The sequence below is a fragment of the Balaenoptera ricei genome, chromosome 8 (assembly GCF_028023285.1).
Source record: "Balaenoptera ricei isolate mBalRic1 chromosome 8, mBalRic1.hap2, whole genome shotgun sequence".
Taxonomy (NCBI): domain Eukaryota; kingdom Metazoa; phylum Chordata; class Mammalia; order Artiodactyla; family Balaenopteridae; genus Balaenoptera; species Balaenoptera ricei.
This window is the reverse complement of record NC_082646.1, coordinates 97,706,791-97,777,381: the sequence shown is the minus strand read 5'-3', so window position 1 is coordinate 97,777,381 and position 70,591 is coordinate 97,706,791. Positions and strand designations below refer to the sequence as shown.

The window sequence follows — 70,591 nt, the reverse complement described above, 5'->3', positions numbered from 1 at the left end:
GAAGTGGTCCAGACCTTCCAGACGGGAGCAGAGGCTTCGAGGGAGGAGAGTTCCCAAAGCATATGCCCAGGAGGACTCATGAGAGACCCCAGCCCCCCACCACCGGGCCCCCCCCTGAGATGCTGGCTGCCCTCTGCTTCTCCTGGAGCCTTCCCAACCACAGGCTAAGGCGGACCCTGGGCAGCATACTCTGAGAAGCTATTTATTTTTAACAGGCTTTACTAATATCATGAGCCTGAGTAGCCTAGGACAACCTCACAGTAGAGACCTCTTCATGGGGGCAAGAGTGCCCCCGCTTCCCTGGGAGGGGCCGCCAAGCCAGAATCCAGGCCCAACTGTCTGCTTAGAGGGGAAAAAAAAAAAAAAAACTGCACCACAAAATAAGCCAGCACCTCAGCCCTCACGCCCCACGTCTTGTCACTGCTCAGGACCAACTTCTTTCCGTGTTCCTGATCTGTGCTAGGGACGCTGGCAACTAGGCATCAAAATGGGAGCTGACCCTGAGTTAGAACTGTCTCCGCATCCTAGCTGGGAGAGAGGGTCAGGCTGGGGCCCTCCAGTCTCAGGCACCAGGCCTCACCTCCCAGAACTATTGTGACAGCTCAGGAAAGTGACTGAAACACAGTTCCCGTCCTCAGGAAAGACTTTGATCACTGCAAACTCCCAATGAAAACCATCTTTATACTCCCAGGAGACACCAGGTTCCCCATCAACCGACAGGAGACAGGCCCTCCAAGGAAGGTTCTAGAATGCTCCCACAGAGCCCCAGCTGGCAAGTGAGCTCCGGAGAAGCAGAGTCCACAGTTCCCGAAGGCATCCAGTGGTAACACCATCCCAGGACCACCCCCCCCCCCAGCCACCCATCCGAGCTCGGCCTGCAAATACCTCACATTCTTCCAAATTAGAAGGGCCAGTCCCTATTTCGAGGAAAATGCAATTTAAGACTAAAATCCCCCCAGTCAAAAGGAGGCACTAGGCCCCTTGGGAGCCAAGACTGTGCCTTGTCTGTCTTCCCTCTCCCCAGCTTCAGTTTGCTGGCCGTGACTGTGGTTGCCCATAAGTAATAATAGTAATCACCCAGAAAAGCTAATGCTACCTGGACATAGCTTACCAACCTGTAATTTAGGGTTGTTGATTTCTGGGCTAAGCAAACACAAAGAATGTCGCTATGGCCTTGCCATTCATCTCCACAGCAGATGTGACTTTCGTTGCCGAACGTAAGTGAAAAAAAAAACAAAACACTTCCATATCAAGCCGGGGATTGGGTCTGCTCTAAAATGCATGCACAATTCATAATGATGCATTTGATTAATGGTAAATGAGCGTGGAATACTGATGGCCAACCCATGTGACGGCCACATTAGCACCAGATGAAACTGTCATGTGGGTGATGTGACAAAAAACCGAGAGCAAGGGACTGAGAACGGGGGACCAGGGCCGTGGGGCAGACGGAGGCCAAGTTTTCTGCAATTTCTTTTTTTTTTCTTTGTAAGGGGGGAAAGTCGAAGAATCCTCGCAAACGAACGTCAAGGAAAATGAATCCAATTTACATCCAGAAGTTGCCATTGCAAATGAAAATGTGAGTGAGATTCAAACGTAAAAGGGTGAATTTCTTTTTTCTCTCCTATCAACACAGGTGAGCTGATAAATCCCCAAAGAGATCAAAGTGGGAAAGCGGTCCCTTGTGATTCTCTGATAAGCTCAGGTATTCCTGGTGGTCAGGAAAGCCATTTAAAAAGGACAGAGCTCTTAAAACCAGTTGGGTGTTTAAAACTGTGCTGAAAAACAAGAGACACGGGGACCGCGGAGAGCCAGGCTGCCGGCTGGCCTATGGTCGGCAGGCCAGCCCGGCACCCGCGGCCAGTGGGTCGGCGTTTCAAATGCCTGTGCTTGGTTGGGTGTGGAATGTTTCAAACTTCAGCCCTGGCCAGTCTTATTGAAAACATTATCTTTTCCATCAATAATACCTCTAGGTTCTTTATTAGCAAACTCCCTGGCAAAAGCTGACATATTTACAGCACGCAGTAAACTTTACGTATCTGCAACAATATTAGAGGAGAGAGGGAGAGAGCCCCACTCAGTGACCACGACAAATCATTCCGTCTTCAAATGATCAAGTGAGAGGCTAATTGTCCCGAAGAGAAGGACTCCTACGACTCCCATCCCATCCAGCGGCCAGAAGGAGCGTTAACAAAGATGAAAAAAGTATGTTTGAGGATTGGAGACATAAGAATACATATTTTTAAAAAAAGAAAGAAAAAAAGGAAAGAAAAGAAAAGAAAACCCAACTGATACCACCGTCTAGGCTGAAGGAGAAACCCGATCTTGAGATGGAATGGTTAACATTTGGGGTTGTTTGGAGAGAATTGCTCCAAGCTGTTTTTGTTCAAAATGTATAGATTTAAGGTAAGAAGCTCTGTGTAGGTCATAACCACTCTGGAAACAAGTCCCTCATTACTTTGCATCTGACAAAGGTAGGGACGAATTTTGCTTTTGCCTTTCTTTAACCGGGTAGCTTGGTCGGTTTTAACTTGGAAATGTGCTAGGAAAATATTTACTAGTCTTGTTCTTTTTATCTGCCAGTGTTTTCTCCTTTGGGGTCGTGGCTTTCTCTCAGCTCTGTCACCCCTTCCCCTCTTGCATTCGGGCCAATGAAGTATCCACCCAGGGTCCTGACTCTACCCCAGCCCCCTAGAGAAAGAATGCCAACCTTACAGAAATTCATGGAAAGGAAAATTATATATGTATGTCTAGTCAAATCTCAAGGTTCCCAGTGAAGGGTACTGGAGAAGCAAGGGGCCCCAGTCTGCAGAGAAAATTATTTGTTTTGATGAAAATAGGAATAGATGCATATTTATTGGGGAGGAATCCCATCAGTGGTCTTACGGGAAGTATTTGATTTTGGAGTTGTTATTTGGCAAATCCAAAGAGGGAATTGGGTAGTCATTTGGGGCTTCTGCTCACCATACATTTTGTTAAATGAGTCTCTCTCCCCCCTTGAACTTTACATTAAACCGTTTTCCTCCAGGAAAAAAGAAAAAGAAAAAAGAAGAGAATATAATTCCGACTCTATAAAAAGCATAAGTACTTCTTTAGAAGAAAATATCAAAGGTGTCTTAGGAAGGAAATGAAAATAATTATGTTATAGAAGGACAATTTTTTAAAAGGTTTTTGGACTCTACATTTGAACAGAAAGATTTTGGAAACTTGCCTAAAGAACCGGCTTCCCCGGGGCTGTTCGTTTGTAAGAATCTGCTCCTACAGCCAGCATTTTTAAACCCTGCTTCGAAATATATGCATTCTTCCTTAACTTCACAAATGAACTGTCACACACCTTCACCATTCACAAAAAAAAAAAAAAAAAAAAAATAGGAGAGTGGGATAAATGTAAATCAGAAAATTTATCTCCAGGTGAAAACTTTTGATAAAGAAATCTATATTAAGAGTTCTGTTTTTAAAGGCAGTGGTTGGGGCAGATTAAAACTCAAGTTGGTGACAATAAAATGTCATCAGATTCTTATACTTTTGCTGTACAGAATATCATCAAAGTCGCCCCATATGTTAACATGGTTTTTATATATCTTTTGTATGCGGCATCAATTTAATTTTTATCAACAATGACAGTCCCAATCTCCAAATATTTGTGTCAGGGGCAGGAAAGGGATACACACCCAAAAATACCCTCAAAATTATATACTGATGTCAACATCACTCTTTAGAGCTGTTTTGCTTTTGTGGTTTTGCTTTTGTAAAAACATCTCTTCCACGGGCTTTTTGTCCATACCATATCTATATAAGATTTTTTTTTCTTGCAGTAATGGGGACCACAGCTTTTGGCAATATCTTTTAATTTGTTCTTTCAACCTCGGGGAAGCCATACTATTTCTTTCTTCGGTTGGTCTGGGCTGGAAATGAGTTCCACAATTTGCAGGGTCCCCGGCATCCCTTATCCCATAACAATACAAGATGTGGAAAATGTGCTTAAGATTGAAAATCGCATTTCGAAAATCCAACCGTTTCTCTTTCTAGACTTTTGCTAAGCAGCTTATTGTACAAATCCAGGTATTGCTTAAATATCTCTAGGGGTTAAAAAAAAAAGAGCATGATGTACTATTTATTATATTTCATTAGCTAAACCTCAAAAAAGTAAACATTTTCTCCCCTCGACTCACCCACTGCCTGTTTCAGATTTTAATGCAATGATATGTTTTTTCAGGATCTCGAATATTTATATTTCAGAACTTAAATATCTTTATTTAAACCATACAGTCTCAATCTCCCAAACCCCGGATTTTTAATATTTTGGCGACTGAAATCTGGCATGTTTGAAGGTTTGCTTCTCCGCAGAAGTCTCTTGTTATCCAAAGTAGAAAAACAAACGAGGGACAGATTCTAAACTGCCCAACGCTGGCTGCTAGCACAGCAAAAACACTTCAGCCGACCCCCTTCACGCTCTGCCCCAGGGACAACTACTTTCTTAATAATAAATAGGGAAAATGTAAAATGTTTTCTTTAAATTAAAAATCGAAACGAATTGTTTTAATGAATATCTCTGGTTATGAGGGTAAAGCATGCCTTCGTGTGTACACTTTCTGAAGAAAAATTTCCTGTGTGGTTTTCCCTGTGAGATCAAAAGGAACTAATTAACTTTTCTATAAGGTAAACAAAACTTTAACTTGAAATATCCCCATGAAGTATGTGGGAAGTGAGCTTTTGTGTGAGTGAAAGCATGAGGTGGGGGGGGAGGGCGGAGGCAGGAGGGAGTTGGATTTAATTTTATATTTGAAATCGTCTCATGCTCGGAAGGTATTGGAAACTCAGTGCTGTCCAAGAGTCAGCCTTCTTTTTTTTTCCCCATTACCAAAATGATATTTAAATCAAAGGCTGAAATGTTGCCAAGTTCAAATCCCTCGTAAGATTAATAGGGCATTGTTCTGTTCGTAGGAAATTCGTTCTTCTTAGAGCCCCTTTAAGAAGAACTGGGTGTGTGAAGGAGGCTGCAGGAAAGAGTGTGGGAAAGGGAGAAATCTGGAAAACCGGCCCGTGGCCTGAGTGGGAGGGTGGGACAGGGAGAGAATCTTCAAGAGGACAGACAACCTCTCACCCCACCCCCAACCAGCAGTAATTGGGGTCAAGGGGACTGGGCCCCCAGCTGGAGCCCCATTTCCCCAGGACTTGGCTCATTTTCTCAGGTTTCTGGGACAAACGAACAGGAGGAGGAATCAGCTCTGAGGGGACCGAGAGGGTCTTCGGGGTTGTGCCCCTTCTGGGGCGCTGACCCCTGGGCGGAGAGGGTTGTGCGGAGAGATGAGAGCCGTCCCCCCCCCCGCCCCTCCCAGGAGGAGCAGCTGCAGCCCAGGGACGGTCCCCTCCCAGGACAGAGAGTCCTTGGCCTGCTGCGGGCGAGCCGCCCGGGGCCAGGGCCCCCTGGCTGGGCCTCCTCTCTGCCCTTGCCAGGGAAGGGACAGGCGGCCAGCCCAGAGGACAGAGCTTGCAGGAGGCAGCCTGTGCGGGAGGAAAGGCTCCTCGCTGGAGGGCTCAGCAAGGCAGGAGACCGTGTCTGTACCTCCAGAGTCTGCCCCAGGGCCTCAGCGTCCCCAAAGCGGAGGCGTAGGTCACACACACCCTCCCACACTCGCACAGGGACACACACCCCTGCTCACCAGCACCTCCATCACCCTCTCCAGCTGCTCTGTGGATAGTCATAAGAGCTAACGTGTATTCAGAGCTTATCAGGCGCCTGGCTCTGCGCTAAATGCTTGATCTAAAACTTCACAGCAAGGCAGAGGCAGTAATATTATCCCCATTTAACAGGTGAGGAAACTGAGGAAGAGAGAGCTGGAGTAACTTGCTCAGGGGCACCAGCAACTTACACAGGGCATCACTAAGCTACAAAGTGTAGCGGGATTTAATGACAAAGGGCCCTGCTCCACCACAGTCCCAGTTTAGTAGCCAAGGATCTAGACAAACAGCCTGGTTTAGTTATTACAGGAAGTGTCTTTGACCAGGTTTGTCTGCCTAGACTCTCTGCCACTAAGCTGGGATTTGCTGGGGGGGTGGGGCGGGGGGGGGTGTCACACCAGTGTGACCTGCAGGGACCTTCTGCTGGGGACATTCACACCCCACCCCACTAGCACAGGCTCAGTCCACTTATGCAGGCCCGTCTGGATCAGTCCCCAGGTGTGTACTGATTATGTTGTTAGTGATGAGGGACCCACTTTAAGTTCTTTTATTCATTTATCCAGCACCTAAGTTTGCAAACGATTTGCTTCTGTGCCAGCTGATAGGGACTAGAGGCCACCTCTACAAAACATCCCTCTCACTTACAACAGCATCCAGGGAGCTGTCTTGAAGGACCAGGAAGGGTACGCTTACGGGGGAGGGGGAGCATTGCAGGAAGCCCATGTTGCCTTTTTCAATTTTTTTGGCTGCACTGGGTCTTCGTTGCTGCACGCAGCCTTTCTCTAGTTGTGGCGAGTGGGGACTACTCTTCGTTGCAGTGCACGGGCTTCTCATTGCAGTGGCTTCTCTTGTTGCAGAGCACAGGCTCCAGGCATGAGGGCTTCAGTAGTTGCGGCTCGCGGGCTCTAGAGCGTGGGCTCAGTAGTTGTGACGCGTGGGCTTAGTTGTCCTGTGGCAGGTGGGATCTTCACAGACCAGGGATTGAACCCGTGTCCCCTGCATTGGCAGGCGGATTCTTAACCACTGGACCACCAGGGAAGTCCTCATGTTGTCTTTGATGGAGCCCTTGGAAGAAGTCAGAACAAATATCCTTCTTAATGGTATACTAGAGGGCAAAAAAAAAAAAAAAAAAAAATCCCCAAAGTTTGAATGCCCCAAATGTATTCTTTTTGCTCTGGAGAATAACTAAATCCTCACAGAAAAAGACAAAAAGGCGAGGTCAAGCAGGCAATACGTAGCTATTACCTAGATTCAGTAGCAAGACCAGTATGGGAGTTGAGTCCAACCAATGTTGCCACATCCTGGCTGTGTGACCTTGAGCAAGTTTCTTTACCTCTCTGAACCTCAGTTTCCTCATCTGTTAAACAGAGATCATTCCAGCTACCAACTTATAAGGGAATAAGCTGTGTTCAGTCCCTAGCATGAATCTTCACAGGAGCTTAAAGAAAGATTGTTCCCTTCCCTCCCCTTCCCAGCCTCACCTGGAAATAATCTTCACCCCGAACTGCCCTCCTGTATCTAAAATCAGTTACTGTGGTTAAGCTCTAGTCCTTTCAGAAATGTTTAGTTATTATAGGATGTGTCCTTGACTGAAGCCCCTTTGTCACAGGCAAATCTGGCTCATTTTCAGTTAACCCGGCAGCTGATTTCTGCCCCTTGCTGATTGCCCACCCTCCCTCTCCCTCAAGACACTGCATTGGCTTTAAGGTCTTCGCAGGAGAATTCCCTGTCCAGGAGGACGAAACACTGTTCCTCTGCGCCCTCACAGTCCCTAAGCTCCAGGGCTCTGTACCCAGCCCCCTAAGTCATTCATTCTTTCACCAAACATCTGCGGAGTGCCTACTGTATGCGTTTGGTGTGCTGCTTGCTGGGAATTCAGGTGTGAACAAGCCAGGCAAGGGCCGCCCCCCTGGATCTCCCGTTCTGGTGGGTGGGGTCAGACAAGGCCTGTAGCACATGGGGTCCTGGTCCAAGGCCGGTGGCAGGCTGCAGCATTTCTAAAGCAGGGAGTCTGCTGAGCTGGGGGGGGTGTGCAAAAGCCCCACCCCGCTGCCTGGCTGCCTTGGACACACCCCTTCACCCGTCTAAACCCCTGAGTTCCCAGCATTTTCTTAAGGGCCTCCTAGGAGGCAGGCTCTGTGCTGGGCTCTGAAGGCAGAGCCGCCAAAACCCAACAGCACCTTTGGAGTCTAGTGAAGGCAGGGGATGAATGAACCACTTCGGTTATGAGCGGAAGGATGACAGCATAGGGGCCCCCACACCTAGCCTGGCCCCATCGTGGAGAGACGTGCCATCAAGGAGGAGGTGGGGCTGGTGGGGCGCACAGGAGGCCTCCAAAGTGGTGGCCGGTGCCAGGGAAGCATTCCATGCACCTGTATTCAGGAGGAGATGCTCAGAGTGGGAGGGGGCAGGAACAGGTGGCCGTGCACCCCAGATGCTACTCTTCTCAAAAGGTGCTTCATTCTCTGTCCCCACCAAGATGGACACAGTGACAACTTGGGGACACTGACCAGAGGGGCTGGCAGCCCCAAGCTTCACTCCACTTACGTTAAAGGGGACCCAAGGCCTTCCTCCTGCACCTGCTGTCTGCCCAGTGCTGCCTTCTCCCTCGTTTGGGTGCTGGTGTTTACCTCCAGACTTTGGTCTGTTCCCAGCCAGGGAATCTGGGGTACACTGTTTTCCAACAGCAATCCTCCCACACTGGCATCTAGATATTTGGTTGGCTTCTGGTATAATCAGCTACATGTATATATTATTTATGTACAAACACATATTCCTCTATATCTGCACACACACATACACACACACACCCCCTGCATAGGGTGAGCACTGAATAAATATTTGCTGCATGGAATTGTTGAGATATATATATGCATCTGTTATGAATATATAAGCATCCGATATGCATAAAGAGATAGACACATATGGTTTTGTATACAAGGTTAGAGATAAGTTTATAGGAGTGTGTATACAAACATAACTTTATTTCCAGTTGGCATCAGGCAGTCAGCTGGCATCTGGTATAAACTAACTGTTCATACAGTTCGTCCAAACATGTAATCTGTGTGTGCCGAGTGAAAAATATAGCTGTTTTTTTTTTTCCTTTTTCTTCAAAATGTTGAATACACAACTTGTGAGACTTCTGATAAAGATTACATAAATGTGATCAACTTTTAACCTAATTGTTAACTTGGAATTTCCAAAATTAACCATAAAGAATAACATGCGGCTGTCGGGCCTTCCAAAAGGAACTATGGAACCCAACTCTGCAGAATCGCTGTATTTAAACATACCAGAGTCAAATTCCACTGCCATTTACTGAACCGCTTCGGCCTCGTAGACATTTCATCTAATCCTCATGACACCCTCTGAACTGGGCATTATCACACTCGCTATAAGGATGCTCAGCAAGGCTTGGAGAGGCTAGTGACCGACACAAGTTAATCCAGCTCATAAGTGATGGAGCCGGTTTATTAGCTTCCTAGGGCTGCCATAACAAAGTACCACAAACTAGGTGGCTTGCAGCAATAGAAACTTATTCTCTTCCAGTTCTGGAGGCCCGGAGTCCAAACTCAAGGTGTCAGCAGGGCCATACTCTCGTCAAAGACTCTAAGGAAATGATCTTTTTTGGCCTCTTCTAGCTCCTGGTGTTCGCCAGCAGTCCCTGTGATTCTTTGGCTTATGGACCCATCACTTCCATCCTTGCCTCCATCTCCCAGGGCCTTCTCCCCTGTGTCTGTGTTCAGATTTCCCTCTTCTCATAAGGATGTCAGGCATGGAATTAGAGCCCACCCTAATCCAGGCTGACCTCATTTTAACTAATTACACCTGCAAAGTTACACCTCTGTCCGAATAAGGTCACATTCATGAGTTCCGGGTGGAGGTGAATTTGGAGGGGACACTATTCAACCCAGTTCAGCTGGGATTTGAACCAGGTCTGTATGACTCTGGCATTCCTGCCCTTCCCAGTATAACGGGGCCCAGGTCCTCCATTTGCTGCAGTGCCCTCTGGCTGACCCTTCCTTTTCCCTCTAAGTCAGGGTTACACACAACCAAGAGGAACACAAGCAGCTGTCTGCCCTTCCATGGAGTTGTGGCCGAATTGCACGGGAGGCATTTGCATGTGCCAAAGCTTGGGGGGTGAGGGGACAGGGAGGGAAGGACTCTTGGTGGCAGCTGGTCTGGAGGCATCCTCCCAGAATTCTCCCGTCATGTTCAGCCTCGGTCCGCTGTCCCTGCAGGTCCCACAAAAACAGCTTCCTCTCCGCACATCCTTCCTCATCCCCCTCCAGCTGCTCCCCTCTCCCCAGGACCACACTCAGGAAGCTGCGGTAGAGGCCCCACAGCTTCGGGAGTCAGGGGATCAGAGATGGAGCAACAGACAGGGACAGGCACCCCAAGTGGTCCTGGGTTCATCTGGGGCTCCAGCCCCTGCTGCCACCTATGTAAAGCAGAAGAATGAAACCCAGCAGGACTCATCCCCTGGGTAACACAGAGGACTATCCTGGAGCTCCTTGCAGCTGCCAGTAGACCTACAGCCATTGGTCACTGGGGGTGCCTATTCAACAGTCGCTCTAACTATTTGTGGCGTCATCACATTTGTCATTAGTATCACTATTAGCCATGAAGAGTTGGGTGTTCAGGAGGCTGACTGTTGGGGTCTGACAGCTGGCCCTGGCACTTACTAGCTGGGTGACTGTCAACAAGTTAGTGGACCTCTCTTTGCCTAACTCCTCCCCTATAAAATGGGCACAACAATGGTATCAACCTTATACAGTGATGAAAATTAAGCAAGTTTCTGCATGTAAAACACTTAGCATAATATCAGGTATTTGGTAACATCCGTTAGGTGTCAGCAATTCTCATCATCAGTGTCGTCGTTACTATCATATAACAGTCCTTGTTACTGTAAATGAATTGCAGCAGGTTGGGGGAATGAGGCAGAGAGATTCTGGGTCACGGGCGTATCATGGTTTCCATACATGGAATTGTTTTGCAGAATCAGATTTTTATAGAGTAGGAGACAATGTAATCCACTAACTCTCAACACCAGTGGTTCCAGGTCCTGCCCATGTCACATCTCTTGCCTGAGCCTCTGTTTCCTCATCTGCAAAATGGGATAACAATTCACACACACACACACACACACACACACACACACGGTTGTTAGAAGAGTTAAAAACAGTGAGCATGAGTGTCTGGCAAGTGGCAGAAACACAATGTGTGGTGGTGAATGTTATTATTCAGGGTCTGCTCACCTTCCAAGGTAAAGCTGTGGAAGCTCCAGGTGATGGCCTCTGGGGAGGGTGATTCTAAGTAGCAGAGTTAAGGGGTGACTGCCACACACATCCGCCCTCCCCTCCGCCCCTTCTGTCTTCTAGAGTGTGTGTAATGGGGGGATCAGGTGCAGAGCATCAAACTGGGAGTCACGGGCCAGGACCAGGCACTGACTGCAAGCCTGGGGCTTGATCTCTGGAAACCCTGAGGGCAAGTGCGGGGAGGATGAGGAAGCAGCCCTCTAAAGGGGGGAGCACTCATAAATCCACTGGCGAGTAATTTATGGCAGCCAAGTGTAACACCTAATGCCTGCCAGTGTGAGAGGTTAATGGGGAAGGTTAAGGGGCACAGGCCGGCTGATTTATGGGCCTGGCCAGTGGCTTTCATCCTTGCCAAGGCTCTGGCTCCAGAGACGGGGCTGGGGAAGAGGGAGGGGAAGGGGGCAGACCAGGTTGAAAGGGCGGTAGGGAGGGAATGAGGGGGAGAGGGAGGGTCTGAGGAGAAGTGTGATAGGAGAGGCGAGGGAACAACATAGAAAAAAGACAGAAAAGGATCAAGGCAAAAGGGGTACCGTTATACACACCCCTGCAAGGCAGTAGTCATGGAAACCACTTGCTCCAAGGCTTGTCTCGTGTGTAACCATCAAATGATGGGTTTCAGAACAGTGTGCATCCATCAGCAGGGCGAGAAAAACAGAGTTTAACAAAGATGTTCAGTGGGGTAAACTAGGGAATGATTTATGTTTGCAGAGTCAGGTAATTGACAAATAACTTCATCATCCACATAGTATTACAGTCTGTGGCCAAAACCAGACCAGGAGACAAAAGGCATTGAGTCCAGCCTGCAGGTTTCCCACTTGGAGAGGGTGAAATGCAAGAGCTGGGTCTGAAGGGACACCTAAGGCAGCCTTTTAAGTTAACACCAAAAAGAGCAGTGAGTAGCTGGCATAGGCATCAGTCATCCCTTGGCACTGAGATAGTGATCACAAGATAGCTGAACAGGCACCCGGACCGGCCTCCTAAAAGAGACTGATTTTGTCAAATCCAAGAAGATTAAATACAACGAATTTAAGGCTGAGAGGATTTTGGCGACAACCCTATAGGTGCCCTGCTTCCTGAACATCAGACCCAGAATTTCCAGAGAGCCCAGGGTAGGGTCAGAACAGGCGGCCACAGTAAGAAACCCAGACCCCAAACGCCAGCACCCCAGAGCTCACACAGCACCGTTCCACCCACCGGCCCATGCAGTCCTCCAGCCCCCAGGTGGCGCCACTGTGAGGCAGCTGGGATGAGCGAGGCCAGGTGATTTGCCCAAGGTTGCACAGCTTGTTGGTGTGAGCAGAGCTAGGATGGTAACCGGGTTTCTTGGCTCTAAGTACAAAAGCTACTCCTGTGCTCAGCTCCTTGGCTGTAGAGCCCCATGCACGTTGCCATCGTTTCCCAGAGGCCCCAGCATCATTTGCTCCTGGTTGGTGTGAGTGGGAGGACCGGGGAAAGGCAAGGATGAGGACGGCCTCGCTGGACACACCTCACCACCTCTAGAGCATCCCCACTCCCACCCAAGGACCACCACCCCCTTGCCTGGGTCCTTCCCTCTCTGCTCTCTGCCTCTCTCTCCGCTAAATCCTGCTGGAGGCCTTTTTGTGTTCTCTAGCCCTGTGAGCCCATCCCCACACATGCTGCTCTGTCCCCCACAGATGCCAATTCCCCCAAAATGGAGGTGGGGTACACCTCCTGATTGAGACCTTCCACCGCCACCTCCCCCGCCAGTCATCTGTCGCCACTCCTGGGTGGCAGCTGTGCCCACAATTCGGAACTGGGTAGTGGGGATGGACAGGCCGTTCGTACCCCCTGCCACACACATACACACATGCACACATGCCTTCAGTTAGAGCAAACTCCCACAGATGTGAACACACACATGTGCAGACATGTGTACACATGTGGAGAACCACACAGACACATGGACCCATGAAAAGTAGGCTAGCTTATAACCTCTCTAGACACAGAGCCCCAATCCAAGAAACATCAGCCAGCATCCAAAAGTAACTTGAAATTCTATTAAAATGTTGACTGCAGACCCACCAGAAATGGGGGATTATATTCCTAAAATATTACATGGAAAAACACCTTAAAGACTCTCACTCTCCCCTCTGCTCCCCCCCAGCTCCTAGACCTGGCAGCTTCCCTCCAAGTCTCCGTTCTCTGACTCCAAATCCCCAAAACCTCACTCTTTCAACCGCAGCCTGCACCTTCACCCTTTCTGTACATTTTCCTTCTTCCTATGTCTCTGCAGTCTTTCCCATATAAATCCGGCCAGGTTTTCCAGCTTCTCTGCCCCTTGTCTTCCCTCCACAAATACTCTGATCCACAGTGGGGTAGGGTGGGGTGAGGCCTTAGTATTTTACACACACACACACACACACACACACACACACGAACACACACACGCAAATGACCTTGTGAGTCTCCTTGATAGAGGCTCCATCACCTTTTGCCAATTCCCAACCCTCAAGGCAACCACACCATGTATTCAGTCAGGACCTTCATGCCTTCCTTCTGCCCACTGGCTTTCCAGGCTGTAATACTGAGTTGGGGGAAGGAGAACTGGGCATGGCAACCGAAGACCTGACCGTGTATCTGCTTTGTCACTTCCTGACTGTGTGAGTCCAGAGGGGTCACTCAGATTCCCCGGGAGGCCATGTGTCTGAGAGGTGAGATGAGCATGACCTTTCCAGCCAGATCCGACTCGAATGCCAGCTCTGTCACTTCCTCGCTGTGTGTCTTTAGGCAAGCACACAACCTCTCTGAGCTTTGATATCTTCATTATAAAATGGTATAGAAGGACAGCAACCTGACTGATTTCTGTGAAAACTACAGAAAATGAGATATTGTAGGATCGCGAATACAAATATTTGGGAAATGTTTCTTCAGACACAAGGGCCACAAGTTTCCATTTCTGACAAGGCCTTCTGTTCCCAACAGAGTACTCACCTTATGGGAAGCCAGGTGGGCGGGGTGAGGTGGTGTGGGGTAGAACAACACAGATTTCAGTCAAACATCCCAGGGTTGGAATCCCGGCTCTGCCCTTCTTGACTATGTGTGTCTTTTGTCAAAGCTCCTGGCCTCTTCTCTGCCTCAGTTTTCTTATCTGTAAAATGCGGATAATCCCCTCCCATAAGATTGCTCTGAAGATTATCCATTCATTCAGACAAAAAACAAAATATTTTCTGAACACCTGTACTGTGCCAAGAGCTTCTCCAGGCCCTGGTGTAGGAACAAACAGACAAGGTTCCTGACATTATAATAGGGGAGACAGTAGACAAAGGAAACAAATAAATGAACCAGATCATTACAGCTAGTGATAAGTGTTCTGAAGAATTAAAGCAGGTAAGGGACAGTGAGTCCCTGGGGAGGGAGCTAACTTTGATTGGTGGCCCGGGAGAGGGAATCAATGGAACAAGCTGAGAATTGGGTCTGACTCATAATAGGTGCTCAATAAATGGTACTAACTGTCGATTACTACTACTGTAGGTCAGATACACAGCTTGATCAGGATGGGCCTCTGGGAGTTGACAGGAGTCCCCAGATGCAGCAGGTCTCACTGCCCTATTTGGGAAAGAAGAGATATTTGCGGGATGGGCCAGCTAGGGGAAAGCTTACTCCAGCTGCCATGATGTTTCTGGAAGCTCCTTCACCACCTCCCCCTCCAGCCCCATCAGGCTTTCATTTCCTCGGGCAGAGGCTGAGTGCCAGCGCCCTGCTGCCAGCCTGGATGGCACATCAGAGACCAGGACCATTTGCCGAGGGTTTCAGGGGTGTAAAGTGATCAGTACCCATTAAAGCTAGAGGGGTTGCGGGGTCAGGGCTGGGATCCTGCTGAAAAACTCAGAAATACTTTGGAAAGAGCCAAGATCAGCCCTGATGCCTGGCTTTGCCCTGGAACTGTTTATCTCAGCTTTAAAACGCCGTGGGCCAGGCTGAGAGTTTGTAAAAGGGAAAAATGCATGTGGTCCTCCTGAAGCCAGGATGAGTGAGGTGATCTTCCTGAGAGCTCCCCAGTATGGGCAATGCAGCTTCCTGCCAGTCCACCCATCCACAGCAGCTAGTAGGCACTGTTTGTGTGTGGGCCCTAAGAGAAGTACCCAGAGCACCAGGTACTATATCTGCTTGTCATCTACTTGGGGAAAGGAAGGAAAGGAAAAACATTTATCAAGTGCCTGCTATGTATCAGGCCTTCCCATCGTCTCCTTCAATCCTCAGAGCAATCCACCCAGGCCAGTATTATCATCCTCATTGATCAAATAAGAAAACAGGCTCAGAGATGTTAAGTAATTCACCCGAGGTCAACCAGCAAATAAGTGGCAGAGGCAGCATTCGAACTCTTGATGGAAGAACAGTTTTCCTCCATAGAGGAGGCAAAGTAAAGCAGCTCGGAAGAGGCTGTTCCTCCCTTCCGGGGAGGGCTGTGGGGTGGAGGTGGGGGAAGGAAGGGGACCCCAGCCCAGCCAGCTGACCATGCCCAGAGTTCAGGGAGTGACAGATATATAGCCAGGTCCTCTCCAATCTGGACAGTGAGAGTAAAGCACTTCCCATGAACTTTCTCAAATAATCCTCCCCACTCCCACTTCCCAGGACCCAATTACTAAGGTTATTCCCAGTTTACAGATGAGAAAACTGAGGTCTCATGCCAATAAGTGCAAATCATTTGACTCCGGGGTCTGATCCACCCACCACCTGCATGACTCACAATCACTGAAACATACACATGTTAGGTGCCACTCTCCATGTCCCAGGCACTCTGCAGTTTACAAGCATTTTTTTTTTCCATTCATTATCTCCACGGACAATTTGAGCAAGCCTCGGGAATAGCCGGGCTTTGATCAGTGGTCCCATGGGAAGACAAGCAGGGGGGCTGTGAGGTCCTCAGAAGGAGAGGCTGCTGGTAGAAGGGTATTGGCAAAGCCCCACAGCCAATGCACAGGGAAGGTGAGCCTTAATCAGCCATCAGGCAATGGGACCCTTAGCCTCAGCCTCCAGGAAGCAGTTCCCACATCTGTGACAGTTTGGACCAGCATTCCATTTTTTGTTTCTACCTGGAGGCAAAAGAATAAACTAGAAGCCTCCCTTCTGACCTTAGGTGTAAGATGACCGGAATACAGCACCTTTGAAGGAAAAGGGATTGTGACCTGATTTCCACATGATTTTGAACTATTCAGATTCCTTTTTAAGGGAGAAAATAGCTAACCATTCCCCAAAGAGCTGCCTTCATGGAGGTAACTCAGATGTAGTGAAACAGGATTCTCCAACCTACTTAAGTTCACGTGTTCTTTCATTCATTCATTCATTCCTTCAATACTCTTTTGCCTGAGCCCATTACAGCCAAGGATTCCACTACAGGTGCTAAGTGGATAAAATGGATACTGTTCAAGGGAGGGGCCCATAAGTGGTGGAGAAAGGATGCGGGGAAAATTCCAGAAGATGAGAACGTGAAGGTGTGCTTCAGAAGCTGCGGGAGAAGAGAAAAGGGCACCTCAGGCTGAATGCATGACCTGAGCAAAGGAGACATTCCAGAAATCCTCTGGGGACCCACACTGGCAGGGCCCAGCCAGGGCTTCACCCCGGCTACTTCCTAGAGCTGAGGCCACTGGCACTTCCTGATAGGGTGTCATGATTTCCCTCCTTCCTTTCCAAGTGTTGGCTCCCCAGTTTGTGGGGACTTTTTATTAAAAACACACAGTTGATGGCTAGGAAAGAGGAGGCATTTTTTTTTGGCCTTCTCCCTCCCCACCCTGAGCCCCAACTCCGACTGGAATGTAGCCGTCAAAATAAACATTAAATGCAAAATGCCAGAGCTGAGTTATTACTTGTGAGGGTGCTGGGAGAAAAATTTATAGCAACATGACGGTGTTTTGTTAGAAATCTCTTAATGCACCAAAATGGGAAGGTGTGTGTGTTTTTTATTAAAATGTTGCACTCTATAAATCCAATCTGCAGGAGGGACACAGGTGGCGACCCAGGGACTCAGCTGAGGAAGCTGTCACTTCTATCTTTGGATCCACCCTGTTCCCTGGCTCCGGGAGTATCCTCTCCCCAGCCCAGATCCCTCACCTCCACCTCCACACCCACCTCCTTCCCTGGAGAAAAACTTGCTCCTCCCTCACCACCCCAGAAAGAGAAGGCACAAAGGGGTGTGAAGATCTTTGTGAGACTTCCCTCAGGGTCTGACTAAAAGTTGCAATTTTCTTAAAAGACCTCTCTGAGCAGTAAGGCGCCTACAGGGCCTTTATGAGGTTTGCCTGACAGGGCGAAATTTCCTGTTGGTCCATTTTCACAAATTTAGATTCTGGCTGATGCCGCATTTTTCAAGGCCTTCTTTGTAAAAAGGAAACCAGTTTCTGTCTCTAGAATGTTCTGGAATGTCCTTCCTCAAGAGGGTAGATGATATCACAGGGGAAGAATGGCTGGTTCATTTTCTCCTTTTAACCACATGTGGGCATGTCCTTCCTTAAAAAGAACCATGGAAACAGGGGTGATCTCTTTTCTCTCCACCTTTCTGACAGTGACATCAAAGGATTCCTTTGTGACATTCAATCAGAGATTTCTGATTTGACAGGAGTCTGGGAGCCCCTGAAGTTGTACATGAAATTGGGTGTATGCACCTGTACCGGGGTTAAACCATAGCCCCCAAAAGATACCTCCAGGTCCTGGCTCCCAGTACCTGTGATTGTGAGCTTATTTGCATAAAGGACATTTGCAGCTTAATTAAGTAAAGGACCTCAAGAAGAGCTAATCCTGGGTTCTCCAGGTAGTCTCAATTCGAATGACGAGTTTCCTTACAAGAGACAAAAGAGAAGACACAGAAAGTTCATGAAGATAAAGGTGGAGATGGGAGAAGGAAAACCACAGGGAAAGCCTGGAGCCACCAGAAGCTGGGCAATGCAAGGAAGTACCCTCCCTGGAACCTGGCCCCGCTGATCCCTTGATTTCAGACTTCTGGCCTCCAGAGCTGGGAGAGAATACATGTCTGTTCTTGTAAAACACCAAGTTTGTGGTCATTTGTTATAACCCTCAGAAACTAACACAGCATCTAGCTGCATCTTTCCAGGAAAAGGGTCCTCGTCTTTCATCAGATGATCAAAGAAGTGGCTCCCTTAAAATGATTAAAAGCCACTGATGTAAAATGCTTGTGTGAAATTAAATAGAGAGTCCTCACTCCTGCAGGATGAGAATTGTATCTATAGTTTTTGGATGGGCAGGGCCATCATAAACCCTCTACCTGGACCTGGTTCTCCAGTTCCCTGTCCCATAATCCCCCACCCCTACCCCATGCTCTCACGCACACACTGATTCCCCATGGGTTCTGAATAAACACCCTACTCCCATCTCCTTGGCTCCATGGTCGTCTGAGATCAACTTTGCAAATCATTTGGGAAACAGAGCTCTTTTTTAAAGGCATTGAAAAGACGAGTTGAAAGGGCATGAAGTGCTGTTGTCTCGCTTGTCTGCCTGCACACAACTCAGTTCTGGAGAAAGCGCTGAAAAAGAAAAATAGGTCCTTTTGGGGTGATGGAAATGTTTTGGAACTAGACAGAGGTGGTGGTTGTACAACACTGCAAATGTGCTAAATGCCGCTGAATCGTTCACTTTAAAATGGTTAATTTTTAAGGACTTCACCTTTAAATAAAGAAAAGAAAAAAGGCATCGATTGCTATTTTCGGCACAAAAATCAGCAATGCTCATCTCGTCCCCTACCTTCATCCCCAAGAAACTGAAAGTGAGTCCAGTTAGCTTGGCAAGGGTAAGGACAAGACTGGTGAATTTTTTTTTAAAGGAGACTGATCCTGAAAGGACTCGATTGGCCATCAAAGAGCGAGTCACGTGCCCCCCGGTTAGGAGCTCCGGAAACCTGATGAGGGGTAATCTGAAGCGACTGGACTCGAGGTCAGGGTGGCCACAAGAACTGCTTGTTCCTCCATACCCCCGAAGATCTGCAACTGTCCCCCAAAAGAATAAGAACTGAAGTTAAGGGAGCGCCTACCCACGTGATTTCTAATCCTCACAACTTTCTCAGAAGATCGGAATAATCACTGCCATTTCACAGATAAGTACGCTGAGGCACAGGAGGAGAACGACTTGCCCAAGCTCTCACAACCGCAGTTGGGCATTAGCACCCAGATCTGCCTGCCTCTAAAGCCAGCCCGTTTTCAACTACCCGTTGAAAAACTCCTCTACAACCTGGAAACGAATTCAAGTTGGAGAAAGCAGCTAGGGGTTTCCGCGCTCCTGAGGATGGCAGAGCAGCTGGGGAGAATTGTCTGAGAGAGGAATCCCGGTGTCCAAGGCCCAACAGCGGGTCACTGCGCAGTTGCGGCGAGAGCGCAGGGTCTCCCGGCTCTCCAGCCATAGTTCCTTCCACCGCCAACTCTGGAAGGGTTGCATTTCCCTGGGTGTTTCCGGTGCGCAGCTCGTCTTCGTGGCCTGGCCCTGTCTCTTTCATTCTCCGAGCCCTTGGGTGAGGACCGAGGCGGGGTGCGCGTTGCGCGGATCAGCGGAGGTACTGGGGGCCCTGAAAGGGCACCCAATATACGCAGCGAAAGCGCCACCTGCCAGGGATGTCCGCAGCCCGGTTCCTGGGGCCTCGTCCCTGTCCCCTGGTGGCAGCCCGAGTCTGGAGGAAGACTACAGATTTGGTTTTCTTTTAACTCATCAGCTGCCTTTTTGGTTTTCCAAGTCGATTCTCTCCGCTCCGGGGGCGAGCCGCGAGCCGCAAGCGCTCGCCGTAGGTTCCCACGAAGGCTCGGGGTTGGGGAAGCACACGGTTGCACTGCTTTTCTGCCCTTAGCTTGGCAATCAAGGCCCCTCCCCCCACCCCCACCCCTCGGCTCGGGGAGGAGAGGTCGACTCCAGAAGTGACCACAGTCTGCCCGCAGCTGTGCGCTCTGGGCCGGGCTCCGGGCAAGCGGGGAGCGCGGCGAGGCCAACTGTGCGCCCGCAGGTCCCGAGGAGAGAAAGACCCCAGGCGAGGTGGAAGAGAGAGGGTGGAGGTTAAGCCACAGGCATCCTCAGATGGAGGGGTTTGCGGTGGCTGGGAGACTGCTAGTGAGAGCAGGAGGCAATAGAAATATAATAACCACCACCATTTACTGAGCACCTACTATGTGCCAGGCACTGAGCCAAGCGCCATTTGTAGCAGTCTCTCCTTCTGTCTCGGGCATCTAAGGTTACTCAAGAAGTATACCTCTACCAAATGTAAAATAGATAGCTAGTGGGAAGCAGCCGCATAGCACAGGGAGATCAGCTCGGTGCTTTGTGACCACCTAGAGGGGTGGGATAGGGAGAGTGGGAGGGAGGGAGATGCAAGAGGGAAGAGATATGGGAACATATGTATATGTATAACTGATTCACTTTGTTATAAAGCAGAAACTAACACACCATTGTAAAGCAATTATACTCCAATAAAGATGTTAAAAAAAAAAAAAAGAAGTATATCTCTCCCGCATTCCCCTTCACCCTCCCCTCCTCCCAGCCCTCCTCCCTGCCAATCACAAACTTCGGGATTATGTGGATCAGAATGTGTGCTCTGGCTGCCTCCTATGACAGGTGCTGGGGCGGGGACCTCTCTCTCTGGAGGCAGGCGGTGGGGCACGCGGGGGAGGAGGTACAGGCAGGGGATACTGATGCCAGACCCCAAGCCCGTCCTTGAGGCCCCAGTGCACTGTGGACGCCAGGACAAAGATACCAGGCCTGAGAGCCGTGACACCCAAGCTCGAGGGTCATCCTGACCTCTTGCTACAGTGTGCTTTGGGCAAGGGGCGTCCATTTGCCTGCCTGTAAAGCAGGGACATAAACCCTCCTCCGCAGGACAGTGGTGAGTTTACAGAGGATCAAGGTATGTGAAGGCGCTGCTGCTGAATGTGCTGAGGTGGGACAGAGCCGGAACTGGAGGTCAGCGGCCACCCTTCTCCCCTATAACCTCCCCCCAAAACACAACACACAGCCTCTACCTCGCCTGCACCAACTAACAGGAGGGGCTGGACCATGGGGCCTGAAAATTCCTTCGGCCTTTTCACTCCTGGTGCCTTAAAAGACCCTGACCAGGGAGGAGCTGTGGTCTGGAGGATGAATATGACCCATTTTCACAATGGTTGAAGGGCAGGAACCCCAACTGGTCATTTCTGGTTCTTTAAGGCTGGGCTATAATGTTTAAGATAGCAGAGTGTTCCATATGGAAAGGAAGTCATTATTGCTGATACTAGAAAACACCTTACGTGAGCATGATCTCATTTAATCTGTGCAACTATTCTATGAAGTAGGTACTATTATTATCCCCATTTTACAGGAGAGGAAACTGAGGCCCATGAAAGAAGTCACATAGCCCATGTTACACAGCCAAAAAGTGGCAGAAGTGGGATTCCAACTTGACTCTAAAGCTGGGCTCTTGACCACTAATGGAATGACTATCGGGACGCCTTGTTGCCTCCTCCCTCCTCCCACCTTTTCCAGCCCCAGAGGCCTCCTCACTGCCACAGACAGACTCCTGAGCCCAGCTCTGTCCTAGAGAGAATCCAGAAGCCCCCTCCCACCATCCATGAGAACAACACTGGGGGGAGTGCTGGAATTGGAGTCAACACAGCTGCCACTGGCTGCCCACGAACTCTTGGGGCTGGGGGAGGGGACAAGTGGACAAATGAAACCTAAGAGGAGAAGGACTCTCAGGGTTGTGGGAGAAGAGAAGGGAATTAGGGGCCATGCTCCTCCCGCTCTGCTCCCAGTGATGGCAGCAGAGTGTGCTCAGGGCACTGAGGGTGTGCGGATATGCCAACAGGCTCTGGGGATTGGTGGAGAGGAGAGGAGTGGGGAAAGGAGGGGCAGAGGGGAAGGGCCCCCCCCCCCGGGCTGACCCCAGGGATCCCCGGAGAAGGAGAATCAAGAAACCTTTCCTGCCGCCACAGAAGCCTGCCCCATTCACCTCTCCCTCTCCCTGGTTCCAGCTTGGTTTTCTGAGTGGCAGGTTGGGAAGACCACCCCTTACTAGACCTGGAAGAGACCCTCTAGGCTAGAGGTCCCCAACTTTTTTAGCACCGGGGACCGGTTTCGTGGAAGACAATTTTTCCGTGGACGCGGTGGTGGGGGAGGGGATGGTTCAGGCAGTAATGGAGCGATGGGGAGCAATGGAGGGCAGCAGACGAAGCTTCGCTCGCTCGCCTACTGCTGTGTGGCCCAGTTCCTAACACTCTGTGGACCAGTACCGGTCTGCGGCCTGGGGGTTGGGGACCCCTGCTCTAGGCTGTCAGGTGGGCAGTCCCAGCCTGGACATTTAGGCCTCTCTGTTGCAGAGGGAAAGGGTGTGTGGAGAGGAAGGGGGTAAAGTCCAGGTCTGAGGGAACAGAGAGGGCTTTGGAAAGAGCCCTGTTTTGTCCCAAGGGATCAGCTCTGACCAAATGAGTGAAGTTTAACCCTCTGGGGTCAGGATCCCCTTTGAGACTGTTGAAAGTTTTGAACCCGCTCCCCAGAAACCGGCACATGCAGACACAGTGTGAGGGAGTCCTCAGATCCCTCTGGCCATCAACACTCCTTTCCCTCCATCACTGAAGCCTCCATCTCCCCAGCCGAGAAATGGATAGAAAGTTTCTATATGCTTCCTTAGAACTAAGGCTGAGCAAGGACAGATCCTCTCCACCCTGCAAGCCCCCCAAGAAACTGAAGCTGCATTTCTGCCCACGAGGTGCCTCAGGACTCCTGTATATGTGAGGTGGTGTGTTTTGGCCTCCACCTTCCCACGGCTGATCTTTTTGAAATCCTAGAGGGCCGGCTTCCAGGAGAGAAGTGACAGGGGAGAAGACAAGATGGGACAGGGGGCTTCGATACAAACACCTGGCTGGGGTTTTGGCTAATGATGTTTGGGAATTATCTGTGGATGTAAATTATCTGTGTTCTCCTGGGCTGTAACAGATATGCAAAGGGTGCACAGGCTCGGACCCCAGAGGAGGACTTCTGGTTCCAACTTCCTCTCCCGATCAAGGATTAAGGCGGTCGCCCCGGCAATGTGGAGGCCTCCCCTCACGAGCTTCCCAGCCAAGCCGGGTTTTCCAGGGGGTTCCCCAGACCCCAATTTCGCCTGCTGTGGCCCTCTGAGTTCTCTCTCCCTGCCCTGAGCTCTTTGCCTTGCCCTAAGTGGGGAACAGGGAACTAGGCTCCGTCGCGCGCCTGGACCGCGCCTTCGGACCGGAACCCCAGTCCTGCTCCGAAAGGTACCCGGTGCCCGGGGCGCCCGGAGATCGGGGAGGCAGATCCCTGCAGCGCATCTTGGGGCGGAGTAAGGCGGGTGGAGGTATGCGTTCCGGCGGGCGGGAGCGTCGGGGTTGGTCATTTTAAAAACCTTCGTCCCTCCGGCTTTGTACTTCATTGACCCTCAAGACCGAACAGTGTGCGAGCGACTAGAACTCATTAGAACGCCTCGTGTATCCGCACCTCGGGAGTTCGTGCTTTTCCCATATGAATGAAGACATGCCGCTGAATGCAGACTTCCTTTTGGCCCCCTTACTCCGCGGCCTTATAAAGCATCGAATGGCGGGGTGGGGCGGGCGGTGTCCCTCTAAGGCCTCTCCGCGCGCTGAACTCCCGGACGTGCGCCAGCCCGGAGCCGACCGGGGGCCAGACTCCGCGAACGCTAAGCACCTAAACTCGGGGTACCGGTCCGAGGGAGAGGTGGGGGCCGTGGGCAAGGAGGAAAGGCGGGCGACTCGGCGCTCCCGGGACCTGCCGGCCCCCTGCGAGGTCCTCCCTAGGCTCAAAACGCCTAAGCGACCCGCGCTCCCTTCCGCGGACAGCACTTGGGAGCGGACCTGCCAGGTGGTGCGTCCGCACTCGCCGCGGCCTCGGAGCCTTCGGAGAACCTGGGTGGGGAGTGCCTGCCTCCCGGGCTCCATCCCACAAGGGGCGCGGCCGCCCCGGGAGCTCCGCGGGTGCTGGAGCCAAACGCGGGAAGGTGCCTGGGTGTCCGCATTCCGGGGAGATCGGGGCAGAGTCTGGAAGGCTGGATGCCGGTGGCGAACGCTGGCGCGGACCTCGGGGCTACAGCGTGGTCCTCCGCCCCCGGAGGGCACTGTGGGCCAGCGTATGCGGTCGAGGCCGGCGAGCGCCCCGAATCCCTCGCGCCCGCGACTGCGGCACTGGAGAAGTGGGAGCTTCTCTGAGATCCCTGCAGGCCGAGAGGAATCAGGAACCTTTCGACCCGCGGGGCCCCAGAGATCTCTGAGAACGCGCAGCGGTGAGGAGCGTGGGTTCTGACGTCATATCACCTGAGTTCGAATCCCAAGTCTTCTGCTTTGCTGTGTGACCGTAAGCAATTGCTTCACTTCTCTGTGCTTCGATTTTTTAATCATTGTAAAATGAGGATAATAGTACCACCATAGGGCTGTTGCGAGGACTGCAAATATCTCAAAGTGCAAGAGCTGACTTGTAACAGTTGTCCGAAACATGATTGCTTATTTATGTTGTGTCGGGAGTGTGAGGTTTGCGTACTGGGGTCTGCAGAGCAGGAACGTTCGCGCCCAAGATTTATAAGATCCCTGGCCTTCCCCCTTCATATCTTGACTCTTCCCGCCCCCTCTACAGGTGTCCAAAATGCCCATTCAGCAGCCCCAAAAGTCTGAGCAGTCTTTGTTGCCTCCTGGCATTTACAGAGTGGCAACTGCAAACCAAGTAGTGTACACGACTCACTGAGGTATGGCCCCTGTTTTACTCACACTGGAAGTCAAGACTTGGGGCAGTCAGAGGAAGTCACATAACAGATAAGGGGGTCTGTTCTCCCTCCGCAGCTCCACTGTTTGTACAAGATGGAGAAAGTGCAGTGGGGGATGGGCTGGAGGGAGCTCAGACCAAAGTGGGTGGTTCCGAATCAGTCCTTCCCTTTGAAATAAAGGAGCGTCTGTTGTGGCTCTCCCTTCTCCATCAGGGACCTTCTAACCAACACAGTCCTACACCCCTGGCCTCAAGAGCTCCAGCCCTGAGCCACAGGGACTGAGCAGTTACTCTGCAAGCCTAGGGCAATGCTCCTCCGATAGCCATTCGTTCATTCAACTTATTGGTTCATTCACTCATTTAGTCATTAGCTCAGTAGATATTTACCGAGTAGTGCTATGTGCTGAGCACTGTATTTCCTACTGGGGAGAGAGTAGCCACGGACTCGCATTCCCGTAGGAAGACAGACAATAAAACCAGTAAGTCAACAAATGTGGGAGAAAATGTCAGGTCAGAATAGACGCTATGGAGGAAATAACCAGGCAGATGTGACAGAGCAGTAGCTAGTGGGTGAAGGAAGGCCTCCCAGAGGAGGTGATACTGGGCATTTGGCCTTGGCAAAGAAAGACTTTCTGTCACCCTTCCCCTTCCCAGGCTGTGTGCAGAGCCCACAGAAAGGGGAATCTGCTTCCAGGAGGGTTAAGCGGGACAATGCGAAAGCAAGAGAGAAGGGGCAGCCAGGGGTGTGTGTGCCAGGGGGTAGGGATGCAGGACTTGAAGCAGAGGGGCCTGCCACCCCCAACTGTTCTGGTACGGTGAAGTGACCGGAAGTGTAGAGATACTGCCAGGCGCTTCAATGGTGGAGGGACAAACAGCGAGCCAGGGAGAACCTTAGCTGAGAGAGAAATAACGCACTGGGAGAGCAAAGGCAGGGGCCAGAACTGGGCTTGAGGGGTGTCCACGTCACTTCTGGCTGGAAGGGTGCCCTGCACCCTCGCAGGGGAACTGGGTGAGAGTGGGTCAGCTTTCAGCTATGGCAGAGGGATGGATGGATGGAGGGATGGATGGGCCGATGGATCAGCAAATGATTGAACACACAGAGAAATAACCAGCTACACTTAGCGTCTCTGGGGAAAGACATGTTTGAAGGGACTTAGGAGGGGGATCCGGAGTGATTTTTGTGAGGAAAACAACACACCCAGAATGTTCCCACGCAGTCACAGGCAAACCCACATGCACTTCCTCACTCGCAGGCACACGCTCACTCTTTCTGAGTTCATCTCTAAGGTACCACATAGGAAGGTAGAAGGCCCCCCTGCTGGTTCAAAGGGCCAGGACCTCAGTGCACCAGGAGGGATTCCGGCTGGGCTGCGGACACCAAAGTCTGCGCCCGAGGGCTCGGGTTTTGAAATTCCCCCTGGGGTGGCCAGGAAAAGGTTAAATAATGAGGTCATAATTAAACAGGTCATAAAAGCATGGGGTGGGTAGATGGCAAGAGGCAGCACTCAAAGAAAGCTTTCTGGAACCTGGCAGGGTTGTTTTTTGTTTTTTGTTTTTGTCTTTTTGCATTGAGAACACGGAGCAGCTCAGAAGTTACTGGAGAATATTGTAATTGCCATTGTACCTGTCTTGGTGTTGTCCCCCCGCCCCATGTATTTTGCTTCTTTTAGTTTCCTCCTTGTGTCTAAGCCTGGAATGGGAGGATGTGGGGAGAAGTAGAAGGATTGCAGACACCCTCTGGGTGCTAGCAGACAGCTTCAGGGTGCAGGGGACCAGAGTAGCCTGCTAGCTTGGAACAGCTTAGCAAAAATGCGCCTCTAAGACCCCGGACTGGACCACGTGGCATTTTCATTCATTCGTTCAATGCACATTTTATGAGTGCCTAGGATGTGCCAAGCCCTGCGGTGAACAAGGCAGGCCTGGCCCCTACTCTGAGAGAACTCACTGTTCTTGTGCAGCCCAGGAGAGGCCAGCAAGCTCTTAATTTTGTCTCTTGATTCATGAAGAGGGGGAGGGAGAGCAACCGGTTGTCCTTGGCTAGAGGAAACCAAAGATGCTGGGAACTGCCTCACTGAGCAGTGGAAGGAACCCAGGCTTTACTATTTTATTCCATAAATATTTGTGGGGTGCCAGGCGGGGCAGAGGCTTCCCCCTCGAAACCTCGGACTACTGAGGTGGAGATGAACACCGAGCGGGCCACCAGACAACCATGAAGTCCAGGATGGAGATGCAGCCCCAACTGGGAGAGACGGGAAGTCTTTCTGGAGGAAGAGACTCTGCGCTGAACACCAAGTTATTGGCAAGACAAAAGCGCAGGGATGAGATTGGGGGATTCCAGAACTTGGCAGAGTCTAAGAACTAAAACAAACTTGGGCTGAACAGTAGCATTTGGGATGATGGCAGGCTCACTCACTGTTTGCTATCCGAGGTTGGAAAATTAGTTCGTTTCTTTGAGTTTCAGTCTACCCATCTGGAAAATGGGTATGATGAGGCCAGTGTCACCAGATTATTGGGGTGGCCCAAGGGAATGACCTGTGGATGGCTTCTGGCACAACAGGCACTCAGTATCTATAAGATCCTCATTTGGCTTAGGTCTGTGAGCCAGAGAGGCGCGGGTCCCCATGGGCGGCGGGGGAAGGGTTCGGGCCTGCGCACCCCTGGCCGCGGTTTGCAGAATATCTTTATTAACGAGCACTTCAAGGTAAGCCGCGATGGAAACCAGATGTGGGATCGCGCAGTCGGCGGCAGAGCAAGGAGCAGAGATACCAAGGGAGAGGGGTGGGGGTGAGGATTAGCTAGGATGAGGTTGGGGGTAGAAGCACGACCACCCCCCCCCCAGATATTTTTTCTTAGGGAGACCTTTTAGGTGCAGAAGATTGACTTCTGACCCACATTCCTGGGTTCAGGGCGCTCAGGCCCTCTCTCATTTTACTCTGCCCCTTCACCTTTCACCCCACTCCCAGCCTCCCTTGAGATACGTCCTCTATCCACGGATTTTTCCCTGCAGTTTATCGAGGGCTGCTCTTACTGGTCTCCTTCAAACTGAGTCATTCCGCAGTCAGAGATCCGTTTCCTCTGTTCTGTGCGTTTTCGCTGTCAGCAACACCATCCCAGATCCGCGGAGGGACTAACCTCAGCCTGGGTTTCAAGGCAGGCGCTGCTACTTCCCTGCTGTGTGACCTCAGCCAGGTGACCGCACCTCTCTGAGCCTCGGTTTGCTCATCAGAACATTTGGGGACCCCGATTTCCACCACTCACGGTTGTTGTGAGGTGCAATTGATGATTAGCCATGTGGAAAGGACTCGACGCGCTGTAAACGTTCTTTTCCCTGGGGCGCACACAACCCATCAAATCCAAGCCATTCGGTTTACAGTCGGGGACAGAGAGGCCAGAGATTAGAGACTGCCTCACCCCCACCCGAGCAGTGAGCAGGTGACAGCGTGATGATGAGGCGCGGCCAGCTGGTCTCCCAACTCCACATTCTCAGGTGTGCCAGGCACAAAATCCCCTCGGCCGGGCGGAGACCTACCTGAGGCACACGCGGCTCCTTCCCCGGAGGGGAGAGGTGGAGGGGGGGGCCGCGTTCTAAAGCTTCGGAAACTGGCCCAGCCTGGGGGTTCTCCAGTGTCTGAGTGAACACGGGCCCCTCCTCACCTCTACCCAGTGCCCTTACAGGAAAGGGAAATAGTTAACGAGACGTGAAAGTGGTCGTGCACAGGATGACTGCTGCGTGTGTGTGTTAATTTCATGGAGGAACCGAGAATAGGGAAAAGGGGTTGGAAACAGAGGAAAAGGCACCAGTGGGAAGACCCGCAGCTGCACCGCCAAATTCTCACGCAAGTGTACAAACGACTTGCCTGCACCCGGACGCCAGCGGCCCATCAGACTCCGAATGTCGAAACCTGTTAGGTTTTTTGGTTTTGTTTTTTTATATTTTTAAAAATCTGTCACTAAAGTTTTGCATACCCCCCTCCCCTAGGCCAAAGCTTGGACCCGCCAATTCTCAGCCTAGCCTCGGGAACCCGGGGAGTCCAGACACCTCCCTGGCCCCGCCTTGAATCGAAAAGGCCTTTGGGCGGCTCTTGGTAGAACCCCCTCCGAGCTGCGAGCGAGCTAGTAGCATTTCCTTAAGGCGGGGGGGGGGGGGGGGGGAGGGGGTTAGTGGTGGAAGGAGAGGAGGGAGAGAGAAGAGGCAGAGGAGGGGGAAAAAAAAGTCAAGAAAAAAAAAATTCACTCTCTCTTTTTCCGCTTCAAAACCTTAAGAGGGTTTGGGAGATCTGGTCAACTTTCCGAAACATCTGAATCTTTTTACAGTCCTCCGTTCTTTCCCTGGGCCAGCTGTGGGGAGGGAGAAGGGAGAGAGAGGAGGGGGTGAGAGGAGAGAGAGAGAGAGAGAGGCGTGGAGCGGAGGAGGGGGGAGAGCGAGCAGGCCGGCGCGGAGCGCACAGCTACTGCCTCCTTGCCTCTCCAAACTCCCGGCCAAGGCGCGCGGTGGCGTCCTCGCGCTCTCGCTCGCGCCCCCGCCCGTCGCCCGCCCAAGCCAGGCATGAATGCTGAGACTTGCGTCTCTTACTGCGAGTCGCCGGCTGCTGCCATGGACGCCTACTACAGCCCGGTGTCGCAGAGCCGGGAGGGCTCGTCGCCTTTTAGGGCATACCCCGGCGGTGATAAGTTCAGCACAACTTTCCTGTCGGCTGCCGCCAAAGGGCAGGGATTCGGGGACGCCAAGAGCCGCGCCCGCTACGGCGCGGGGCAGCAGGACCTGGCGGCACCCCTGGAGAGTGGCGCCGGAGCGCGGGGCTCCTTTAACAAGTTCCAGCCCCAGTCGCCGGCCCCACAGCCGCCGCCGCCGCAGCCGCAGCCGCCGCCGCAGCCACCCGCGCAGCAAACGCATCTCTACTTGCAGCGAGGCGCCTGCAAGACGCCCCCGGACGGCACCCTCAAACTCCAGGAAGGCGGCGGCGGCCACAACGCGGCCTTGCAGGTTCCCTGCTACGGTGAGTGCACGTGCGGATCCCTCGGGCTGGGGTCCCCAGGACCCAGGGCTTCGGCACCTTCAAAGCCCGTTCGGCTTGCGGGAGGCAGGAGTTGGAGGGCTGGGGAGGCGCGGGGCCGAGCTGCGTGTGACTTCGGGTCGGAAAATGGGGATCGACCGCTCCGAGGAGACCAGGGGATCCCTCCTGCCCCCTTCAGATCGCTCGGCGGAGGGCGCGGAGCGTCGGCTATTAAACTCAGCCTGGAGTCTCTTTCTCCCCTCTTCGCCGTTCCCCCAAACCACTTGCTTTGCGCTGCCCGCCGGGCCGACTTTGAAGCGGATGCTTCGCGCCGGCTCAAGGCGTGCGGCGGGAAACAGTCGCAGCTAAGCGCAGCGCTCGGGCGCTGGGCTCCGGGGCTGCCGAGGCCGCGCTCCTCGCCGGCTAGGGGGCTCCTCGGGCGGCGCCGCAGGTGGGAGCGTCGCAGGTGCGGAGCCCGGCCGGGAGCCTGGAGCGCAGTCGGCGGAGCGCGCCCGGGATGCCGTGGAACGGGGGCGCCACACGCGTGCGGGTCCAGAGACGCCTGAGGCCGCGGAAGACCTGAGTCGAGGTGGTTCGCGGCGGGCAGGCGGGCCGACCAGAGTTCCCGAGCGTTTCTCCTCCGGCGATCCCCAGAGGCGGCCGGCCTCCGAACAATGGTTTAGGACCGACCGGCTGGGAAAGCCACAGAGTTCCAGGCGCCGCAGTGCTGGGCAAGAGGGAAGGTTCTGGGTCCTGATTTGGGCCCACGGGGAACCTGAGGCCTAAATGACCTCCAAGCCCCCTTGAAGGCGGCCTCAGGACGCAGGCCTGGGCCCCGAAGCGCCGCGACCGTAGTGGAGGAGAGAGCCTCTCAAGGGCGGCCTGAGGCCAGAGCAGCTGAGGAGCCTGGGCCTTCTCTCCCACAGAATCGGCATTGGTGAGCCCCAAGCTGGCAGGGAGAGAAACTGAGAAGGGAGAGAAAAATCCCTGGGCTAGGAGCCCTGGGTACACACTCTCCCCCTGGGGCCTTGGCCTTCAGGCAGGGCCCTGGAAATGAGCTGGTTCTGACAGGACAATGGCTTTGGCTGCACTGATCCAGGCCCGATGGAGAGCCATCAGGCCTGGGGACAGAGGTGGGACATGGTGGAGGCCTTGGCGACTGGAATAACCTTAGGAAACAACCCATGGCAAACGCTTTCTTACACTCAGCCTGGATCTGGCTCCCCACAGGCTCAGAACTAGTCCACTAAGTGGTCGTTGACACACACAAACGTTCACACATACACTTGACTACACTTGGATTCTACACATACACACACAACCGCTTCCTCATGAGCAGCGCACACACACCAAGTACGCTCATGTGGCTTCGCACAGAGCCACACACTCTCAAACCCACAGGACAGACTGAGCAGATTTAGAGAGATCCGGTGGCTTTCCCCACCTCCTCCACCTTTCCTCTCCACCTTCCTGTTGGAATGAGATCAGGCACTCGGATCACAGACACTCACAGCTCCACACAGGTGCTCCTTCCACACTCAGGTGGAGAGGGGCTCTCGCCCCGTCCACATGCACCAGCCTGCCAGCCCCGGGGATCAGGCTCCCTCCTCCTGGCCTCACCCAGGCCCCTCCTGGTCCCTGTCCTTTGGGAATGTTAGGTGTGAGCAAGTCACAGACTGAGGGACCCGTGGAGGTTCGTTGTGCAGAGCCAGGGGACTCGGATGTTTTCTCTCCCACCGCACTGGTTTTTCATGTGTTAGAGAAATTCACCAGTGGGGCTTCTGAGGAGGCTGAGTTAATTAGGCAAGGAGAGCTCCTGAGCTGCTTTCAACCTCTCATTTGGAAATGTCTTCAGGTTCAGAGGGAAAGGGGAAAGAGCTAGACCCCTCCGGGCACTGCCTCTGAGCCCTGCTGGGCCCCCACTGCCAGCCTGCATAATGCATCCTCTACAGGCAGCAGCCACTAGAGCAGCCCACACTGTGACCTGAGAGTAAGAAATCCCTCTAAAGCCCTGCTTCCTCATCTGCATCACGAGGAGATAACAGTAAGGCCTCATGGGGTAGTAAATGTTCCCCCACAGAGCAAGAGTCTAGCCTCCCCGCTCCACGTTTCTACCGTCGGCCTCTGTGCCGTTGGAACCTGTAAGCACCCAATTGTGAGGACAGGGCAGGCCCCCGACCTTGCGCTAGGCAAAGCCAAAAGCTGCAGGTTGAGACAAAAGGCAGCTCAGAAACACCAACAGGACCCCACTTCCCTGATGCCCAAGATGGAGGCACTGCTCAGGGCAAAGCCACAAACAACAAACAGCTCTGCTTATTCTTTTCCTTCTCTCAGCAGCTGCTGTTTCTCTGGCCAAGAGGAGATTTCTGGCTCCTGTAGAATAAAAGTTAGGCACATTAGGTCCAAGAGGAGGAAACCGAGGCACCAAGAGGTGAGGTTCTGATCTCTACAGAGGCAGCTGGGAGGAGGGCCTCTGGAGCGGACTCTCTACATGGCCAGCAAGCAGGGAAACTGAAGCATACTGTGACATGGTTCTCTGCCACACTCGTGAGAGCATGTACTCCAAAGGGGGGGAAACGGGTCTAAGGAAAAAACCTCGGATGTCCCCAGGAGCTTGGGGAAAGGCAGAGGCAGACACGGCTTTGGTGCTAGGCTTGCTGCGGCCGATCTCGGCTCCCACCCAAGGTAGCTTTGACCTGGCAACCTCCTTCCCAGCTCTGTTAGTCCCCCGGGCAGGAAGCCAGTTCCTCCATCTGGGCAACTGCACCGAGCCGAGGAGAGGGTCCGAGGTCTCCTTTGGGACGTCAGCCCAGGGAGCCAGTCCTTGGGTCCAAGCGCTCCTTGGAAAGGTGCGGGTTTGGGGGCTGTGCTGGGGCTACGGCGAGAGAGCCTGGGGCAGGACAGCCGCCTCAGGTCTCCAGTGGCGGGGCTTCTCGGAGATGGGGAAAGAGGAGGTGAGAAACCTTCCCCGGCTGCGGACGTTCCCTAACTGCGACTCCGTTTCCCCATCAGTACTAAAAGGGCGACGAACAATGGGACTCCACAGTCCCCCCTGGGTGCAGAGACATTCGCGTTTTTACAAAAGAGCCCCACTGTGTCCTCGCGTGTTGCAATCCCGACCCCGTCAGGCTCCGGGTTCACACTTCGGCCTTCCGAAGTCCCTGCCCCCTGGCCCATCCTAGGCTGCATGGGCCCCAGGAGACACGCCAGGTTGGAGACCGATGTTTCTTAGCCGGGCGAAGAGCCTCCTCGCCGCGGGAGTAGGGACCCCGGCACCTCGCTCCCAACGCGGACGACTCTCCAAGCCTCCGCTTGTGCGGCCCGCCAGGCCTTGGCCTTGCGCCCCGGAACGCTACCGAGAACAGCCCTGCTACCTCCTTCTCTTTCGCTTTCGATTCGGTGCACGCAGGTTTTCGTTGCTAGCCGACTGCTACCTTCCCATCCAGCCGTCCGCGAAGGCAGCGCTCTTAGCGCAGAGGTCTTGGGAGGCGAGGGCAGGGCCGGAGACCCCTGGGGCACCGCCGAGGGGCTGGTCTTGATTTGGCGAATTAGACGCAGAGTTTGAATGCTAGAGATATTTATTTTCTCCCACCAACACAATCCACACACCACAAAATGTGTAAACTCCTCCCGGGTCATATTTGAATTTACTCAAAGAACCGGGGTGTGTTTTGTGTAAGAGAGACCCCCCCCCCAAAAAAAAGACAGCGAGAAACCGAGGCTTGCACATTAGCCGTAAGAGCCCGTGGGTGATTGTGGGATGATGGAGGGAAAACTCAAGCCTGGGAGCTGTGACGTCGACCCCCGGTCAATTTTGGAGGTGGCGGAGGAGAGGAAGAAAGATGCTTTTAATTTTTTACTTTGTTCATTTCTATAGCCGCCAGTCTGCTCTAACAGTCCAGCCTAAACACATACAGTCTTAAATAGAAAAACAGAAGGCCTGGATTAAAGGTCTAGTATTATTTTAAATCAGTCGATGCGCACAAAGTTTTCTTTATTATAATTTATATACAGTGTAGTACACAGTTAAGTGGAAAGTTTGAAGAATTGTTATGTACTTGTTCGCTGTATAACGACCACTTGGATCAAGACACAGACCATTTACGTACTGTATCTGTAAACGAAAACTTTGGGTGGGGGGATTTTTTTTTAAGTTGTTGTAAGGAAATTTCAGAAGAGACTTCAGGGAAGCCAGAGAGCCTGCCCTCCACCCCCCGCCCCCCACCCCACCCCCCTCGCCCCTTGTTCGCGATAGCGGCGTTTCTTGAGTAGGTTGACCTTGTACGCCCGGATTTGCGCGGTCCCTACTCTTCGAGGGAACTACGGGCTGCGCCGGGAACCTTGCCGCGCAAGGCTCTCATGAAGTCGCCGATGCCCCGAGTTTTGCCCGCTGCAAAGAGGGGCCACAGCAGGAAAACAAGTTAAAAGTACCATACATAAATTTTTGCCATAGTCCCCGAGAACCTTCGTTTCAGAAAGCAGCTGGGCGCTCTTTTCCGTGGGCATACCTTTTCACCTTGGCCTCAGCCCCTTTCTCTCTTCCCGCAAGTCTGCCCTCGGCTTTGTTTTGGTGGCAAACTGAAATATGAAATGGAAGTATAAGGGCCTTTGCATGTACGGGGTATGAAAGGAGGTTGGAGTCCCGGCGTTTGTGTGGGGTTCGGGCTTCTCCGCCGACCCCTGGACCAGGGTGCCCGGAGCAGCAGGCAGAGACAGAATGTGAAAACTGTCGGGAGCCCGCGAGGCTCCGAGGGCCTGGGATGGAGAATGGGGAGGCCGCGCTGGAGTGGGTGTGCCTTTCACTGCAAGGAGAGGGGAGTTGGGGGCCGCTGCGAGAGAATGCTTGGCTGAGGGAACTCTCAGCACCCGCAGCCTCAGCGTCCTCAGCTCCCCCCGCCCCCAGGAAACCGAAGGACCTAGGCACAGGCACTGTTTTGGGTGAGGTGGTGAGATCGTGACTCCGCATCGGGACCCCGCCTGCCAGGTGCCACCTGGCCACGTGCTCCCGCAGCTACGGGGTTCGCCAGGCGTTGTTAAGGTGACAAGGCAGGTCATCAGATTCGAAAACCAAGACAGGGAGGACTCAGCTATGGGCTGATGATCAGCCAGCAAGTTTAGAGTGAAAGGCACCGCCCCACCCTCGCCCTTTGCTCTGGAGCTGTGGGTGCCACAGGCCAGCCTTCTGTTCAGACTAGACAGTGAGAAGAGGCCCTTTTTTCAAAACAGGGCTTTTCTGGAGAAAGAGGAGGCACTTCTGTGTGACCACCAAGGCCTCCCAGCTGTAGGCTGGTGCTTCTCAGAGATCAGAGTTACTGGTGGCCCCCAGGGACCTTCCATCCAGAGGTGCAGCCCTGTGCCATCTTCTCTAGCCTACACACGTGCAGATGGGCGGCAACACCCCCAACTCCATTCAAGATGCTCTTTCTTCACCCAGTACAGGGGTGCGGGGTAGCCCGGGGCAGCTAATGCCATGCTGCCTGGAAGCTGGTCTCCCTACAAAGGCTGGACTCAGTGGTGCGACAGGAGCCTCCAGTGTGTCCAGGGAGGTGTCACGGGAGCTCCAAACGCACCGGACCTGTGCACCCGCCCTTCCCCAGTGCATTCTGCCACCTTAGCAAAGACCCTCTTCTCTACCCCATCCCACCCCAGACCAGCAGCACCAAGGAAGAGAGGGAGCGGTGGAAGGGGAGTTGAGGCTCAGTGGAGAGGAAAAGAGACACGCAAAGAGCACTGCTCAGAGCATCGAAGGGCTGGGGAATGGGGTGGCGATGCTGAGCAGCGGGCAGTTCCGGGCAGCTAGAAGGCTCACTGCGCGTGAGGACAGGAGGGTTACTGGGAGGTACCGGCGGGTAGATGGGGCGCTGAAAGAGGTGCCACTGCCTGCCAAGTACCTGTCTTTACCGAGGACCACGCTGCGTGTACTGGGGACCGCAGGGTCGGGGCTGCTGGGTGTGGGCGACACTGCGCTTTGGAGAAAGAGAGGGAGCCGGCGCGCGTTTCATCGGATTCTTAAAGCAGATTGTCTCAGAGCGGATTCTCCTTCCAAACTGGGGGTCCCGAAGCCTGGGCGTCAGCCCCAAGCGCCTCGCAGATGGACCGCCGGGGACCCAGGTCGGGGCAGAGCAGCAGGTTCTCCGAGCTCTCCAAGGGCCGTGGCGGAGAAGATTGAGAGGCTGTGGAAGGTTTGGGCCGGGCGCGAAGGTCCAGCTTGGCACCCGTGCGAGGCAGGGCGCACATTCTGGGTTGAGATGGCGGCGGGTCTCCACCACGGTGTTCTCTACTCCCTGCATGGCCTTGGGAAAATCCCTCCCCTTTCCCTTTCCGGTCCGAATTTTAGTTCTGTGAAATGCAGGAGTCTGGACGATTTCCAAAGGCCCTCTAGGGGTTACTGTGCTGGTACCAGTTTGGACCCCCCTCACCCTCTTTCCCTGCCCTCCTCACCCTTACATACTTTTTTTTTTTTTTTTGTCCAGGAGAGATCGGGGTAGAGTATGCCGGGAAAGGCTTTCCTAGAAGTGGAAACGTGTCCTGAGGGTTTCCTGGGGTGTGCTAAGGGGCACAGGCACCAAGTAGGCAGCAGTCCCAGGACAAGTGGGCAGGCGGTCCTAGAGCAGCGGAAGTTGAATGCAGGTTCTAGATTCCAGGCTGGGGCTTCACTATGGAGAGGGGAGAGGGACGGGGTGTCTTTTTGCTCACGAGTGACCAGGCTCAAGTCGGGGGCTCAGGGGTTCCTGGCCCCTCCACCACTCCTGTCCCCTGTCTGCACCCATCTTCCCTATCTTGGCATTTAGTGATCACCTACCATGTGCCAGACCTTCTCCTAGAACACACCCAGCGAGCAGCTCCCTGCTATCCTATACCTTCTGTCCTTCCAGGTGTACACATTTGGGCATAGGAAATGTGTACTGGCTGGAAGGATGAATGAAGAATTGGTGTCTCATTTAGAGTGTTGCCGGAGTGTGGTTAAGTGCCCCTGTGAGCATATCCCAGTACCTTGGCTGGTGTGGGTGGAGGCCTGGGGGTTTGTGTGAGCGCATGTCCATCGTGAACGCGGAGCGGTGTGCCCCGCCCATACTCATCGGGTCCCGGTCCTGCTCTCCCAGGGTGATTCAGGGGACCGTGCATACTAATTTGTGTGTGCTCCTATGTGGAAGGCATACGTTCCCCAGAGTTTCCGAGGGTGCAGCCAGTGTAGGTGAGCCGTGTGCGGGCGAGGGTGAGCACCTGTGCACGATCCCGGACACCCCGCCCCCCCTACGCCCGCCCGGCCCGCGGGGACCGCGCGTGTTGTAGGCTCTGCCACCAAAGTCGCGGGCCAGGAGGCGGTGACGAAGAGCCTGTGTGTCATGGCCTGTGGCCTTCTCCGTCGCTGGTCGCGGCTTCTCAGGGAGGCTGACTCACCGAGTGGCAGGCAGAGTCCCCCTGTGGCCAGCTGGGGGCAGGGGAAGAAGGAGTTGGGGAGTATCTGCCCCCCCCCCGACCCCGCCCACTGTCTCCCTTCGCTGTAACCCAACCAGTAAGCCGCACAGTCTGTGCATCAAACAGGGTAGATGTTTGCAGTCTCCTCCTCCAGAAATAAGGTGGGCTCCACCATGAGCTCCTGGGGTTGCCGGGGCAACAGAAGAGCACCCGGTGGGATTGCAGGAACTCATCCCGAATGTGACCCAATGGGGCAAGGACTCCTGCTCCCTGCTGGGCTCCCTAAACCAGGTTTTCTTTCCTAAGTGCATGGAAACCGTGCAGTGAGAGCCCAAGGGGGTTAGCTGAGGCCACATGACCGACTTCCTCCTCTGAGGTTGACCATCTGCCAGGCTGCGGACATCGGTTGGGTCTAGAAGCCTGGTACTCAGCCCTCCAATGTGATGGGTCATGGTGTCAGGATGGGTGCCCCACCCGGTCCCAAATGCCCTCTTTCACAGGGAAGGGACTGAAATGCCTAATTCCAGTTGCTCACCAAACTTTGCCTGTCCCTGTGCCAGGCCTCTTGGGGGATTCTGTGAAGCCCTGGACGCAGCCCCTGCCTTCAGGTCCAGAAGTCCTGCCTTCAGAAGACAGACTAGTGACTTGGCTGTTTGCAGTTCACGGGGGCGGTGCTGGAAGGGGGACGCCCAGATTCAGGCTGGGCAGAGAGGGGCAGCTTGGCTCACCCCACTCCCCCTGGTGGGCGGAACCTCGCCCAGGAAGGTGAGGGCTCAGAGAGGTTGAGGGAAGTTGGGAGCTGCCACAGACCAGCTGGATCTCCTCTGGTAGCTGAAAAGCTGGCAACTTCTCTCTTTTCTCCTTTTCTCCCTCCATGCCTTCTCTGTAGGTCAAGAGATCTGGGTTCAAGTATTGGCTTTCCCCTGGAAATGGCCCTGTGCCTTTGGAACAGTCCCCTTATCTCCGGTTCCACTCAGTTTCTTCATCTGCAAAAGGGGATTTGTTTGGGCCTGTCCTGCCTGTGTGGGAAGGGAGTGTGAGGGTGCAGAGAGGTAGTATGCCTGCAGGTATATCCTGCAAGGTCACCTTCTCCACCTGGGAGGACTAAGAGCCCCACCTCCTTAGTCATCTTGCGGGTACTAAGGTATTTTGAATGGGGTGGGGGGGCGAGGGCAGAGTTCCGATCAGGTTTCAGAACTTTGGTGCCTCCTGGATTTGTGGGCCTCCCTGATATCCAGGGGTCTCCCTGGCCTTGTCTGCAGCCCCACCACTCAGCCACGTGGGTTGACGTCTGGCTCACACCCCAGCACTGAGCTGGGACGGCTCCACGGCCCCCCTTCAAGGAGGGAGCTCATCAAAGGGCAGAGAAGACAAGGATGCCCACGGCTCTATGCACAGATCTCCTTTCAGGGCCTCGCTCTCCCATCTGAAACCCCCTGCCTGGGACTAGCTGATTTCTGAGGCCCTGGGGTTCTGCGCTCTTCCAGGCCTCGTTGTACCAAGAAGTTCCTTGGTCCAGCCTGCCAAACGGGAAGAGTCTGGTGGTCTTGCCTGACTCCCTGCCTCAGGACAGGGACGGCGAGGAAGTGAGGCTGATGGGGTGTGAGGCAAAAGGAGGTTAGAGCTGGCAAGGTAAGGCCTCTGCCGCTGAGGACCCCGTGTGACAGCTCATGTTTCCTGAGCACGCCTGCCTGTGCCAGTGCGCCTCCTGGGTGTGATTTCACTGAATCCCCATCTCAGCCCCGAGAGAGAGAGAGATCCTCTTATCATCCCTATTTCAAGGATGAAAGCAGACTCATAGAAGACGAGTAACTTGCCCAAGGTGGGACAGCTCGGAGGCAAGAAGGTAAGTACTTGACGGCCAAGGGCTCTGAGAACCCAGAGGGCATCCTTTTGTGGGATGATCCTAATTAGATTTGAGGTCACTCTCATCCTATCCCAGATGATACGGGATTGAAAGACTGGGTTTTACAAATATGGCCCCCAAAGAGCTTCTCTCATCTTCTCATCTGGGGATGCAGTGGCAGATGGGGGGTCAAGGATGGGCTTGGTGCCTGGCAGGTTGGAGTCTAGACCTGACCTTTGACCTTGGGCCCAGCTTCTTCCCTGTTCAAGTGTCCTGCTGCGCTGCGGTGAGAACACGGGGCCAGGCACTGCGTCGGGACCTCACAACTGTTTTGAGGGATTACTCCTTGAGTTCCCGGAGGCCCCAGGAACGTGCCAGAACCTCTGGTCAGGGCAGGGTTGAGCTGAGGACCATGTGTGGGAGCAAACAATGGGGAAATACCTTCCTCCTGGGGAGGATGAGAGACTGCGGTAAGGCTTTTGTCTGTTTTGTTTCAAACATTTCCCAGAGCCTGGAGCAGGGCTTGCTATACATGGCAGGTGCTCAATGAACATTTGGGAGGGAAGGAAGGGAGGGAGGGAGGGAGGGAGGAAAGGAGGGAGAGAGGAAAGGAATCAGGATGTGAACATGCTAGGAACTCTAAAAATCTTTCTATCTTCTCTTCCTTCCTCCTTCTTTTGAATCTGAGCCTGGGTGAGAACCCAACTTGTAGTTCTCTTGTACCCTGGTGGAAAATAATTTATTTCCCTCAGGGATCCCTCTGGGGAGTGGGAGTAGGGAAGTCTTGGGTCGCCCTGTTTTGCACAAGCCTGGAGTCCTCTCAGCCTCTGGCAGTTAGAGGAGCACCTTTTCCCCCCAACTGTTCTCCTTCGCTGTCACCTCCAAGGCCACAGCTAGGGTCTTGCTGCTTCCCCCAGGCCAGCTCTAGTCAAATAGGCATCCCTCTGCCCACCTCCCCCGCCACACGCACTCCTCTCAGGTCTCCCCCCTTCCCTGCAGTGAGTTCTGGGCCCCTGGTTCTTCCTGCCGTCTGCCTAGCGGGGCGGCCCCAGGGCTGCAGATGTTCCTCCCTGGGTACCCCATCCACTCAGCCCCGTCCCACCCCAGGATTCTGAGATTCTGCACCCCCAAGGGATGCAGCACTGTGTTCTGGCCAGGATGCTGTCCTGAGCTTACAGCCCAGGTGAAAAGAAACATTTAGACCTGAGCCTGGGGTGGAGCCAGCACTCAGCAGGTCGTGGCCACCACTATGCAGTGAGCCAGGCACTCTGGGAGGCGGATCAGAGACGTGGAGGAGACTCTGATGGAAGCGCTTCCTCCTGCCTCTTTAGAGAGGGAATTGGGCATAAACAAAGCTGTGAGAGGTGCCCTGCCAAAGGCTCCCCCTCCCATCCAACAATTCCTGCCGGGTTGTGCCCCTGTGTCATCAGGTGTGGAGCACTTGGCAGTGAGTGAGTTGATTCCTGCCCATGGGGATGTGAAGACATGGGAGTCCTCAGGAAAAGTGCAAATGGACTGAAACTTAGTGATTACGGGCATTTGAGATGGGCCTTGGAGGTTGAATAGGAGCTCACCAACTGAACGAGCTGGAAACAGCACTCTAGACTCAGCAGATAGCACTTGGGTCAGGAAAGTACATGGAGTGTTTGGGAAAGAGCAAGTGTGTGCCTTGCAGGGGACATGATGGACACAGGCGACAATCGGCCTGAGGAATGACAGGGGCAAAGCCGAGAGGGCCATTCACTTTCTGGTGAGGTGTTCAGACTTCAGGGAAGCCCCTAGAGGCCTCTGAGCAGTACAGTGAGAGGCTGAGAGCCCAAGCTTAGTGTGGCCTCTTTTAAAATTCAAATCTTTATTTTAATTAGGGATAATTTTTATTGTGGTAAAATATACATAACATAAAATTTACCACTTTAAGGATTTTAAACGAATGATTCACTGGCATCAAGTACATTAGTAGTGTTGTGTAACCATCACCACTATTCCCAGAACCTTTTCATCATCCCAGACGGGCCCATTAAACAATAACTCCCCATCTCCCTCTCTTCCCAGCCTCTGGAAACTTCTGTTCTACTTTCTGTCTCTGAATTTTCCTACTCCAGGCACCTCATAGAAATTGAATTATACAATATTTGTCCTTTTGTGTTTGGCCATTTGTATATCTTATTGGCCATTTGTCTTTCTTCTTTGGAGAAATGTCTATTCATATGCCCATTTTTTAATTGAGTTGTTTGGCTTTCGTTGTAGGAGTTCTATGTATATTCTGGATAGTAATCTTTTATCAGATATGTGATTTGCAAATATTTTCTCCATTCTTGTCTTTTCACTTTCTAGATGGTGTCCTTTTGATGCACAAAAGTTTCTAATTTTGATGAAATCCAATTTATCAATTTTTTCTTTTGTTGCCTGTGCTTTCATTGTCATATCCAAGAAATCATCGTTAACTCCAATGCCAGGAAGAATTTCCCTTATGTTTTCTTCTAAGAGCTTTATAGTTTTAGGTCTTAAGTTTAGGTCTTTGATCCATGTTAAGTTAATTTTTGTAAATGGTGTAAGATAAGGGTCAAACTTTATTTTTTTGCATGTGGATATCCAGTTTTCCTCGTATCATTTGTTGAAAAGACTGTCCTTACCCCATTGAATGGTCTTGGCAGCTTTGTAGAAAATCAATTGGCCATATGTTTGAGAGTTTACTTCTAGGCTTTCTATTCTGTACAATTGGTCTGTCCCCAGCATGGCCTTCTGAGGTGAAGGTCCAGAGTTCCAGAATATGGGGAACCTCATTAAGTCATCCTGTTCAGTCCCTCGCCTCCAGGCCAGAGACTGACCAGCCAATGAGATTCAGCTCTGGGACACATTTGTTTTCCAGGAACCAGAGCTGGTGAGAAGGGGTGGAGGACAGAGCTAGTGGTGAGGGTGCCAGAGCCACGATCTTGGCCTCTGAGTAGGCCCCTTGCTGTTTGGGAGCCCCCATGTCCTTCAGTTGACCCTCCTGTGAGGACATGGCCTTGGGGGAAATTCTCCTGTGCTCTTAGGGTCCATACACCGCCTCCTGAGAGGACCAAATCTGAGACTACTCCTTTTGGTAAGATGATCCCAGAGCCCTTTCCCCATGGAGCTGGGAGGAGCTCGAGGAGGGAAGCCCCCTGTGCACCCCCCCTGGCTCTGCACTGTTGGCCCTGTGAATATCTTGAAGATTTTCTATTTGATTCTCTTAAGAGGCATTTGCTGCACCCTGTCCTCCACCCTCCATCCCAAGTGCTGTCCAGTGAGCGGCTCAGCCAGGGACTAGATAGTATTCTACAGCCCTGGTAGGTAACCAAAGGGGAGGGGGGCTCTGTCCCCCACTATCACTGCCAGTGGAGCAGTGGGAGCCCCAAAGGGGGCTCTTGTGAGACCAGTGCTTCCTGCCTTGGAATCCCCCAACCCAGTTGAATAAACAGAGGCTGAGACTCCAAGCCAGGTGCCCAAAGGCAAGTAACAGGCACAGTGTCTAATGTTCTTGGACTCCTGTAGAAACTGTGTTCATCCTACAATTCAGCTGCACTGGCTGCCTGAAGCTTCAGATGCCTTGGATTCGGTGAGGCCAGTGTAGCCAGGACCTGGGAACAGATTTCAGCCTGTCTAGCTGAGTGACCTTGGGCAAATTAGTTGACCTCTTTGCCTCAATTTCCTTATCTGTAGAGTGGGTATATGAATAATATTGTGAGGATTAAATAAGATGATATAGGTAGAGAGCTTAAAACAGTTCCTGGAACAGAGTAAGTGCTCAATAAATATTAGCTGTTATTTTTGATAGGATTTTGCTGGAACTTTGAGTAGGTGAAGCTGGAAACTTTGACAAAGAGTTATGGTTGACTTGAAAGCATAAAATTGGAAAATGAGCAAATTATTACTGAGTCCACACTGTGTGGTTGACAAAACGTTATAAAATACGGATGAGTGATGAAAGGGGTGTAGGCTGGCTGTCTGCCTAGCCTGGGGTCAGGAGGGATCAAGGACGGGAGAAGGCCCCTCAGACCCTTCAGGCCACATCTCCCCAGGCTGCTGGGGAGTTTAGGCTCCCCTTCCCTAAACTCACGATAACTGACTGCTCGTGGACCAGCCTCCTTGTTTGCTCAGCATCAGCTCTGCACCAGGGATCAGGGGCCGCCTTGGAGAAACATTGCCTGAGCCGAGGCAGGTGGACAGCCAGGGCCGGGCTTTACCTAATAAACTGTACAGGACTTAGCCCCTCAGAGGAGATTACACGAAGCCATCTTTGTGCTACACAAAGTACATTCTCACTGTTTCATGGGATGATTCATTTCCCCGAGAAGTACTAACAGAGTACTGAAAAGAGATGTACTCATCACATATCCACTGCGGTTTTCTTGGTGGAAGGTACACACCGTACACTTTAAAGCAGAGACATATTTGACGTTTTCTTCAGTCCAGATGATCAGAAGGCAATGAAAGAATCATTCTTCACCAACATGTTTGTTGTAAATATTGGAATATTGAACATTGTTTATACTTATTACACGTGATGGGCAAAACACTTGGACCCCACCTACTCCAAATCCCAGCCATTTAGATGGAAACTCTAACAGCTTAGGTATAATTTTGTTCTAGAGAGTTTGAATTTTTAACCATTTTATAGTTTTAAAGATGGAATGTTTTTAAGCCAAGATTGAATAATCTTAATCCAGCCTTATCAACCTCAGAAAACTTTAACCAGCAGTCTCACAATTAATTCAGCCATTATTTTTCCCTTCTTGTCCAAGGAGAGAAACATCTTCTTGCTTTTTTGGCTTCTAAATGATTCTTTAGGTTATGAACACAGCGTGAACACATCTGGAGGAAGAAAACACTTGATTTTGGTGGGGGAAAAAAAAAAATTCTCTCTAGGCCGACATGGTCATTCTGCAGGCTGAGACATTTAGTTGCTTGACAAGATGCATCTAGTTCAGAGGGTATTTGTTGGGTGCGAGACGTGGGGCCCAGAGCTTGATAAGATGCTTTCCCTGTCCGTGATGAAGATACTGTCTAATGGTGGAGGTTGCCACACATGCATACTTGCAATGCTTTGTGAAAAGTTATCTAATTATTAGGGGAGTTCCGAGGAGGGCATGGCAGGAAATCCGCAAAGAGGAAGTGATGATAGACTCGGGCCTGGAAAGGTGACCTGGGGTTCGCTGGGCAGAAAGGGCCCCAACATAGTCCTGAATCACCGAAGTTGGTTTCTAAATGACAGCAGCAGTGGTGGTGGCGACGGTTACCTTTCTGGAACGGTCCGTCTCGCCACTCCCCACCCCCAGAGAGCTTTCAGGTGGTATGATGGTTAGAGGGCAGCAGATGCTCCCACAGGGAAAATTCTTCCGGAGCCATTAAGTATTGGTGTGCCTCCATAGGAAAGTTGTCCAGATGCTCCAAGAGTGTAAGTGGGAGTGAGGTTTTTATAAGCAGCTCACGACTGCTCTGACCTTTGTCAACTGGTTTGTAAGCCACGCTGTCTTCAGTGCAGTGATTAAAATTACAGTTCTCATTTCGTGGTTATAGCTTCAAGTTGCAACCTAACTTAGGTTAAAAAGTATTTATGGAAGGGCCTTTCTTTAGCATCAACTAGCAGTTTTAAATATGTATGTAACAAATGATAAACAAAATTGTCAAATGTTTCACCCCATTTATCGTCTTTGTTAAATGTATGTAAAATGGGCCCTGATTGGAAGGGGACTGGGGTGGGGGGTGCTACTTGGGACAGGGGTTTGTGGAATGTTCCAGGCAGCTAGAGCTGGGGAAACTTGAGCTAAAAAGAGTACACCTGGGGCGGGGGCGGGGAGAGGATGAGACACTGCAGCTTGAGTGACTGACTTTGCTTTGCTCTTGCAGCTGCCCTGGCCTAACTTGCCTCCAAATAATAAGTGTATTAATGTATCGCGGGGGACTCCCGTTGATAGAGGGTGTGCTGTGTATCAGGCAGGGATGTGCATTCTTGCACTGGACTTCACTGAGACCTCACAAACATGCTGGGAGGTGGGTATCATCCACCTCACTTTACAGATGAGAAAACTGAGGCACACAGAGGCCAAGTCACTTTGCCAAAGCATGAGTGGCTTGGAAGCCTCCTTAACAATCTCCTTTAGAAATGTCCCCATTTCTTTAATGGGGAAAACTGACACTTCCTTATCATGCATAAAGAGCTAGCTATACACAGCTTTAACAGACCCCTCCAACCAGATCGCTGCCTTGAAGCCTCTCCTATATAGAGATCTGGAGTGGTCCTGGAAATACTGCTCCCCCCGCCAGGCTGGCCGAGATGCCCCTGCTCTGTCCACCTCCCCGCACCATAATCACTGCCTCCCTCATGAAGGGGGGCTTTTGCAAGGAAGGGGCCATGCTTTATTAGACTTCGTATTTCCATCACCTAGAACTTTGCCCAGCACATAGCTGGCGCTCCAGAAATGTTGCTGAATGAATGAATGCAGCAAATAAGTGGCAGAATCAGGAGTCAAACTCAAGCCTGTCCTGCTCCAAAGACTTCTCATTCATTTCACCTAGAGCAGGATTTAAGCTTCTCCATCTTGCCTCCCTTGGATCCAACGGCACTATTACAGTGCCTCCGTGGGGATGGTTGGGAATGCAGGTTTTCTCCCTGCTCTGAGGGATTAGGTGGGAGATATTTAGGGACATACGCAAGGCCACTTGGTTAGGTGAAGGTAGAGAGGGACAAGGGGCAGACAGACCACCAAGCTGATTTGAAATCGGGAGACACAGTCCCTCCACTGACAGGCCTTGTGATCGCTCGGGGTCTCCGTAACCTGCCTGGAAGGTGAGTAGTGGCCCAGGGTGACCCCTGAGCTCTGGGACTTCTGGTTGGGGTTAAGGGAGAGTATGGAGGCTTCTTCTGCTTCTGTGGCAGTGGACCCAGCCTGGGCCAGCGCCCCTTCCCCTGCGGGGTGCTAGGATCTCCTCCAGCCTCATGAGGCAGGGCTTGGGGATGAGACCTAGGCCGGACCAGGAAGGAAGGAGGTGGGAAACCTCAGTCTCCATGAGGATAGCAGCTCACAGGGGTGGTTAGAGCCCCTGACTGAGGTCACGACCCCAGCTCACCCCAGTAAATATCAGGAGGTGATGTTCAAGTGTTAGATCATAAATGGGGCTTCTCATCGTCACCCGAAAGTTCTGTTTAGATTAGTCCTCTGTGATGGAAACGTCTCCAATGGCTCAGTTGTGTCTCCCAATGACAAGACTAAGTCTGCCTGCAGTCCCTTCAAGATTGCCTGTCTACGTAAGAGAGACAACACATCGTTGTGTGAGAGGCCATAGACAGGACACTGGGCTTGGAGCTGGACCATCTGGGTTCAAATCCCAGCTCTGCCCCTCCTAGCTATGTGATCTTGAGCAAGTTAAGCTTCTCTGGACCTCAGTTTCCTCATCAGTAAAATGGGGGTAAAAACACAGACCTCCTAGGGATCTGGGGAGGATCAAATAAGATAGTGGATGGGTCAGTACTACTCAAACACGAGTGATTATGTGATTGCCCGTAGTATTGTCACCAGCCCTGGGGGGAGGCCCCTAAGGCTTCTCACTTAGTAATTTAGGACCAGCTCAGTTGGGAGTTGGGGTGTCCTGTTTTGCCGTAAAATGTAGCATGCCTTGCCAGGACCTCTGTAGTTTCCAATACTCAGTTCAAGGTCACGCTCTTGCTGAGGCCTCCCCGACCTTTTCAACAAGAACCGACTGCTCCTCCTTGTGGACACGCTGTGCCCAGGATGCAGGGCTCTTGCCATTGGGCCCCATAACACTTGACCACACTGTTACATGTCTGTCCCTTCCATGAGGCCATGACTAAGGGGAGGCTCTGGGGAGGTGCTTGGTGAATGAACAAACAAGTAAACCAAGGAAGGAGCACAATGAATAGATGCAAACCAAGTCACATCATCAGGGAAAAGACAAGAAAAAAGAATTTGGGGAGTAAGCTGGGGGACAGAGGGGACCTCGGGGGCTGAAGGCAGGATGAAGGCCCTGAGGGACACTGGCTAGTGGGCTTTCTTTTCTTTTTTTCCAATTTTTTCATTGTAGTAACATACAAGTAATAATAAAATTTACCATCTTAACCATTTTTAAGTGTACAGTCCAGTGGTATGAAATATATTCATAATGTTGTGCAACTGTCACCACCATCCATCCTCTTTTCATCTTGTAAAACTGAAACTCTGGTCCCCATTAAACACTAACTCTACACCCCTGGGCTCCAGCCCCTGGCAACCATTGTTCTACTTTCTGTTTCTATAAACTTGACTACTCTAGGGACTCATATAAGTGCTATCATACAATATTTGCCTTTTTGTGACTGGCTTGTGTCACTCAGCATAATGTCTTCAAGGCTCATCTGTGTTGTAGCAGGTGTCAGAATTTCCTTCCTTTTTGAGGCTGAATAATACTCCACCGTATGGATGTACCAGTTTGCTTCTCCATTCATCTGCTGATGGACACTTAGGTCACTTCCATGGTCCAGCTATTGTCAGTCGGCTTTCTTTTTAACCCCTTCTCTTTGGATACAAGGAAACCTCACTCATTTAGAATAATTGTAGGAGAGCTGAAATTATAATAGGCTCAAACAATAAAAAGTACTTCTATTACTTTTAAGGTCCAAGAGTAACTTGACCTCAGCTAACAAAATACTGCTTCCTTTGGGCCTTAGAAGAGCATTTAGAAGAACCACGTGCTTTAATGGGGTCACCAGTTACTTATGTGGATGGAAATGTGGGTTTCCATAGGGCTGAGGAAGCAAGGTTTGTTCCTAGAGTTGGCTTCTGCCTTGTGATTTTGATTCCAATGTGCAAGCCCATTTGTAGACACCATGGATGGTGCTGGTGACGGGGAGGAAGAGAGGTTGCTCACTAAACCCCAGTCTGGGTCCTGTTCAAATTATACAAATGCTGGCTTCAGAACTGGGATTCCTGGATAAAGTGGTTTCTTTCCACTTGTCTGCATACTTCTTTTTAAAAGCTTTTTGTTTTGACATATTTTCAGACATCAAAAAAGTTAAATGTAGAATACAAAGAATTCCCAGGTCCCCATGACACCGATTCCCCAAATCTTAATGTTTACTGTATTTGTGTTATCACTCTCAGTCTCTCTTGTATATATGTATGTATCAATATACATACCTATACACAGATACGTATTCTTTCTTTCTGAACTGTTTAAGAGTAAGTTGCAGACATATGCCTCTTTACCTCGAAATACTTCAGTATTTAGCAGAGAACAAATGCAAATTGAGACCCGGTGTCTGAAAGAAAACAAGAAAGAATTAGTTGGGTGTAAGCTGGGGGATGGAGGGGACCCTGAAAACAAGGCCCCAAGAAAAGGCATTGGTCCACATTTGAGGTCCCAGATGGTCTATGAAATTCTATCAGGACAGTTTCATCAGGGCCAGCACTGAAGGTCGGATGTGATGGGGCAGATTTAGAGGCATCAGAGAGGAGCCATTCTCCTGTGACTCCCACTTTTTCCCTTCCTCCCTGACCCTATCTTCTGGCTGCCCCGTCCCAACCCCACACAGGGTATCCAGTCTAGGAGGGCCCAGAGGAACTGCCACAGGCTTAGGGGTCAAACCTCAGCTCTGCCTCTCACCAGTTGTGTATTCTTAGACAAGTCCTTTACTCCCTCTGGCCTCAGTCTCTGGGGCTGTCAAATGGGCATATTTCACATGGTTGTTGTGAAGAGCAGCAGTGGTGACATGACAGGTGTGCTAGTACTGGGTAAAGCATGAAGCATCCCAGTGCTAATTCCTTTTCCTTCCTTGGTTCTGGGAAGCACCCTCCATCCTCTGGACCACAGGAAACCTCCCCACCTCAGTGTGTGGGAAGAACCAAGAGAGCTGTCTGAGAGTGGAGTGATGGAGGAGGGGGCTGCAGCCCCCGCCTCTGCTGATGCTTCCCTGGGGACGAGCCCACAGAGGAGCTGGCAACAAATCCGCCAGCTACATGGACAGCCACCTGGCAAAACCGGGGTGTGGGTAGCATTTGCATGGCTCACTTGTAAGTAGCTAGAAGACCGAGGATTCCCCAGGGTCTCCACGAAGGGAGGTGACTCTGGGGAATCAGAGGAGCTCAGGTCAGGCCTGGCACCCAGTGGTGGTGACATTCAATGGGTACTTTCTCTCTGAGCCTCAGTTTGCCCATCTGTAAAATGAGGGTGCTGAAGAAAGCCACCGTGTGGGAATTCTGAGGGACTGACATAAGAATGTGAAAACCCTCAGAACCAGAGGAGGAAAGAGCTCTTTGGGGAAGGGCAGGGACCCACCTCATCCACCTCTGTGTCCCTTGTAGGGCTGAGACAGCGGCAGACACGTAGTAGGACTGAATAACTGCTTGTTTGGCCAACCCTCCCAGGGAGGGCCTGTGCCTTTAACCAAACTTGGAGAAACTTCATCTGAAGCCGGGACCCTGGGGCATCACCTCTGGCCCCGAGGAACTTAATTGGGACTGCAGTGCCTCCTGGTGGCCAGTGTGAGCCACTGCAGCCTTGATCATGCTGGATTTAGGGGGGAGCCTAGAGCCTGAATTCAGGGACCTGGGAACCTGCCCTGTGGGTGAGCATGGCGTCCCAGGGCCCTGCGACTCCTCCTCAGTCTTGGCTTCCTGTAGGGGCTGCGCCTTCTCCATAACCCCTTCTCTCCTCTCGCTGGCAGGAAATCCGGCAATACTTGTTGACATGAGGAAGCAGAGAAGCCAAAAGGTTTGCCCAGGGCCCTAGCAGCAGCGGGGCCACCTTTGGCTCTTCGTGCCCTGCCCCGTGGCTGGTTTTTCTGAACCCCATCATCCCGCAAGGCCCAGTGTCCCACTCCCATGCTGCAGCCACCCCACACAGCAGTGTGTGCGCTGAGGGACCGAGGCCCCCCGGCTCCGGAGTCCAGCCCCGTGGCCTTGGGTCCCTTTCCTATGGGCGCCCCGTCACCCCCGGCGGAGCTGCAGAGCTGCCCCGGTGCTACCAAAGGCAGAAGGAGCCCGGGCCCAGCTCAGGACCCAGCAGTGCGTCAGGGCGGCCCTGCTCTGAACTGCTCACAGTCGAGTGGGAAGCAGGACCACACACCAGTGCTTTAGAGCAGAGAATCCAGTGTTTAAGAGGTAAGCCCAGCCCCCGGGGTCAGGGAGGAAGAAGGGGTCAGCCTTGCGCTGAACCTTGGAAGCCCAGTAGAAACAATTCAGCAAAGAAGAAATACAACAAATAAAAGGTTAACTTTACTAGTAATTAAAAAAATGTAAATTCAAACAAGATTCCACTTTTATCCTTCACACTGGCAAAGATTTAAAAAAACAGTATAATGACTGGTATTGGCCCTGAAGCAGATGGGCACACGGAGGAAATTGGCAGATTTCTAGAAGACACGTTTATCAGAGCTCTTAAGGTGTGACTGTGATCTAACTCGGTATTTCTAGTTCCTGGAGCTTCTTCTGAGGTAATTACCATGAAAGTATCAAGGGATTTAACTGCAAGGATATTCATCCCAGGCCTGTTATCATTTCAAACAATCAGCGATCCACGTGCCCAACAGTAAGGGACTGATGAAATAAAATAGTTTGTCCATCCGGTGAAACACTATGCAGCCATTAAAAACGATGTAGTAGAAGAATATAGAATAGGATGGAAAGATATACAGGATAGTGTTAGGTTAAAAAAAAAAAGAAGACTTTTACCAAAAAAAAAAAATTATGTTTCCCTTTTGTGTTTGTGTGTTACAGTTTTCTTCTTTTGGTCTGTCTTGATTTTTTTTTTTTTTTTTAATTTCCATATAGAACATAGATAACTATATGTAACGAGGAGGGAAAAAGCCACAAGATTTACAGAGGAAGATACGCAGGGAGAGTAGGAGTTAGCCAGATTCATGAGGGGCAGAAGGGCATTCCAGTTAGAAGGAAGAGCACATGCAGGAATGGGGTAGCCTGAAGCCGCTCGAGCAGTGTGTTGGAGGCATGAGGACAGGGCTGTGGGACCGGAAGCGAGGTGCAGAGGTGGGGTGTGGAAAGATGTAAGTCTGTGAGGAGAACGGGTGTCAGTCCTGCCTGGGGAATCCTGAATGCCACAGTCAGCCTGACTTGCAGGGTTGGCAGATTTCGCAAAAAACTAACAACAAAACCAGGACGCTCCATTTAATTTGAATTTCAAATAAATAATGAATAAGTTTTAGTATAAGTATGCCCCATCCAATATTTGGGACATACTTACACTTAAAAAATGACTGTTTCTCTGAAATTCTACTTTAACTGAACACCCTGTATTCTATCTGACCGTCCTAATGAGGGCTCTGGGCACCAGCGGAGGGCCTCTAGACAGGCTCGCACTAGACGGGATGTGTGCTTTAGACACTCTCTCTGGTTGTAGTTGAGGGCAGTGAGTCTGAGGGCAGAGAAACCAATGAAGTCTGCGCTTAAGCCAGAGCTCTGGGGATCTCCAGTACCCAAGAGACCTCAGAGTCACGGCCGGGGGGGGGTGGCCCAGGGGGGCCCAGTTTGTGAGGACAGTGGCCGATCCCCACCGCGAAAGGGGCCTTTCGCTGAAGTATCCCTACCCTTCCTCCACCCGGCTCCCTCCGTGGCGCTCACCCCCATCTCCCACATCACACAGCCGAATCCAACAGCTTCCAGAGCAGACATCACTCAGGATTCTAATCGCTGCTTCCACATAGCATTTTAAAATGATAAAAGCCATTTCTGTTCATGGTAAGACAAATAGAAAAGTAAGTCAGATGAGAAAAAAAAAGGAACAAAACCCAGATACCAGTATTCTTACCTTTGGAAACTTCTAGTATTTTCTAAGGACAGATACCCCACCCCTACCTCCCCTTTTTTTCAAAATGAGATTTACTTACTATAACACAAACATCTTTCAGTTACTAAAATGCTGTTCTTTCACATCAGTTTCACTCATTTTTCATCAAATGTTTATTGAACCCCTTCTGCATACCAACCACAATACTAGGCATTAAACAAAAGGGCTAAACAAAACAAGTATATTCAGATATATTCCCTGTTTTATGGAAGGGAGAGAGAGAGACAATAAATAAAGGAAAAACAAATAGATACAAAATAATGTGTATTAAATGCCAAGAGAGAAACAGTCTGTAGAATAAAGAAAATCAGGAAGGATCTTCCAGTTATGGAAATATCATCCTTTATTTAACCAATCTCCTATTATTAGATATTTTGCTTACTTTCAGTTTTTCCATATAATAATGCCATGATGAACTTTCTCTCTAGTTAATTCTTTGTGCCCATCCATAATTCTGTCTTTAGTTTAAATCCCTAGAAGTAAGATTTCTGGGTGAAGACATACAAACCTTTTACTTACTTAGTTTTTCTTTACTATATTTAAACCCAATTTTTAATTTTCTCTATAGTTTACATATTTTTTATTTTTAAAACAGCATGGTGTAAAACTAAAATGGGAGGGGGTATTATTTTATGAATTTGAACACATCCCTGTACAGACTCACGTACTCACCATCACAGCGGGGATACGGGATAGGATGGTTCTGCACACCAGCCCTTTGTGGTCAAACCCGCCCCCTCCCCAGCCCCTGGCAACCAGTGGTCTGTTCTCCGTCCTGGTACTGTTACCTTCCCCAGAATACAATGCGATAAATAAGTAGAGTCATGCACTATATACATTTTGAGACTGGCTTCTTTTACAGACCATCATGCTGTCTTTGAGAGTCACCCATGCCATTGTTTGTATCACTAGTTTGCTCTTTTACCTCTGTAGCATCCCACTGCATGTCTGTTCCAGAGCTTGCTTATTCATTCACCTGTTAAAGGACATTTGGGTTGTTTCCAGTTTGGCGTGATTATGAACGAAGCTGCTATAAACATTTGCATACACGTTTGCAATGAAAATGTCTTTGTTTCTTTAGGGCAGATGCCTAGCAGTGGGATTTCTGGGTCTAGCCGTAAGAGTATGTTTAATTATACAAGACAATGCCACACCGTTTTCCCACCAGCGATGAATGAGAGTTCCGGGTGCTCCATATCCTCACTATCACTTGGTATCATCAGATTTTTTATTTCCATTGCAATAGGTGTGTAGCCATATCTCATGGGGGTTTTAGTTTGAATATCCCTAGTGGATAATCCATAGTGGATAATACATTGAGTAGGTTATCATGCTTATTTCCATGTATATCTTCTTGGGTGAAATGTCCATTCAAATATTTTACCCATCTTTTTTTAGTTTTAACATTACTGCTAACCAAGCTCCACATTTTATTCAGATTTCACTAGTTTTCCCTAATGTCCTTTTACTGTTTCAAGACCCCATCCTGGATACCACATCACATTTAGTCCTCATGTCTCCTTAGCCTTCTGTGATCTGTGACAGTTTCTCAGACTTTCCTTGTTTTGAGAGGCACATTTAGGGCTTGGGTGGGTGCATGTTGGTGACAGGAGTGCCTAAGTCACCTCATGGGTGGCTGGCCTGAGCCCTTGTGCTTCCTCTCTACAAACCGGCAGTTCCTCCAGGGCAGGAACGCCGTCCGTCTCTACTGGGTACACACTGATATGCTCCATGCATGTTTGCTGAAATGTCGCCCCAGTTACTGCTACCCCTTTGGTGTTATTTCTTGGGCCTGGAGCTAAAACTAGGGACATCTAAGCTGAACTCTGGACAGAGTCCAGCGGCAGATGAGGTAGGCTGCGGACATAATCCATGGCTCACCTTTAACCTCTGCCCCCACCCCCGCACGACTGTTTGGACAGCGGTGGGTTTAGTCAGCGCCCTTTAAATAGCATGAAAGGGCCTCACGCTGGCCTGTTTTGTTTAAGGAGGTTGCATCGGCGTTGTGCACACTGCCACAGGGCATGCGGCCGGCTCACCCGAGAACAGAGTAAGCGGCATGTCCCCCACAAAGCAGATGTTTGGAGGAAAAATAGATGTAATCAAAAGCACAGAGGATAAAATTACTCAAACCCCTTAGACAGACCCTCCATATGCAAGGGTACACACACACACACACACACACACACACACACACACATGCACACACGCACGCACCACCCACGTCCATACCCACCCGCGTGTATCTACAGGGTCACGTTCACACACACACCCACACGCAACAGCACACGTCTGCAGGCACACACGTCCCACTTGTGTGCCTGCCCTTGACCACACGAGCCTGCACGCTACACAGACCTATCCGCAGGCCACTACGCATGTGTTCCCCGCACCTATCTGCAATTGCAGACTTGTGCCCCATGCCCGAGGGCACACATCCATGCACGCGGAAGGGATACACACAGAGAGGCCTACAGCATCCTCTCCCCAAATGGCTTCAGAAGTTCATTCTCTTTGAATCACAGCCATAAAAAAAATTCTCTTGAAATCACAGTCATGAAAAAAAATCACGGTCACCTTTGGAAATCTTTCAAGGCCTTTCATGTCAAAAAAAAGTTAGTCTAGAGTAGAGTGACACCCTAGGGTTGAACCAGGACGAGTGGCTAGAGGTTAAGGGAATGAAGAAAGGTTTCCCATTTCTCGTTGGATTTCTTGAAATCCAACAGCCAGGGCTGTCCGGCAGCGGACCAGGTGGCTCCCAGAAGAGGCCAGGCCTCCTCCCCAGGGGAGTTCAGGCAGAGGCCCAAGGGCCTTCTGTGGCTCCTGATGGAGAATATAACCTCGAGCCGAAGAATGCTTCCCACTTCATCAGAAGTGGTCGATGGGAGTCTTTGCCTGGGGTTGTTTGAAGGGCCAGGGTCCCCCCCTCGGGGCAGGCAAGGATGACTCATGGTATTCTGTGCGCATTACTTGATTCCTCTGAGTAGTCTGGGATCTATTTCCAGATCAAGACATTCTGGGGGAAGCTGCAGCTTGCGATTACATTGTCTTGGGCCACACAGCCTGGGACAAAGCCCGCCCAGGGATCCCTTCCCACTCTGGGCGGGGTGTCAGCATAGCACCAGGCCGGAGTCCACAGGGGGTTGCCCCAGGGAGGATGGGGGGAAGCCAGCCAGGCAGGCAGGTGGCCTGGACCCAAAGAGGCTCTGTCGCTGCTCAGCTTCATGCCAGTGCCGGATGCTCTTGGGCCTCAAGAAGGTGGGCCCAGCAGCGGGGCAAGCTGGGAGATTCCAGTGGCCTTTTCTCTCTCCCAGTATAGCAGCATGATGGATGCAGAGCTGGTTCCTGGCCGATGCTGGAGTGGGTTTCCTGGACATTTCAATTCCAGTGCCCCGCTCCGTGAAGCCCATCTCTGTGCTTCTCCTTCTGCCTCCCTGACCCTCTTGCTTGCTGTGTGGAGACTTCCTTCTATGTCTGCCCTCCCTCCTTCTGCCCTCCCTCCTTCCTCCCTCCATCTTTTCCTCTCTCCCTCGGTGATCTCACCTCCTCCTTCTGTTTCAGCTGTCAGCCTCTGATGGAGGCATTCGTCACTATGTGTCTTTTTCTCACGTATCCGCGCCACCTTTCTCCTCAGTGTTTACGAGGATGCATTCATTCAACAAACATCTCTGCACGTACCCTATAGGTACTGGCACGCAGTAGGTGCACAGAGGTAGCTGGACAGAGTGAGAGCTCAGTAATGTTTGTTTGTTAGAAATTGTTCGTTGATCCTTCAGTAACCTCTTCCTGCCTGTCTGCTGCCTGTCCCATCCTGGGCTGAGCCCTGGGCTGAGAAAGGACAAATGTCATGAGGTCCCAACCCTCAGGGAGCTGATTCTCTAGGAGGAGCTGGACATTTGGGGTTTGATTATATACTAGTCCGAAAACACAGTCAGTAATTGGATGGCGGGGTCTGTATGACTGCCCCAGTCTGAGAGGGCTTCCTGGAGGAGCTGGTGCTTGATTGGACCTTGGAGGTCAGCTGGAAAAAAAAGGACATTCCAGGCAGGTGGACAGAGGTGGGGGTGAGGGAGACCAAGGAGGTCAGTGCTTTCCTTTGTTCAGGAGTAATTCAGCCTGAGTCTCAGGCCCCCTGTTTTCAGTGGCCGTCTTGAGGAGGGAGTCACAGAGCGAGCTGGACCCTGACCAGCGCCAGGCCTCGGGCCACGGTACCGAGTCTCCACCCGGCCCCTCTGGATCATCTAGTTGGAGAGCGATCTGCTGGCTTTGCCCAGAGCCCGACACCATCACCCGTCCCATCCCTGGCACCCACCTGTCTCAAGCAGGCCTGTTAAACTCAGGACCTCCTGCAGAAGGCAGTGGGAACTGTAATTATTTACTCAGGAGGATGGAAGACTAGGAGGCGTGGCAGCCCTCGCCAGATGTCCGCAGGGCTGGCTTGGGAAAGGCCCCGGGGGGTTTTGAACCAGGACCAATGAGCCAGACCCTACAGGAGACAGATACAGGCTGGACCTAAGGACAGATGGTCCAGCTGTCCTGGGGGCAGTGAGCTCCCTGTCACCAAAGCCTGGATGATAGCGCTTGGTGGAGATGCTGTAGGGTGGCCGGAGGTGGGAACTGATGCACTGAGAGGGCCTCCTTGGCTTGTCATTCTGACCAGTTGGGTCAGAACCTTGGGGAATTTTCCTTTGTTGTCTAAATTAGGGGCCCAACCTCAGAATTTAAAGCAAGATGATCAGTAATCAAGATTGAGATTTGGAAGATTCCTTCCCTCTTCAAGGACCAGAGAAACCTCAGTTTTGCCAGAATTCCTTCATCTCTAAGCCTTTCCAGTTAGCTGACATTTGCCTGGACAGACACGGCCCCATCCTCTCCCCTCTTCTCCCCACTCCAGATCCCAAGGGGAAGGTCCCACTGGTCCCTAAGGCGGGAGGGCTACTTACTCCACCGGGCCAAAGCTGTGACACCATCCCGGCATGCTCTCCCCACTCCAGACAGGGCGTGCCTGCTCCCGTTTGCAGATGAGGCTCTGGGACATGAAAGGCATCCTCTGAAGTCTCAGGCAGACGTTGGGAGAGCCGGGACCGCGAACAGATCTCCCATCTCTCGGTCTGGTGGTCTTTGCACACACCATGCTGTCTCCCCACTCCTGACCCACTCGCTCCCTCTCAGTGGGTGGCTGGAGAGGGGGGAAACTGGATTCTTACTCCTCTTCTTGGAAGACTGGACATTCTGCCGCCTCCCCCCGAGCTGAGCCTAGAACCAGCTCAGTGCTGGGGAGCTTCTCCCATAGGCCACTTCCGCACTCTCTCCTCCTCTAGGGCTGGTCCTTCTGCCCCCAGGATGCGCAGACCAAGCCTCTTGGTTATGTGAGGCCCCTGGATTCCTTCTGGTCCTACCTCTCTCCCCAGGAAAGGCCGCGAGACCATGGGTAGGAGTAAAGGACCAACCAAGGGCTGAGAGGCTGCACTCTGTCGCTAATTAGGCACATTTCCCACTCTCTCTGGCCTCAGTTTCCCCTGACTTAACATAAGGAGTTTGGTCCCTACCAACACTTGCTTTTTATAACATGGAGTTTCCCCTGCATGGCCCAGCCCCTACTGTTGTATGGGGTGGTCCCGATCCCAGGCTGAAGGCCAGAGGATACGGTAAGGGTCTACGGGGTCATGGGATGGGGCCTGGGGAGCAGTGCTAGGGCAGAGGGGGCAGGGGCTGCCCCCCTCCCCGGTCTGGCCTCCAGGAAGTTGCATAACAGAGATGTTTATTTTTGGTGAGGCTGGGTGGGATTTCTTCTCCTTAAAAAAAAAAAAAACCCAAAACATAAAACTTATTTGTCTGCCAGGAAGATAAATATCTTTGCTGAAAGCTCTTGGCCCGGCTGCCAGCTGCAGTTTGCATGATGCTGTCACCAAAGCCGTGGCAGTCTGCCTGTGTCTGGGCTCACATGGGTGTCATACGTGATGCCTGAGGGTCAGCCCCCCACCCTGCTGGTATCGACGCTGCCAGTGGCCCTCAGGAACGGCCTCCCAAAGCTGCTTCCAGGCCCACTCTGGGCATTCACCTCCACCCCGCTTTCCTCAGTGCCTTGAAGAGGGAGGTGAGAATGACAGAGAGCAAAATGTCCCTCTCAGCTTCCCCAGCATTAAGAGAGCCCCCAGTGTACACAGAAAGCCAGGGGTGAGACTGAACCTGCAGCTTCGGCCCCAGGACCTGGACAGAGTTAAGAGACCCGGGCTAGAGGCATCGTCCTGACTTAATGCCCGCTGCTCAGATGTCTTCCTAGAAGAGGAGACCGAGGGTCAGAGCGGTTGGTGCTCACACCGACCACAAATGCTTGTCATAATCAGAGCTTGCGCGTGTGAAAGGTTTTGTCAAATGCTCCCCACACACGTCTTATTAATCCTGTATGTTATTTCACTCTACAAGAGTCACAGTCAATGGAATTTGGCTCAGAGAGGTGCTCACACCCCTGTCTCCAGACACCAGTCCAGCGCCCTCCCCACAGCATCTGCACACGTTCCTGCGCTTGGGGCCTCCAGGGAGGGCCTGCCCGCTTGGAGGACTTCTCCAGGGTCAGAATCTTCTGCTGCTCACAAGTCTAGACCAGAACTGGGAATAACTTAATGATACAGGCAGGAGTCTGCCTAGCCGGCACCATGCTGAGTGCTTTATGTGTCAACTTTTTTAATCCCAGAACTACCCTGTGAGGAAGATCCTACAGGATTCTGCATCCCCATTTTATAGAGGGGGAAACTGAGGCATAAAGAGGTTAGGTGAACTGTCCAAAGCACCCAGCTGGGACTCACACCCCTGGTGCCAGTTCCAGAGCCTGTGCTCTCACCCCTGCCCTGGGGCGAGTGTGTGCCCAGGGTGCTAAATGGGCTCCTTGGACTTGGAAAAGCCACTTCCCGCTCCGCCCTCCCACCCTGGCCTCCGCCTCCTCACCCTTGACCCGTGTGGGCTGACTGGTCCTTTGCAGCTCTGAGCATCCAGGAATCGGCCGGCAGAGCCCCGTTCTGTTAGACAGCAGTGGCTGTGGGCCTGGGCCGTGAGCTTTGTGTAAGTCTGCTGGGTCCCCCGTGTCAGCATCCTGGGCGTGTCACGGGGAGGTGCCCCACTTCCTTAGTAAACACGCCCCCCACCTGGAGGGGCAGGTCACCACTTGGACAATAGGTGAGACCAATGTGGAGGGCGCGGGGATAGGACCCCTCAGCACTGGATTCTTGGGCAGAGTCTCCAGAGCCCCTGCTGAACCCCAAACAGGAGCAGGCCAGGAAAGGCGGGGCCTCTCCTCCTCACTGCAAGCCCAGCTGGGCCAGATACGGCTGCTGACTGAGTTTTCCCTCCCACTCTGGGAGTCCGAGGCACTGAGTCAACATCCTCGACGCCCGAAGAAGAAGTGCTGGCAAAGGGAGTCCCTCTAGAGGGAGGAGCCCAGGGTCAGTGGGGTGGAGATTAAATGTTATAGAGGCTGACCCAGAGTCACAGAACATTGGTGCTGAAAGGGGCCCATGCTGAGACGATGACAAAGAGGCTCAGAGACTCGCCCAAGGTCACACAGCATGTCAATGGCAAGCCAGGATTAGAACCTGGGCCTCCTGACCTCTCATCCAATACTTCCCTGACAGGGCAAAGGCAAGGGGTGGCTTCCCCGTCCCTCCCTCCTCTCATGCTTGGTTCAGCCACTGGGTTTTGACCTTCTTTCCTCCCCCCTCAGCCAAAGAGAGCTCCCTGGGTGAGCCAGAGTTGCCGCCCGACTCTGACACCGTGGGGATGGACAGCAGCTACCTCAGCGTGAAGGAGGCTGGGGTGAAGGGGCCCCAGGACCGGGCCAGCGCCGACCTCCCCAGCCCACTGGAGAAGGCGGACTCCGAGAGCAACAAGGGCAAGAAGCGGCGGAACCGAACGACCTTCACCAGCTACCAGCTGGAGGAGCTGGAGAAAGTCTTCCAGAAGACCCACTACCCCGACGTGTACGCGCGGGAGCAGCTGGCCATGAGGACCGACCTCACCGAGGCCCGTGTGCAGGTCAGTGAGGGCGCCTGGGAGGGCGCGGGAGAGCAGGCCTGCCCTTGGGATGGTGGCCGGCGCTGGGACCGCCTGGCTGTCCCCGGTCACACCAGGGCTTTCTTCACCTCAGTGCAAGGAGGCCCCTCACGCCCCTGCTCCAACCAGAGCAACTCTGCTTTTATTCACTTTACTGTCTGGCCTCTTGCTCTGGTTGGAGCCGGGGCAAAGCTCCCAGTGGACGGGCAGGAAGCCTGTGAGCCGTACTTCTGAGTTCTACGTGGTGAGGGAGTCCAGGCCCTTTCATGAAGGAGATGGTGACTGGTCTCTGCTCTGGAAAGCCTGTCTCTTAGAAAGGAAACAGGATGAACTTAAATACATCCATAGCAGCCCAGTGGGCAGAAACAGAGACAACCCAGCTCTTCTTTTTGCCCAGGATGGCTGCCTCGTCCTCCATCTCTCAGGTTCCAACTCAGTATGCCTCCTCTGAGAAGTCTTCCTGACCACCATGGCTAAAGAAGGGGCCCCCACCATCACCCGACCACCAAAACACTCAACTCAGCACAACCCGACAGAGCCCAACACAGCTCAACACAGGCCAGCAGAGCCCAACACAACACAACACAGCACAACCTAAACCAACACAGCTCAACACAGGCCAGCATAACCCACATCAACACAGCTCAACTCAACAGAACTCAACACAGCTCAACACAGTACAACCCAACACAGCACAACACAGCACAACCTAAACCAACACAGCTCAACCCAACACAGCTCAACACAGGCCAGCAGAGCCCAAATCAACACAGCTCAACTCAACAGAACTCAACACAGCTCAACACAGCCCGTCAGAGCCCAGCACAACACAGCATAATGTAAACCAACAGAGCTCAACCCAACACAGCCCAACACAGCTCAATGCAACCCAACAGAAGCCAACACAACACAACACAACGTAACCCAACATAACCCAACCCAACAAGCTCAGCACAACCCAACACAACACAACACAGCTCAACACAGTAACAGAACCCACCAAAACCAACACAGCACAACAAAACCTAACACAGCTCAACACAACCCAACACAACACAATAGAACCCAGTACAGCTCAACCCAACACAACACAACCCAACACAACTCAACCCAAATTAACACAAAACAACACAAGCAAATCAGGTCAACTTCTACCACACAGTCCTATTTTATCTTTTTTATAGAATTTATGACGGCTTAAAATATTTTATCTGTTTGTCTCCTCTCACTGGAATATGAGCTCCTTGAGGGCAGGTACTGTCTGTTGTTCAACACTGTATTCCTACCAATTAGGGAAGGCCGAACTCAGAGCAACAAAGGCAAAAAATAAATATACGTGGACCAACTGACCTCCTTTGACCGGAGAGGTGTGTCTCCCCTCCCTGCATGAAATTACAGCAGAGGAAGAACCAGAAAGGAAGCAAAGTCCTCTAAGTACCCCCAAACACAGGCGACAAGATCCGTGCACTAAAGCTTGAGCTTCAGCGTAACACAAAATAAACGTCATGTTCAGCCTGCCTTTCCAACCCAGAGCATGTTAGCAACAGCAAATCAGGTGTTGGCAGATAGCTATTTTCCCCCTCCTGTGGGCTGTGGAAATCAACAGCTTGAGAGCAAAGAGGAGTTTTTTTTTAAAAAGCAGCACAGTTCAGATCAGCTCAGCACAGCTCTGCTCAGGTCTTTTCAGCACCAGGACAAAAAGCCCTGTTACTTAGCAGACCCCAAGGGCGCCTCCTGTTGCATTTGTTCACTAAAGAATCTTCAGCAGTGTTTCTAAGGCATCAGTAAAAGGTTCATCAGTCTCAACCATGCTCTGTTTAAAAAGGCAGAGGCATTTGTAATATGGTCCAGAAACGTTTTCATCTAAAATGGCTAATGTGGGGGACTTCCCTGGTGGTCCAGTGGTTAAGACTCCACACTTCCACTGCAGGGGGCTCAGGTTTGATCCCTGGTTGCGGAACTAAGATTCCACATGCCATGCGGCACAGCCGAAAATTAAAAATAATAATAATAAAATAAAGTAAAATAAAATAAAATGGCTAACATGAAAAGGGACTGGTAGTTGTCAGTGAATACACAGCCATCCAGAAACGGCAGGAACCCGAGGGGGTTCTGAACAGTCAGGTCGTTTATCTGTAAATTCCCAAAAACAAGCTTCCCGGTTTATTCCTCTCCAGTTCGCAGTGAGTGTTTGGGGAAGAAAGGCAGGGCAGCTGAGGCCTCACTGTGATTCCAGAAACCTTCTCACATCCATTGTCCCACCTGAGTCATGCGACTTCCTGGTGCCTCAAGAGTCTGGACAGGAACCACAGCATCTGGCCTCAGCTCAGCCAATGGATTTGGGAGGAGCTAAAGGAGTAGGTGGAGAGGGGGTGGCTGTTACGGGGCATTCCTGTAGATGCTGTGTTTGTGTGAAGCAAACCATTCATTTTCTGTGCAGTACACATGTGTGCACATGTGTGTGCATGTGTGTGTCCCTAACAAATGGACAGGAGTGCCAAGAAGCAAAATTCACTTAGTATCAAAAGAAAGATGGTCCTTCTAGTACAACACATGGACATGACACTGGGGTACGTTTAACATTTTTCAGGCACCACAATACAGCTAAAATGGAGTGCTCTCCCTGCATACACACACACACACACACACTCACACACAAACACACACACACATTTATGCCTACTTCCAAAAAGGAGCTGGGGCAGCTTACAATGAAAGATTTATTATTTTCATCTAAGAACAAGAACAAAGTCATGAAATGGGAAGGTATTTATGTCAAAGATCTAGACTAAGGATCATATTTGCCACTGAGTGCAAATTTCAACCCTGAGCTTCCTGGCAGCCAAGGCAGAAAGGGAAACTCTAATGTGTGCATATCTTATCATCTAAGGGAAGGACCATAGAATTATAGAATGCTAGAGCTGGAAAGGATCACCTGGTCCTCTCATTTGATATCAAGGAAGAAGAGGCCCAGAGGCAGGAAGTGATCACCTGTGATCAGGTGACTCAGGAAAGGTGATTCAGTGGCAGTGCTGAGAATAGAATGTGGGACCCTGAGTTCCAGCCCAGTGCTTCTTTTACTTTAGTTTGCCGTAGCAGGACATGTGCCAGATTGTTCTGAGACTTTTCTTTGTATAAAGGCAGCAGGGTGGGTGGGATTGTCATGTGTGTCAGACCTCTGGGTTGAGCCTGGCAGTGCCCCAGGGATGGGGGACCTGGGGATGGATCCCCCGGCTTGCCTCTGCTGAGTTTGTTTAGGGCCTGTACTCAGCTGGTGGGAAGCCAGGTGCCTGGCGTAGAGTGGCAGTGGGGACAGGGAGGGGGTGATGGGGGCTCTGAGACGGACCTTTCCTGGGAAGAAGCCCGGGGCTTGGCCCCACTCCAGGGGGCTGCAGGGGCCTCTCCCTGCTGTCTGGGACTCCAGTCTCTGCAGCTGGTGTCTGAAGAAAATAAGACAGAGGCCTCCCTGCCCCGGGCCACCCCGCCCTGGCCCAACACTGCGGGCTGCGGTTAGCAAGGACCCTGCCAAGATGGTTGGTTCCTCGGGGAGAGGCCTGTGCTGAGCGGGCCCAGGCTGGGGTGGGCTGGGAGCAGGGTGGTCCTGGGCCGAGACACGAAGAACGGAAGGCTGGGACCTTGCAGTCCCCCTTCCTTCTGGGGTTGCACAGTGGAGGCAGGCCTAGGGCCACAGAGCCTGAGGCGCAGAGCACCTGAGGGGACAGCTGTCAGAGCCCCAGGCTCCAAGGGTCAGAAATAGGAGGATGATCTGAGTCTCAGGACCCTTGAATGTGAGCCCAGAAGGGGCCCACGAGGATACCCCTGCCACCACCCAACTTAGGCATGAGGAGGCTGAAGACCAGGAGGCTGACTTAGCTTAAGCCTCATCTGGGCAGAAAACCTCCAGCCTTGTATGCAGGGTAAGGCCCAGGGAGGAAGGACCTGAGGAGGGGGTGGAGGTGGGCAGCTCTTCTCCCATCGGCCTGCTCCGCGCAGCTGTGCCGCCTCCCACGATCTCCATCTTTAGCCCTCAAATAAATCCCTCAGCCTGACCCTCTTCCACTCCCTCCCCAAGACAGTGCTCTCTCCGCTGCCTCTCCCCTGGCTCATCTATCTTCCCGGAGAACCCAGGTCTCCCCTCTCCCCCGCCTCTTCCCCCACGCTCACCTCCAGCCACCACCACGCACTCCGTCTCCCCCCACTCTGCTCCTCCCCTCAACCCCAGGCCCCCTTGCAGGACGCTGGGCTGCCTCCTTCCCCATCCATGTCCCTCCCAGCCCAGCCCGCGCCTGCGTGTCACCTCCACCAGCACCTCTGGATCCCACCACGGGACCGAGTCCACAGAGACTCAACGGCAACCCCCCGGTGGCGGACACGTCACCTTTTTCTAGCCTTCTCCCCGGCCTCAAAGAAAGAAAGCAGCCATATATCTAGATGCCTCCAGTGGGCTTCTCCCCTCCCGCTGGCCTCCCCCCCAGAGAACCCTGGGGGGCTGAGGAAGGAGCGGAAAGACTGAGCTAAGCCTGCAGGAAATTAAACATGAAATGAAAACAAGCGCCTCTGATTCATTCTCTCATCCTGCCCCCAGTCCCCCATTCCAGACCACCGATAAAGGGGGATCCCGTTTCAGCGGCACAGAGAGGAGACCCGATCTGCCCTTGGCTCCCAGTGGGCGGCCTGGGCCCGGAACCCAGGAGCCCCAGGAGGACAGGAAGCCCCGGGAGGCTCTGGGGCAGCCTGAGAGAGGGCCGGCTCCAGCGGGGGGGATCCAGGAGAGCACTTCTCCTGCACCAGAGTCAAGACAGGAAACAGAGTGATGCTGAAAGAGATTCCAGCAGCGCTCTGCGTGTGTGTGTGTGACACTCATGCTTGTGTACTGGGACGAGCTGCAGCCTCACCCTCCCTCCTCACCCCCACCCTCCCCATACTAACATGGGCCACACACACCCTTCTTTTCTGACCTCTTTCTTCTAGCAAAAGACAGCAAGGAAGGTCAGGAGCTATAAAATAAACAAGTGTGAAGTACTCTAAAAACTCCGTGACAGCATTTCCCATCTAGCTCACCTGCTGCTCTCGGAGGCACCACCCCTGGGAAGAGGTCAGCACAGATATTGGCCCCATTTTCCAGATGCAGAAACTGAGGCCAGTGGTTATGCCAGGCACTCCAGTGGGCCGAGCAGCCTCTGTGCTGCCGCATGGTGAATCCATCCAGGCCTCAGGCCCAGCTCCCTCCCCCTCCTCTGAGGAAGCTCCACGCTCTCAGCAAGGCTGCCAGGCGGTGTGCTGTCTGAGGTGTGCCCATGTGCACCTGAGTCAGTGGGTACGTGCCCATCAAGCTGCCAGGAATCTCCCTCCAGGGCGCTCTGAGGTCTGCCCTTGACTCAGCTTGAAGCCCTTTCTGGCTTGGAAGCTGAGCCCTGCTCACTCCCCCTCTCCCACCCTCCCCTGTCCCCATCGCCCCCTCCCCAGATCCCAAGTCACTGGCAGGAGTGACAGATCCCAAGGCGAGCTCCTGCCCGTGAGCCTTGGGAAAGTTCTCAGCCTGCCAGAAACGCTCCTGCAAAAGGAAAAGGACCCACCCCACCCCCACCCCCATGGCCAGAGACCCCAGCTCACACACCTGACTCAGAGCCCACCCTCCCCATCCAGGCCACGCCAACACCCCACCCCCATGCTCAGTGACAGGTGGGCCTCCTCTCCTCCTCGGCATGAGGCTACTCTTCAGCCTGAGATTTTGCAGCAGCTGCCTCTCTTCGAGGCACCGTGGCGACCCCCTCCACCTGGCATTCAAGGCCCCCCACAATCTGGCTCCCACCTCCATGGTCCTTTCCCTCCCATCACTCCCCCAACTGGCAGCGTGGCCTCCTGAGGTCTCCTGAGTGTGCCCTGCTGTTTCTAAACTCGGCCTGGACTTCCGTCCCTCCAGCCAGCACTCGGAGCCCAGCCCCAGCCTTCCCTCCTCAAAGCCGTCCCTGACAGCCTCTGGAGCCCAACTGAACCCCTGTGCCCCAGAGAATCTTTAACCCAGGGTGTTCTGAGCCGGGAGACTGTTTCCGACAGAAGTCTGCACAGAGGATTCAGGAAGTGGGAATCCTGAACCTGGGCGGAGAGGTCCCAGGAAACTCAGACCTTTTGGAAAATGATGGCAAACCACATGTGTGTGATCGTCCAGGAGAATGATTTTCTGGGTGAGCATTCACAGCTCTTATCAGATTCTCCCCAGGAGTCTGTGGCCCCAGCGGATCAGGCCGCCCCGTGTTGGGGTTGGTTAGATGACCGCTAAGATGACTAGTGGCGTGTGTTTTGTGTGTGTGACACTTGCCTGCTCTAGATTCTGAAGCTACTGGCCCAAGATCAGGCCCACATGATAAACTGGAATAAACTGCCTTCCAGGCTCTCAATGTCTATCATTTTAGATTGTAAACTCTTGAGGATAAAGGCCGAGGTGGACACATTACCTGTAGCCCCATGGCCTCGACCCTACACTGAAACTGGTGAGACTCAAGGGATAGGCTGGTACTGCCCAAAGGCGGGGCCTCCAGCTCCTGGCCTGACCCCGGTGACACCTGCTCTGTCCTGCAGGTCTGGTTCCAGAACCGGAGGGCCAAGTGGAGGAAGAGGGAGCGTTTTGGGCAGATGCAGCAGGTTCGAACCCACTTCTCCACGGCCTATGAGCTGCCCCTCCTCACCCGAGCGGAGAACTATGCCCAGGTAAGTGCCTGCCCCCAGCCGCCGGCTCTGGCCCCCAGCCCCTCATGCTCTGAGAAGGGGCACCTTCCCCGGAAAGAGGACTCGGGGCCCATTCCGGGCATGTGCGTTTCTCCAGAATGTGGGAGGCCCAGAGCTCCTTCTGTCCACTGTAAGTGTTGACCCAGCCTTGGCTGGACTTTAGGGAAGGGAAGGTCGGGGTGGTGAGAATGGCTTTTTCTTCTGCCACTTCGGCCACTTACGCTATGAGCATCAGAACCGAGGAAGCTTCGCTGAAGGCCAGGGGGGCCTCCAGGCCCCCGGGAGCAACTCAGAGTGTTTCCTAGGAGAGGGGTCCTGAAGTCTGGAGGCCTTGAGGCAAGGCTGGAATGAACATGGAATTCTTAGTCATCCCAGCTCCAGAGCTTTCTCACTACAGGCAAGTCACAAGCTCTCTGAGCCTCAGTTTCTTCACCTGTGAATTGGGCTTTATAAAAGCATCTGCCTCAAGTCTTTCATGAGGTTGTTGGAAGGTCTAAATTAGATTGTGCAAAAGTGCTTTGTGACTTATCCAGTTTCAGAAAGGTTGTTTTGCATGTTCACGGCTCTCCCAGGCGTCTGTCCCATCTTCTCCCATCCCCACCAGAGCACCTTCCTCCACGGCTGTCAGTCAGTCCCTCATTCTGGGGCATTTGAGTCCTCAGTGGGATGCAAAGGGACGAGAAGTAGTATGAGTAATGTCCGGCAGCCAGGACACTTGGAGGGATGTATTTTTGGCTGAGTCCACTCCTGACACCCCTCAACCTGTCCCGCAGAGGCTGCCGGTTCCTCCCTCTCAGGCCTCGCTGTGGCCTGGCCTCCGCCTTCAGCTCCGAGCCTGGCCCCGCCCAGCAGTGAGCCAGGCCACAGGCTTTCCTAAGTCTCCTTTATCTCTCACTGTCCCGGGGCCACGAGAGCCCACGGTCCCTGGGCACCCCACAGGATCAGCTCTGCCCCTCCCCCTCCCAGGATTCACATGGAAGGGGTCGGGGTCAGGCCCCAGGGTGAGGCTGGGGAATGGGGGTGTCTTATGCACACACGCCATCTGTATCAGCTCCCGCCGCACTCTTTCATCTCCTTCTCCCCTCTCTCCTTCCTGCAATCCAGCCTCCCTCTGTCCCCCAGAGGATGGCCCTCCAGCCCCATTCCTTGACCTTGATCTCTGCGGCCTAGGCTCACAGGCCGGGGGCCATGCTCATCCCTCTCACAGCAGCACCACACATCACACGCCCCAGACCTCTTGAGAGAGGGGATGGGGGAAGGCCAACCCATTCGCCATCTCCCAAACCAACTGGGGGCAATGTGACCAGGCCAGTCTGCAGGTAGTTCTTGTGTCATTGTGTGCCCCACGGGATCTGGGGCACAGTCCCCTCCTCACTCTTTTTTTTTTAAATTTTTTTAATTTTTAATTTTATTTATTTATTTATGGCTATGTTGGGGCTTCGTTTCTGTGCGAGGGCTTTCTCTAGTTGCGGCAAGTGGGGGCCACTCTTCATCGCGGTGCGCGGGCCTCTCACTATCGCGGCCTCTCTTGTTGCGGGGCACAGGCTCCAGACGCGCAGGCTCAGTAGTTGTGGCTCACGGGCCTAGTTGCTCCGCGGCATGTGGGATCTTCCTAGACCAAGGCTCGAACCCGTGTCCCCTGCATTGGCAGGCAGACTCTCAACCACTGCGCCACCAGGGAAGCCCCCTCACTCCTTTTAAATGCCTTCCCTGAATGCATTCCAAACACTGTCGGGGGTGCGGTGGTGGGCAGGCCAGCAGAAGCTGCTCCAGGGCCACTGAGAAGCCCATTTGCGTGGCTGAGAGGTGCACCATCTCCTCCTGAGAGCTCATCCTGCTCGCCTGCCCCCCTGCCCGGGACACTTGGAGAGATGTAATTTTGGCTGAGTCCCCAGTTCTATCTCCCCATAAATGCTGAGAGGAAAACGGGTCCAGAGGTGGAAGCTGGGGAGGGAAGGGATTACAGCTGCACAGATAGAAGACAACATGTCCAGTTCAACCCCACCCACTGCCTGAGCACCTTCCACGGGCCCCCCACCTCACCCCATCCCCAGCCCGGCTCCATCCCTCCGCTCACCACCTCCTGAGGCAGCCCTTTCAGTCCCCGAGTTACTTCTGAAGCCTCAAGGGCTCGAGCCCCTGGAAGCTCCACCACTACCCTTGACTTCTGAGAGAATTTAGGCCCCCGCTGTCCACCCCATCCCCTCCACACCACAACGCGCAAGCCCACAGCCCGTGTTCCCAACGCCAGAGCTCTCTGGGTTTACGTCAGCCCCCGTTTATCAAGTCTCGAGGGGGTGCCAGGCCTGGGGAAGAGCCAGAGGTGAGTGAGACAGACCCTAGGGGTCCACGGATGCAGAGACAAAGTCTGCATCTGCCTCTGAAGCTACGGGCTGCCCTCAGCTGGTGAGCTGTGTCCCCAGCACAGCCCTTTCACTAGACGCTTGATGAAATTTCAAGTTCAGTCTTTAAAACAGAACTTCTATCTGCCGCTCGCTCGCCTGGCCCTGCGAACAGAGGAGCCAGAGCCTAAACCCCAAAGGCTCCTAAGGGGCTAGATGGCCATAAAGGTTTTGAGAGGCTCCCAAGTAAACGCTCAGGAATGGTTTCATCATCAGGGTGGGCTCGTAAGTGAGGAGTGGTCCTCCGTGGGGGAGGGGAAAGCCCCCGATGTGCTCCCCGCACCCCCGCCCCCGCCAGCCTGTGACATCTCTCCCTCCCCTCTCCCCAGATTCAGAACCCGTCCTGGATCAGCAACAACGGGGCTGCCTCACCGGTGCCAGCGTGCGTGGTCCCCTGTGACCCCGTGCCCGCCTGCATGTCCCCTCACGCTCACCCCCCCGGCTCTGGGGCCAGCGGCGTCACCGACTTCCTGGGTGTCTCTGGGGCTGGCAGCCACGTGGGCCAGACGCACATGGGCAGCCTGTTTGGAGCCGCGGGCCTCAACCCGGGCCTCAACGGCTACGAGCTCAACGGTGAGCCAGACCGCAAGACGTCGAGCATCGCGGCCCTCCGCATGAAGGCCAAGGAGCACAGCGCGGCCATCTCCTGGGCCACATGACAGGGCACCCCCGTCCCATCCCCGTGCCCTCGCCCACCTCGGGGCACTGGCCACGCCCATGCTCCCCAGGCCCCCCAGCCCCTCACTCGACTTTCCTCTTAGGAACCTGGCCCGGGGCCGGGGGCCTGACCCTCAGCACTTTGCGCCGCTCCAAGTCTGAGGCCCCGTGGACTGTTGGGAGGGAGGGGGCAGCAGACACTGAGGCCGAGCCCCCTGCTCCCGGCCAGAGGCAGTGGAGGAAGCCAGGCGGCCGAGTTTTGCAGCTTTGCATCCATTATAAGCTGAAGACCCTTTCTCCCCGCTCCTGCTCCTCTGCCCTGCCCGGTTTGACCGTTGAGTCGAGGATCGATTCCCATGCAGACCCAGCAGTGGCCACAGTGCGGTCATGTCCGTCCTTCCCTCTGCTGCGTGGTCCCTTGGTCACCAGGCCAGTGACCGTGTCTGGAGAACAGGCTGCCGCAGAGTCGGCCTCGGCCTTCCCATCTCCTTTTCTCTCCCTAAAAGCCCACGGGATCCCACCTCCTGGACCCAAGGCACCCGCCTCGCCTTCACCCTGGATGGCGAGGGGTCCCCGTCCTGCTGTCCCCTGTGCTGGCCACACCCGGTGGGATTGGGCAGAGAGAGAGAGACGAGCTGGAGCTGAAGGACCCTGCTGCCACCCAGCAACGCTGGCCCCGGAGGATGCACAGCCGCCCTCGCACCCCGAGACCCTGGATCTGGGTGAACAGTGCAGGGGAGGATGCAGACCACCCACGGTACCCGTGATGCTGGAAGGAAGCTTCTAGGAGCAGGGAGGGCCGCAGGGAGGTGTCCAGGGGAGTGGGGCAGGGGCTCGTGCACACACGTCCGCTCTCCGGCCACCTGACATCCCGCCGCGGGCAGGATGACGGCGACAGTGGGCAGGTCTGGGTAGCCTTTTCTCCATCCATTCAAGCCCCTCCAGGAGGACCTGGAGGTGCTTGTCCCTCCGCACGTC

General features: G+C 52.7%; 1 protein-coding gene across 1 annotated transcript; it reads left to right on the top strand.

The window, feature by feature from the left end:
- The first annotated feature begins 29,250 nt into the window (after positions 1–29,250).
- ALX4 (ALX homeobox 4) lies at positions 29,251–69,782 on the top strand. The gene is made up of 4 exons (XM_059929662.1): positions 29,251–29,701; positions 59,500–59,810; positions 66,408–66,536; positions 69,286–69,782. Exons 1-4 carry the CDS (start codon positions 29,251–29,253, stop codon positions 69,613–69,615), a joined length of 1,221 nt encoding a protein of 406 aa, XP_059785645.1. The 3' UTR covers positions 69,616–69,782.
- The last annotated feature ends 809 nt before the right edge of the window (positions 69,783–70,591 follow it).

What these genes read in the sequence shown, in the direction of transcription:
- ALX4 (XM_059929662.1), top strand. Translation starts at nt 29,251, where the DNA reads ATGAATGCTGAGACTTGCGTCTCTTACTGCGAGTCGCCGGCTGCTGCC. An exon ending in CTTGCAGGTTCCCTGCTACG is followed by an intron (nt 29,702 to 59,499) that starts GTGAGTGCACGT and finishes CTCCCCCCTCAG; the next exon opens with CCAAAGAGAGCTCCCTGGGT. An exon ending in GAGCGGAGAACTATGCCCAG is followed by an intron (nt 66,537 to 69,285) that starts GTAAGTGCCTGC and finishes CCCTCTCCCCAG; the next exon opens with ATTCAGAACCCGTCCTGGAT.